General features: G+C 33.4%; 4 protein-coding genes across 14 annotated transcripts; 1 reads left to right on the top strand and 3 right to left on the bottom strand.

The window, feature by feature from the left end:
- Positions 1-31275: 31275 nt before the first annotated feature.
- LOC105784691 (E3 ubiquitin-protein ligase CHIP) lies at positions 31276-35304 on the bottom strand. 3 transcript variants are annotated; one of them, XM_012610609.2, is made up of 8 exons: positions 34962-35303; positions 34774-34841; positions 34603-34666; positions 33723-33794; positions 32234-32367; positions 31949-32102; positions 31762-31878; positions 31276-31661 (listed from the first exon to the last, which is right to left on the bottom strand). In XM_012610609.2, exons 1-8 carry the CDS (start codon positions 35076-35078, stop codon positions 31536-31538), a joined length of 852 nt encoding a protein of 283 aa, XP_012466063.1. In that variant the 5' UTR covers positions 35079-35303; the 3' UTR covers positions 31276-31535. The 3 variants fall into 3 exon arrangements, with proteins under 3 accessions (XP_012466063.1, XP_012466064.1, XP_012466065.1); XM_012610610.2 differs by having other exon boundaries at positions 31762-31872; positions 34962-35300; XM_012610611.2 differs by lacking the exon at positions 33723-33794 and having other exon boundaries at positions 34962-35304.
- Positions 35305-40162: 4858 nt separating this feature from the next.
- Positions 40163-43582, bottom strand: LOC105784687 (probable inactive ATP-dependent zinc metalloprotease FTSHI 5, chloroplastic). Of its 7 annotated transcripts, XM_052633604.1 has the most exons (6): positions 43245-43582; positions 42955-43044; positions 42759-42853; positions 40891-41006; positions 40353-40720; positions 40163-40235 (listed from the first exon to the last, which is right to left on the bottom strand). In XM_052633604.1, exons 1-4 carry the CDS (start codon positions 43413-43415, stop codon positions 40958-40960), a joined length of 405 nt encoding a protein of 134 aa, XP_052489564.1. In that variant the 5' UTR covers positions 43416-43582; the 3' UTR covers positions 40163-40235; positions 40353-40720; positions 40891-40957. The 7 variants fall into 7 exon arrangements, 5 of the variants coding, with proteins under 5 accessions (XP_052489564.1, XP_052489563.1, XP_052489562.1 ...); XR_001130620.2 differs by having other exon boundaries at positions 40163-40720; positions 42955-43051; XM_052633603.1 differs by having other exon boundaries at positions 40163-40723.
- On the top strand, positions 40501-46906 carry LOC105784686 (L10-interacting MYB domain-containing protein). 3 transcript variants are annotated; one of them, XM_012610602.2, is made up of 4 exons: positions 40501-40645; positions 45356-45900; positions 45985-46216; positions 46331-46906. In XM_012610602.2, the coding sequence occupies exons 2-4, from the start codon at positions 45808-45810 to the stop codon at positions 46552-46554; spliced, it is 549 nt and encodes a 182-aa protein (XP_012466056.2). In that variant the 5' UTR covers positions 40501-40645; positions 45356-45807; the 3' UTR covers positions 46555-46906. The 3 variants fall into 3 exon arrangements, with proteins under 3 accessions (XP_012466056.2, XP_052489561.1, XP_012466054.2); XM_052633601.1 differs by lacking the exons at positions 45356-45900; positions 45985-46216; positions 46331-46906 and adding exons at positions 44156-44400; positions 44487-45243 and having other exon boundaries at positions 40505-40645; XM_012610600.2 differs by lacking the exons at positions 40501-40645; positions 45356-45900; positions 45985-46216; positions 46331-46906 and adding exons at positions 44077-44400; positions 44487-45243.
- A 1314-nt stretch (positions 46907-48220) lies between these two features.
- On the bottom strand, positions 48221-49940 carry LOC105784685 (serine/threonine-protein kinase OXI1). The gene is made up of 2 exons (XM_012610599.2): positions 49413-49940; positions 48221-49320 (listed from the first exon to the last, which is right to left on the bottom strand). The coding sequence occupies exons 1-2, from the start codon at positions 49814-49816 to the stop codon at positions 48456-48458; spliced, it is 1269 nt and encodes a 422-aa protein (XP_012466053.1). The 5' UTR covers positions 49817-49940; the 3' UTR covers positions 48221-48455.
- Positions 49941-72089: the final 22149 nt, after the last annotated feature.

The following is a 72089-nucleotide window of genomic DNA, read 5'->3' as shown; positions in this document are numbered from 1 at the left end:
TTATTTTGCTCGTTTATGTGATACTTTGCATGACATTGTTTTTTTTATGTATATTAGTTTTATTTATTTATTTGTATGCATTATTTCTATGCCATTGTAATATTTATTATTGTATTGTATATTTAATGTAGCATCACATCATTTCTTTACTCGATTTCAAACTTTTCAAAATTGAGATAATGCTTGTATTTAGGATTTTCAAGGAAATTAAGCCCTAACGTATTGGGTTCCGATTTTCTTCGTTAAATCTAACAATCGAGCATTTCTCTTTAATCAAAAAAAAATAAGAACTCATTATTGGGAATTCAACACGTTTTGTCCTAACGTATTGGATGTGACGCATTGATTTCTCGAAATGAAGATTTTTTCTAAAAAATAATAAAGGAAATATTCCGAGTTTGGGATTTTGGGGGAATTGTGCCCTAACGTATTGGGCCGCGATTTCTTAAATCTTGAATAAATGGATATTCTTTTAAATTTTTATTACACGAGTATTCTGGCCTAATTCATTTTTGAGGAAATTAGAATGTTGTGCCCTAACGCATTGGGTGTGACATTTTCTTTCTCTGAAATGATAAGGGTCTTAATACTTAACGTTTTTAAGTTTTTGCTAAGGATTATATATTTTCAAATTTTCGACATTAAGACATTAATTAATTAACTAGGTGCCAATTTTTGGGCGTTATGAGGGTGCTAATCCTTCCTCATATGTAACCGACTCCCGGACCCGTTTTGTTTCTAAAATTTGTAGACCAAAGCTATACTTTAGGTGATCCAATCACACCTTAATAAAAGATAGGTGGCGGCTCCAAATTTTCATCGACAACTAATTTTTGTTTTTTTTCCAAAAAAGAAAAATGGTTTCGACAATTCTCATTAAAGATTAAAATATTATTAAACTAAGATTAATTAAAGTAAAAGTATAATTAATTAAGCTAATTAAAATTAACCTAGGTATATAAACTAAACATTAATGGAAGATGACATATTTTCATCATCTTCCTAAAACCAACTGAATCCATTAGAGAAGAAAAACTAAAACTCTTAACTTTCCCATTCGATTATTGATATATGTATGAATTTCAATCCCTTTTCTTTTAATTTTATAGATTTGAGGTTATGGGAGCTTGATATAGCTAGACCACGTACCAATTTATAAAACTATTAAATTTTTAAAAGTTTCTATTGTTGAAAATTAGATGAAATTGGTGTAAAATTGTTAGAAACTAAGCTTAGTTTATGAAAATGACTAAATTTTAAAGCTTAATTGTTAGTTTCGTACATTAAGGACCAAATCGAGTTAAATGTAAAAATGTTGTGAAATGTTGGTAGGAATAGAAAATAGTTGGTCCCTAATGAGTTTTGGTGAAATCAAATTTTAATCTGAAACCTCAAATTAAAATTTATACTTGTCTTGGTTTTTGGGACTAAATTAAATAAATTGAATTTTCTGCAGTATTAGGTGCTAATTTGGATGGAAATTGATTGTATGATATGTTTTATGATTATTTGCAGCTAATAAGAACACCGAACAACTTAAAGGGAAAGGAAACACAAAAATCATCGACGAGTGACGTGTGAAACCTCAATTTGTACTTTTATTATTTGAGATAAAAAATTTTGATTTTATACACATGTTTATTGATTTTTGAATCATTGAGGTGAGTCTATTATGACAATATAAAATGTTTTGATTAAATTTGATATTGAACATCGAGGTAGAGGACTAAAATGAATAAAATGAGAAATGATATGGAATACTGAAATTATGATATGTGATATGAAAATTATATTGAAATATGTCTTATAATTTGCAATATGTGTGTTTGATGATGAAATGGGGTTGTGATTGTGAATTTGATCAAGAAACAATATATGTACTATGTAACACCTCAGTTCTGGTGGGTACAAGGATTGATGTATAGCCCTAAGTAAGTATGATTAGGGTAGAAGGCTTCGCCCAAGTGCATCTTTCGACATATAGAGCAAGTGTATTCAGTTATAAGGTTAATTTAATAAAGGTTCCTTGTCAGGTAGCTATATTAGTTGGAATAAGACCAGTAGCTGAGTAAAATGGCATCGAGAGTATGAGTTCATGTCAAGGATATAGTGTGCCTGTTGAGTATAGTACTGTGCAAGTTAAGTTACAATGTAAGCTAGTTAGGAACAAATTTATTGTGAACCATGATAGTTAAAAGATAAGGGATACTAATTAGGTATCTCTAAAGTTGTAGATTTTTATAAGACAATTCAGTACTGATGTGACATTTGTCAAGTTCCAATAAGGACCTAGATTATAATAATAGATATTCAAGTTTGGAAAAGGGGAGTTATCTTCTTCTTTCTTCAAAAATAGGGTTACCTGATGCTTGAGGAACCGAAGACATTTCTTTAAGCTGAAGTTGAGATCCCAAATTTTATCCGTGATTACTCCATGCCAAGGTAAGTTTGATGACTCTACATGTTATGCTATGAAATATTAGGTCTTAAGAGTGCATGAATAGTAAGATGAAGAAGTAAGGCTTTTTATGGGGTTTATCTGGGTTTGAGATGATGGTAAGGTTATTTGAATGAGCTTTAATTGCGCTCCTTTTGTTTTATAAATAATGGTTGCTGCAGTATCTTGATAAAGGTTGGATCTGCAGTTCAAAGTACTTTTCTTGGTTGTCAGGTGAGTCTCTAAGCTGACTCTTGCATGACCACTGTTCATATGAAATACTTTTGTAGGAATTGTTTGAACTATGAAACTGACATCAGAAAAGTATAGTAAGAATGTTTGCTTAGAATAACATGTATAGTTTATATGAAATCTATCAAGTTAAGTATGTGTTAAGAATCCTGATGTAGAAACATAGTTGTATGGGTATATCTGGTAAATATGCAAAGAGATGTGAAATAGTTTGGGTGTATGTTAATGTATGAAGCATTGAGTCTCAAATGATGTCAATGTATGAAGAATCTATCAAGTAAGTCTATGTATGTTCACCGCAGTGGAGTCTAAAGGGGTCTATCGGGACTAAAAACACGATCTTTGATATGAACCTTGAAGGAAAATCCCATGGCCATGGGACTAAAGGATAGTGATTACCTAATGGGGTTCTCTGCATGTCCCAGGGCGATGATGGGCAAACCTCACATAACGTGAGTTTAGGCAAATCCATATTATAAACACGTGAAGAAAGGAACGCCTTTGTGGCGCAATATGAAAGGAAAGCCTTTGTGGAGAATTATGAAAGGAACACCTTTATGGTGCAATATGAAAGTAATGTCTTTGTGGCGAAATACAAAAGGAATGCCTTTGTGGCGAATCATGAAGGGATAGCCTCTATGGTGAACCTTGTAATGATAGCCTTTGTGGCAATAATTTGATAGATAAGCCCTTGTAGCACACTCTGAAGGAATAATTTACATGGCGAATTCTGAAACAATAACCTTGTGGCATATTATAGAGAGGCTCTCAATGGCGCATCCTAAATGAATGGTTCATATGGCAGATTCTGTATTAGAAAGATCAAAAATGCACAATGTCTTTATAGGCTATGGCAAAGTGTTATGGAAGACCATGATTCAACTGTGAATAATGAAGTGATGATATGCATAAGAGGTGACGGGCAAACATAAAGGAAGCGTATTTTGAACAAGGATTTTTATAATCTTATATCTGAAGGAAGGTACATGTTATCTGTAGATGTGATCAAACATGAATTGTGGTGAAATGATGACTTAAAGTTACGTATACAAGAGTAACGGTGTGTCGATCGTATGAACCTCTATAAAGGAAATGGGTAAAGACTTATGAAAGATAAGATTAAAAGAGGTAAGTGGCGTATCGAAGATGTTGAGAGGTAAGTAATGAGTTCAATATAAGGCGTGATATCCAAATAGGATAAAGAATGAAATTTTAAGAAAAGTATTTGCTAGAAACAAGTTGAAAGACCTAAATAATAAGAACGTCATAACTATTCTTCAGTAAAAATGTGCAATCATTGTGCAGGTAAAGGATGTTTTTCTCACTAATTTCTTGTGAGTTCACTTGTGTGTGTGATATGTTACAAGTAAATTGATACGAATTTACGCCAAGAGGGACAATCCTAGGTTTAGGCCAAGAAGTGGCGTATCGAGTCATTGCGCATACAGAGCGAGTTAGCGGGGCATTTAAAGTCTAAATTGCTACTTAGAAATCCATGCTTTAGGGGTATCTATAATAGATTAGGTTTTTAAATTAGATATTGTTACAATTTAATTACCTCGAGTTGAAGTTGTATTTACTCATAATATTTACTCATGTATTTTAGTTTGGAATTTGTAATTAAGTAAGTTGTAATTATCTGTAAATTGTATAAGTATATTAGGCTTGTGTCTGCATTCATGTGGTGATACCCAAGATCCGTGTCCAGTTAATCGGATAGGGTTGAGGGTGTTACATGCTGAATTGCAAAATAATTGTTATGTAATAGAATAGTATACATGGTACGAAATGCATATGTAATATGGGGTATGAATATGCAAGTGAGATGAGTACAAGTATGGAAATGTATTTATATAATTGATGCCCATGTGAACTTAGTCGAATGTTAGGATATGATTGACATGCCAACAGGTTCGAATGTACGTTTGTATGGGATATGTGTTTGTACAAAGACCATTGCAGGTTATATCAAGATCTAGCATTTGTTGCAGATCATAAAGTATAATATGGTGTGGTGGAGGGATGTACTAGTACATGAATATGTATTTTATGCCTTTGGGCTTTGCATTTCGATGCCCTAGTGTGTTGTAGTTTAAGCTCCTATGACATATCTGGTGTGGTGTAGTTTACTCGTGTATTCAAGCCCATTTTACTAAGGTTCCATCAATCATAACATCCTAATTAAAATTGGAAAAAACTTAAATATGTAAAGAAATAGATTAGCAATAGAATATGATTCTAATATAAATATAAATGAATTGATAGACTCAAGAAACAAATTTGGATGGTATGAAAACAAGATAAATAATATGAATGCCATGCAACATGAATAGTATAATGTTAATAGCATATAAAGGTGTGTGTGATATATGTTCAATAGTGATTGCTAATAAGGTATGAAAATGGTAATTGTCAAATGGTATGTATAGATTATTTGCCTTGTAAATATTGACGAATGCATTAGTTATTTTCCATATTCATATACTCATTCGTATCTAAAATGTGATATGGTTAGATTAGTAGATTATGACTTGGCTAAATTGTGTAATGGTGTTATACAGGATCCTTGTAAATGTTTATATTATATTGAATCATGAATGTACCACTAAGCATTATAACTTAGCATACGACTTTGTTTTCTCCATGCGTAGGTTTAGGTATTTCTCGAAGCCCTAGGACCTAAAGTCAACATCCAGACTACGTTTACGACTCAAAAAAGTTTGTAAACTGTATTTCATTTTGGTTTTACAGCATGTACCTAGGGAATTTTTGTTAAATGTTTCTAAATGGTTAAACTGTATGTGATATGGTCTTATGTTAATTTTTAAAGATTGTGTTTGGTTGTGCTCATCTAGTAGCTTTGAGTTCTAAGTTAAAGGTCATGCTTGTTATGGAAATTTGGTTTTTGGGCATATAATGTTTGAAATTTAGCCTTGAAAATCAATGTTTAGATACTACCATTTTAGGCACAATTTGATAGCATAGTAATGTATATAAAGTTTTTCAAGTCATTTTAAACTTGTATTAGGTTGATTTTGGAAGTAACAAGTTGTCACATCGTGACGAGGAACAAGACAGAGTTCTCGCTGCAATGTCGTTGCTTCGAGGTCACAACAAGAACAACACAGAGAGTTGCATCGCAACGAGGAACCCCTGACGTCTTGATGTCAGCCCAAAATTTTGAATTCCTTACAATTAGGTCTTATTTCGGCCCTAGGCTGGTAAAAGAGCTTTCATAAGCTCGTATAAGACCCGAAAATGACTATGTATCATTTTATACACATTTCCTAGTTATATTTGAATGTTTAACAGTTTTTAATTGAATGTAATTTGATCGTAGTTTCTTCGACAATGAATGTGACACCCTGTAACTTAGACCCGACGATAATGTTGGGTAGCAGGGTGTTACTTTTAGTGGTATCAGAGCTCTAGGTTTAGCTTATTCTCAAACTAAATCGAGCTCAAAATTGAGGCTAGAGGTACATGACAAGGTTGAGTCGAGTCTAAATTGAAATTTGGATGCTAATTATAAATTCATTTTTTATAGCTACAGGTGTCTAGGGAATCGAAAAATTCTATAGATGATGAAAATTTCAACCATGACCATTATGTTGAGAATGAAAATCAAGCGGTAAATGAAGTATGTATATTGATCAAACCGGTACTCAATATAGGAATAGAGAGGATAGACTTTGTCATGAGAGTCAAGGCATTGAGGGCGTACTCTGTGCAATAGCAAATATGCTTCAAGCAATAACAAAACTTATTTTCCAGACAATATTGACGATTGCAATTCATCAAGCTATTAGGTCAAAAAGTATTATCTCTTCCCTAGCTGAGAATTTCTGACCATTCGAAAAGATAATCGAGACCATTAGTTCACAACCTTTGCCTAAGCAAATTAATGAGTCTCAAGAGTCATAAAGATCAACTCCATTGAATAGTGGATAAGAAAATGACCAATCTGCCAAGTCGACAATTTTGTTGGGCAATACTAAGGGTCCGTCGAAAATGTGATCATTCCAACATGTGAACACTATAGAATGACACACATAAGTGAATGTTGGAAAAAGACTGGTGCATGTCGTCGATGTGGATCCCTAAAGCATTTCAATTGGGTTTGCCCAAAAAATGCCAAGAAAGTTCTTGTTGCTGATCCAAGATCTACCCCTGTAGTTAGAAATCAAGGAATTGTGATACGTGAAGATAGATTTCCTAAGCAAGCCTATGAGGTCTGATCCAAAAAGGAGGATGATGAAACCAAAGTTGTAACAGGTAAATTTCTTTCATATTCTACACTCGTTCATGCTTTAAATGACCCTTGCTCTATACATTTATGTATATACTCTAGTTTCATGAAAACAAAATATTTGAACACGAAATGTCAAAGATGGTGATAGTTGTTTTTAGTCCTTATGGACAAACTATACTCGTCGATCAAGTTTGTGGGAGGTGTAACCATTAGAAATTCAGAATAGATCATTACCTATTGATCCGTTGATCGTGTCATTTGGTAATTTTTATGTAATTCTGGAAATGGACTAGTTGACCGAGTATGTGTGATTCTAGAATGTTGCAAAGGGAAGTTTTTGTACAAAGTTTGAATGGTAAGGTCTTTAAATTAAGGCTGTGAAGCGTATTTAGCCTATATTAGTAACTCGAACATAGATGAAAGTTAGACCAGCAATATTTGGAACAATATGTGAGTTCCTGGAGGTATTTCCTAAGGAATTTCCAAAATTATCTCCTGATGGTGATGTTGATGTGCAATTGAAGTTTACCCAGGTATAGCTCCTGTGTAAACTGCTCCATACCGTATGGTACCAACAGGGTTGAATGAGCTAAAAATTTAAATGCAAGATCTTTTGGACCACGACTTTATACGTCCAAGTATATTACCTTGGGGAGCTCTAGTATTGTTTGTTAAAAAGAAAGATGGGTTAATGCAGCTATGCATTTATTATAGGTAGCTAAATAAACTAACGATTAAGAACCGATATTTTTTGCCGCGTACCGACGATTTATTTGATCAGTTGAAAGGTGCATCAGTCTTTTCCAAGATCAAACTGACATTGGGATATAATTAGTTAAAAGTAAATAAAAGTGATGTACCAAAAACAATGTTCTCTGCGCGGTATGGTCACTAAAAATTTCTTGTGATGCCATTCAGGTTGAGGACTGCACCTGTGACATCCATGGATCTTATGAACTGCATTTTTCAATCTGATCTGGATCAGTTTATGGTACTAATTATTGATGAGCATGAAAAGCATATAAAAAGTGTGTTGCAAGTATTGTGTAAAAAGCAATTGTATAGGAAGTTTAGAAAAATGAAAATTCTTGTCATTACAGAAGGTTTGTAAATGGTTTTTCCAACTTAGTTTTTCTCATGATGAAACTCTTGAAAAAGAATGTATCATTAGTATGGAATGGCCAATTACTTACGCACGATTTAGAGGGACTACTTAGGTAGTGGAAAGTGCGATATTTATAAGGATCACAAAAGTCTCAAATAATTTCTCTCCCTAAAGGAGTTGAACATGAGACAACGTTGTTAGATCAACTGACAAAGTTTGTTCATTTCCTAGCAGTGGAAATTAATTGGTCACTCCTAAAGTTGGCTAAAGTTTATATTCATGAGATTGTTAGACTGCATGGTATGTTTGTGTAAATTATCTCTGACCGAGATCCTTGTTTTACCTCGAGATTCTGGAAATAGTTATATGCATCATTGGGTACGAGGTTATATTTCAAAATGGCATTCCATCCTTAGTCTGATGGTCAGTTAGAATGAGTTATTCAAGTGTTGGAAGATATGTTACGAGATTGTGCTATTGATCTTGAGTCTGGCTAGGAACATTATTTATCGTTAGCTGAGTTTGTCTATAATAACAATTTCCAATCGAGCATTCAAATGGCTCAATATGAAGTTTTATATTGTCGTAAATGTAGAATGCCTATTTGTTGGTCAAAATTAAGAGAGAGAAGGGTCATTGAGCAGAAATTAATTCAAGAAGCTGAAAATATGGAAAAACTAATTAGGGATAGATTGAAAGTAGAATCTAATATATAGAAGTCATATACTGATCTAAAATAAAGAGATATTGAATACGCGGTGGGTGATAAGGAATCCTTAAAAGTATCTCAATGGAAAACGATCCTACATTTTGGTCGTAAAGGGAAATTGAATGCCATGTTTATCGGACCATATGAGATTTTCTAGAGTATTGGACTGATTGCATCGCCTAGATCTACCTCAAAATTGTAAAATATTCACAACATATTCAATGTATCCATGCTCTGGAGATGTCGGTCTGATTCATCTTATGTTATTTCAATGGAAGAAATTGAAGTTCATCTTGATTTATCCTATAAGGAAGAACCGATTGAAATCTATTTGGCGCAGTCATGGTGTAGAAGACGCAACCTAGGAACCAGAAGAGGTAATGAAATCCCTGTATCCCCACCTTTTTCCTGGTAAATTTTGAGGACGAAATTTCTTAAGGGGGTGATTTGTAATGACCTAGTTTCCAGTGGCATCGAAAAAGATGATTTCGGGATCTCATTTCTGTAAGTCTAGCCCGTAAATATTAAATAAAGATTTTTACGAAGTTATTGTTCGATCTATTACCCTGACTTTAGTATATTCATTTGTAAACTTGTAATTTTTTCGAATAGATTGGTTAATAAAATAAATTCATTTATTACATTAATATATTTTGTATAATTATCCTCAAATTGAACGGATCGTAATATGGAAAGACAACTTTTATTAGCCGACAACCCTAAACATGTCCTTAGTCTATTCGAAAATGAGCAAACCTACCAAGTCTATTCGAAAATGAGCAAACCTATCAAGTCCAATTGGTAAGATGTTCTGTCTTGGGCATCGGAGCAGATAACTTCCAAAAGATAGAGATATAGATGTGACTGATAGTACATCGGACTAGACCCAAGAAGAATAGGTCCTGAATATGTTTATGGATTTATTCACTTGTAACATTCATAGTGTGGCATACCTAAATCCTGAGTGGATGACAGACTATGTACGCTTTACTCATACATTTTGATGTAAGTAAAAGTCTGAGTTTGAATAGATAAGGAACCGAAATCTGGTGGGTTGGGTGTACAACTTCTACATATGTAGTGTCTTTCACAATAGTGGAATTGTAACCGCCACTAGACGTGTGAATGTCTGGATTGAAAATACTGCAGCAAAATATAATTAATTAAGCAGCGATGTTTGCAAGTATGTGGGTCAAATTGTAATATAGTTTTTTTACAACGAAGCACTTGGATTGTATTCCAAGGATTGTATATAAGGGATTACGGGTTGAAAAATATTATTATTAAATAAATTACGAAAGATAATTACTAATTTAATTTAGTCACGAATTAGTACTACTGGTGCAGAACTAAAATTTTAAGTAAACTAATTAAATTAATTAATCTAGAATAACCTAACGGAATTTAATTAACCTAAGATATCTTAATAAAATTTCCTATTCCTAGTGTTGACGATGTTAGCTCCCGGCCTATAATCGATTAAATCCCTTATTATCTAATTAAGTCATTAATTATCCTTGATTGAGTTATTTACCACCCTTAGCTAAGAATACCCAATAGGTCTCATCTTTACTAAGGATTACCACCTACATCACTCTTTCGATTTCTTGCTAGGCATACAGATGCCCTGTCAGTCTCACAGCTTGGCACAAGTTATACTTGACAATATACCCTCTCGGTCTCACCTATCTAGATATTCTACTAGGGTTGCCACTTCCTAGTATACTTGTAACAACCAGCCCAGCGTAGACTGTATCGATATGCTATTTCAAGTATAGTTGAATTAGCAAGGGTAGAAAAAAGGGTGAGATTGGTGAACTATTGATTATAATTTAGGGTGCCGTATTGCGAGGATCTGACAGTACGCCCATTTTTGAAATTTTTGGTGGGCTTTAGGGTTTGGCAGACTCTTTTGTGCGAAAATTTGCCAACCCCAAATACTTGGGGCAAACTCATTAGTTCATGGATAGATAGACTTGTTTTCCATGTTTTAGCGTGAAAAGGATGGCTCGGTGAGTATCGTTAGAGTTTAGTTGAGACCTAACTGGAATTGAACTCGAGTACTGTAGATGATAGCTTGATGTGTTTAAGTACTTGAATGACTTGTTTAGTTGGCTTGTTTTAGTGTACAAGCAACATTTTACTACTTACTAAATTGATTAGTGGTAGTAGTTAAGTTTGTAGATGTTTAGGCAAGTCTATTCTCGACTTTCAAGGGCTATAGTTAGATTTTCTAACCCTCTTACTAAGCTTTGTCCCCGCTATCTTAGCTATATAAGGGTGACGATAGCCAGCATGTTTCACCTTTTTTTTCCTTGCATTCTTTTTTAAGTCTCTAGAAAGTTTTAAGACATGTTCATTAGAGAAGATGAGGAAAGTTTCCAGTAGCTAGCCAAAACACCCTTGTTAGGTACTAACTTACTGGTAATTTCTAGAAAGCTATTAGGTTATTATCGAAGGGATTTACGCTTTTGCATTAGTGCAGGCGTGATAAAAGTAGATAATTGGTCTAATGGTTATAAATGTTTCTTATTTAGCTCAAGAAGATAGTGAAGGTTTGAAAAATCAAGGTAAAGGACCAGTAGAGTAGATTCTATTCTGAATTTTGCTATTGAGTTTCTTCTTACTTCCTTTGAGTTATGAAACTTCCATGATATGTGGATTGTGTACGGCAAGTTTCTCTCACTGTAAATGAGTCGATGTGTTGTGACTGGACATGTTGTGACTATGGCCAATGTCAATGTAAAAACACCCTCCTTGTTGCACAAGCCCAGTACTGGATAATTTATGATATGTAAAAATTGTGAAAGGGAGATCTATATGTGATGCCTCCGGTAGGGCAGTTGTATTGGAAATTGGATTGAAATATCACAGCTTGACCTTGCGGGAGAACACGTGTTCAACTTAACGAGGATATGAAATGAAAAAAATATTACTGAGATGTGATTCTGATTTCTGAGATATGGGTCTGAGGCTGGGACAAGGATGAGTCGTCGATAACCATGCAAGGTTGTGGAGATGTGTATAAGTCAGCAGAATGTGTTCATCTGAGTGTTGTATGTGTTATGTGAAATTGGTGTAGTGTTGCTTCCAAGGAACTGTGGATGGCAATTAGCATATTATGTATGTTTAACAGAGTGTCATGAAAAAGTTTGTTGTTCTTTCTTACGAGTACTGATGCTTGTTGATTATCAAAGTCCTTGTAAAACTAATTGTGTCTATTTTGGAACTCACTAAGTTCAAATGAAGTTACTTTATTACTTTTCATCTTGAGGCATTTTGATAGTAGAAGAAGGATCTGGTGAGGGGGACTACGCTAGAGTTGCGGTTGCAAGTGAATGACTTGTTTATTTTTGTATCATGCTTGGCTATGTGGTGGATGGCATATACATATATTTTGTAATTAACTTTCGCAATTAACTACGTCATTTGTATTTTTTTATCTTAAAAGAGAATTGCCCCTTTTTTTGAATGTGCACGTCAAACCCTCTTGATTTGTTAATCATAATTTTTTATGATTTCGATATATACGCTATAACTAAGCAGTATTTGAATAATATATTTTTCTTTTATGACATCTATTATTTTCTCTAAAGTTGCGTTATCAAATGAAAGAAGAGAAATGCCTTTTACACTAAGAAAATTCTTTATAATTGTTTTTCTAAAAATTTTAAGTTAAGCTAAAGGATTTGAATCCATTAGTAATGCCCTAGTTCGTCGAGCTTTCTATCTGGTTGAATTATACATGCCACGTCTTCCTAATGGCTAAGGGGTGTTACAATTTTGGTATTAAAGCCTAGGTTGAGTCGATCCTCAGAAAATCAAAGGCTAGAGTCACGCCCTGCCATGCATGATATATCTCTAGCTTAGTCCTTGTAATTTTGATTAACTTAAGGTGTGTTGTAACTAAAAATAATGTCTAAAAGCTTAAGAGAAGAGACGGGAGAGGAAATTGAAAGCTATGTACCTCCAGCACAAGGATAGGGTTCTACAGCTGATTCGAGCGCAGCCAGAAATGATTTCCATAATGCTTTTGTCATAATGATGGGTCAATGGTTTGGCCAGTGCATAGGAACTGCTCAAGCATCTCAACCGCCATAACAACCTCGGCCTGAAGTGGTAAAACCAGTACCTCCTGCACCTTAGGTACCGTCTGCAACACAGTTTAGAGGAAATTTGGTTAGAGAGATACGTAAATAAGGAGCTAAAGAGTTTTGAGGGGATATTGGTGATGACCCCGTAGTAGTAGAGTAATGGCTATCTCGTGTATGTAGAGTAATTTTTGATCCAAAGTGCACTCCGGTGGATAGCCTCTTATGTGTTGTTTCCTTGCTGGATGGGGAAACGTATCAATGTTGGGAAATGCTATCAAGTGTGACCCCAAAAGGGCTGATTGATTGGGAGTTTCTCTTAACAAAATTCAAAGAAAAATATGTTAATCAGATGTATGTTGAGCAAATGAAGAAAGATTTTCTATATCTCAGACAGGGCGAATGCCGATGGTGGAATACAAGCGAGAATTCGTCAGACTTAGTCGCTATGTGAGAGACATGTTTCAGAATGAAAAAAACTTGTGCGTGAAGTTTGAGTGGGGCTTAAGGGATGAAATTCGTGCCCTGGTGGCGGCATCAGAAGTTCAGAGTCTAGCAACCATTATAGCCAAAGTTTAGAAGACGGAAATGATTATCCAAGAAAAAAGTAAAGGGCATGATAGAGACAGAATAAAGCATGGGATGTCTAGACCACCACCCTCCACGAATTTTAAGAAGCTGAAAGATAGAAGTTTCTCTGCACCAAAGAGAGATTTTCAACCCTCGAGTTTTCAACAAGAAGGAGGTGGACGACACGCTACCTCAATAACGAGCACAGGTGGAACCAGGATGATAAGGGACCTTGGATGTAAAAACTGTGGAAAAAATCACATTGGAAAATGTTGGAGACGTGTAGGAGCTTGTTACGTATGTTGATATTTGGATCATCAGCTTAGAGATTTCCCCTCAAAAGTTGAAGCCATCACGAAACAATTTATGTGTGGGCACAAAGCACACAATAGGAGACAAGATCCAAAATAGCTGCCAAATCGGGATCAAGTTAGAGGGACCCTAAAGGAGAATTGTACCAAGCCTAGCTCAGGATTGTCCGCCAGAGCTTATGTAATGAAGGCCAAAGAAGATCAGACTTACCGATGGTTATTACGGGTAAATTTTCTTTACTGGGAAATAGGATTCATGCATTAATAAACACTGGGCCAATTCATTCATACATCTGCACAAAGGTCGTAGAAGGTAAGAGTCTAGAAGTTGTTTCTTCTAAGACAATGTATTGGTGACCAACCCCCTTGGTCAAAGTACGGTGGTTAGCTGTAACACTCCAAGCCCGACCCTTTAATAGGATTCGAGTATGATATGCCACTACACAAACTTGGTTAACTTATAGCAAAACAATTTGGCAGAAGATTTATAAATTTATAAAGTTATAGTTATAAATCATAGGATAGTTGTTTCTCTAAGTTTAAATGAAATCATTAACAGTTTTAAATAACATTCAAGCTATTTTGGCGTATAAGTTCAAATATAATAATTTCATTAAAAATATGTGTTGGCTTAAAACCAACAATTGAACTTGATAAAAATTTCATAAAAACATAATCTTATCAAAACAGAAATTCTTTGTACAAATCAATTTCGAATCACATTTATGTGTCACCGCCGCAAGTCATCCATGATACAGAACAAAACAATCAACTCACAATAGTAGCAATTGTAACAACCCATTTTTCAATAGTGTAAGAAACAGTGGTTTCAGGGCCACAAATCTAACGAGTAAGTTCATAAATGTTATTATTTAATATTAATGAGTCAAATATGGTATTAAAATAAATTTTGAATTGGCAATTTATGCTATTTGAATGAATAATTAGGTTTAAGTGGTATGACCTTAAAGTCAAGTGGTTTTAAAAAATAAGGTATCGAGACCTCATTTCTATAAACCAAGCCGTAAATATTTTATTAAATATTTACAGAGTGTTATTAAAATTGTATTAAAGTTTCGTTAAGAAATTTTGATGTTTAAATGATTAATTAATTGGAAAAGACTAAATTGAAAAGAAGTGAAATTTAAGAGTTATAGCTTTATTTGTATTTAATGGATATAAAAGCATGAAATAAGGGCCTTAAGTAGTAATTCAACCAATTTTAAGGTTTTTGGATGATCATGGCTTGGCATTTGGTGAAATTTGGTTTAATATTTAAGGGTAAAATGGTAATTAGCTAATTAAACTTAAAATTAAGGAAAAAGATATCATCATTTTCATTTGGAGAAGGGGATGACCGAGACACCATTTTTTAAGGGAAGAAGCATTCGGCCAAATTGGCTTTGATGCATGGTAAGTGTTATGATCCTGTTTTTAATGATTTTTATGTTTTTAGGATCGTATTAGCTTAACATAGCTAACCCGGGGGTCAATTTGTTAAATTGTTAAATGTTTAGAATTTTACCATGGATGATTTTGAGATGTTATTTAAATTTGATGGTAGAATCTTAAGCTTGGTTGCTAGATAGGACTATTTTGTGAAGTAGTTTTTGGTAATTTTAATGTTTAAGGAGTAAAATGTGAAATTAGTAAAAGTACAAGGACTTGCTATAAAATAATAGCAAATATGGGCTGTAATAGGGTTCCAAACAATTTGAATAAACTTGAAATAGAATAAAAATGGTTAATTTGCATGTTTTGGGCTTAGGGACTAAATTGTATAAAAGTAAAATATTTGGGGCAATTTTTTAAAAATGTCAAAAAGGACTTAATTGCATAAAATGAATTGATTTTCTATTAGAATTAATAAATTGAATGAAATTATTATTTTAGATCAAGAACGAGTGGAAAATTGAGGAGAAGAGAAAATTATCAAATAGCCCATGTACTTAGTCATTGCTGCAATTTAGTCTGGTAAGTTTGTATGAACTGTAATCGTTATAATGTTATTTAAATTAAATGCTTACTATGTTGTTTTTAATGGAAATGAATCAATATATATGAGAATGTATTCATATTATGACGAATTGACGGATATCGAGTCCCGGTTGAACCTTAAGAATTCTTAGGATGCAAATGACATGTCATTAGGGATTTCATGTTTCAAGTGCTAGCCTTGAATGTCCTACTGATGGCTGAGGTCTTACATTTTTTACGTATTCTCCACAACTTGTGTGAGCAGCATCGTGTAGCCTACATTTCGACCCGCAACTCGTGTAAGCAAGCCCATTTCACAACACATGGAAGTAAGAAGGAATTCACTAGAAATTCTTGCATAATCTATTAAGCAGGTTTGTTGCCTTTATCACTTCGACCTAAGATAACTTCTTAACTAAAATAAAGATTATTAAACATATATGATTATCAATCTATCAAATCTAATCATGCATGCAATAATCAACAACACTGAATCCAGAATCAAAAAGTTTCCTTCCTTACACACCATTCTAACATCTATGCATGCAGAACGAAGAACACGCAAATGACTTAGAGGGTAACCGAGGGTTCCCCAACAATTACTAGTGAGCTGGTACTAACATAGTAGTCAAATGAATACCACGAACCTTACTTCGAAGAGGTTTTTTGAACTTAAGTTTTCAAAGAGTTTCAAAGGAAATCAATACGGAAAATAAAATGTAAAAGTGTTCAGAAAAACCACTGCTATCCTTATATACTTAAGAACAGAGACAAGAATTAGTGGGAGAATCATGTAACAGCCTGTTTTCAGTGGTGTCAAAAATAGTGGTTTCGAAACCACAATTTTGACCAGTGTGTTGTTATTTTAATATTTATTTAATGTCTACGAGATTATATTAAGGTTGTATTAAAATTTTGTTAAGAAATTTTGAAGTTTAAATGGTTAATTAGGTCAAAAGGACTAAACCATAAAAGGTGTAAAAGTTGAATTCTATTAGTTAAAGGGGTCAAATGGCTATGAAATCTTAAACTTATGGACTAAGATAGTAATTATACCGTTTAAAGAGTTAATAGACAAATATGGATAAGTTTTATTGAATTTTTTTATTAATAATAAGGGTAAAGTAGTAAATTAGTAATTAAATGAAAAATTAAGTAAAGAAAAGATGAAACAAAGTCATCATCCTCTTTCTTTTACCTATTTTGAACTGAAATTAGCCATTGAAAGGGGAGAGAGCTTCGGTTTTGAGTTTTTCAGGCATGGTAGGTTTTCTAGCCCCGTTTTTAATGATTTTTATGTTTTTAAGTTTGTTTTAGCTTAGTCTAGCTAGCCCGAGATTAATTTACAGAATTTTCAAAGGTTTAAGGACTTACCATGGTTGTTTTTGAATAGGTTTTGAGGTTATTTGATAGTTTATTAATCTTAGTTGTGAAACAAACATGTTTTCTTAAGTGATTTTTGGTGAAATTGTACTTAAGGATTTGTTTGTGAAAATAACAAAATTTTATGGTAAAATTATGAAATGATGATTTATGTGGGTTGATTGATCCTTAAGAAATTCTGCTAGCTTGTATGGAGGGTTAAATTGTGAAAAGTTGAAATGCTAGGGGTAATTTTGTAATTTTACATAAATATGAATTATGGATTAATTTGAATAGTATAATTACTTAATTGAATGAAATTATCTATTTAAATCAAGATAAACAACAACCAGACTTAAATCGAGGAAAGACGAAAGCTTCAGATTAGTTTTAGATTCTACTTCTATGACTATAGTTATCGAGGTAAGTTCGTATGAATTATGATCGTATTAATGTTCGCTAAATTGATTATTTGCTATGTTGCGTTAATATAAACGGACTTGAAATTGTATATGTATCGATGTTTGAATAATTAATGGATAACGAATCACGTTAGAACCTTAAGAATTTTTAGGATACGAATGACATGTCATTAGGGATTTCATGTTTCAGGTGATGGTCTTTAATGTCCTATCGATGGCTGAGGTCCTGAATTTATTACGGATTGTCCACAACTCATGTAAGCAGCATCGTATAGCTAACATTCTAACCCATAGCTCGTGTGAGTAGACCCATTTCACAGCTCGTGTGAGCATTATTGAAAAGAAAAGGTTACGGTTATATGGAAAGGCACACTATGTTTGAGCATTCCTGAGTATCCAATGAAATTCTAGATGGTTCAACGGGTAAGTAAAGGAATGGCATGGTAAGTATACAATGGGATATTGAATCATGATCTATGAAAAAGCTAATGAAATAAATGATGTGCATATGGAAATCTACCTACATTATGGTTGAATTCATATGTATCATTGGTGAACTTAATAACTTATGAGTTTGATGATGCTTGTATAGGCTTTTACTAAGCTTATGGTCTTGGTAATGACATTATACTTATTATATAAATTCTGCTAATGAAATGGTAAGTTTTTTTGAGTTTATACGAGCTTACTAAGCAGTTGTTGCTTACATAGTTGTTTTCCTTTGTTTTATAGATTATCAAAAGGTCGATCGGTTGGAAGCTTGTCGGGGATCAATCACACTATCCAGCAACCATTTCGGTATTTTTTGGGTGCATTTTGGCCAAGGTTATAGAAAGCATTTATAGGATCTTATATATGGTATTTCTTGAATGTGTAATCGTTAATTTGGTTTGTATATGCTTTGGAAGTTTATGCTTGTTTTGGTAAGCTTTGGAAACTTGCCAAATTAGGTCATTTTGGCTACTTTTAAATGTTTGTATATAAGACACTTTGGTATGTGTGTGATGGCATGTAAATGGTGATAAATGATATCATTAAGTAGATAGAAGAGCTAGGTTTTGTGCTTGAAATGTGACTATGTTGCTTTGATTTGATCAATGATGCTTTGATTTGATCAATGATGTTTTAATACAAACGTGGTGCCTTTGTATGGCATATTGGTTATATGAAGTAGGATGTTTGGAATGGTATGTTTAGATGTGCTTGAATGATGTTTAAGTCTCTTGAATGTGTGCACAAATGGAATGGTTGGTTAGGTATGGTTTGGCCTTGAAATGGTTTGAATTTATGGAATTTATGGATCACACAGCTTGGGACACGGGCTGTCACACGGCCGTGTGTCATTTGTAAATTCCTAGTGTATTAAGTCAGTGAGTTACACGGCCTAGCACACGGCCTGCGACATGGTCGTGTGACCCAACTTAGTGAATTACACAGGTGGAGACGTGGGCTGGGACACGGTCGTGTGTCCCTTGTTCGATTGCTACATAGCCCGGGCTTTGTCACACGCCGTGTGACCCCTATTTTCAAATTTTGTAACTTTTTCTCAAATTTCTTATTTTGTTTCTGTAAGAGTATGCCCAAAGATCAATCATAAGATGGTTGTAATAACATACTTGATTTACCATGTTTATTAATATAAGGTGTTGGCATTATTATTTCAGTTTCTTTTCTGTGTGTATAAATAAATTGTTTAATAATAATGTCCTGAGAATAATATGATTATTCTTAAAAGATCCTTAGTCAAGTATTATTGTTGACTAGGACAACAATAATGCATTAAGACTAACATGTAGTTAATTAATGAAGAGTTGTCATTGATATGGAGTGTCAAAATCAATGCATGAATATGTGTGTTAAAGAACAACATATTGGGCTGACCCGCTATGATTATGCTTCTTGGATTATTATGTAATTGTCACAACATTACTCATAGTGATTAATATGTATAAGATCCTTATACTTGAGATCATCATTATCCCAACATCGTGAGTTGTATATTTTGATACGATCAAACGCATAATCGAATCGGTTGTTCTATAAAGGCTGATGTTGTATATACCACAACCTATGTAGAGGGATATGGTTGATCAATATAAGATAAGTCTCTCCTACATAATGGGAGTAATATCTTAGACCACTTGATTGAGTGAGACTAGAAATGCATGGCCATACTCAAATAAGTTGATATGAGATGTCATACTTATTTATATATCGTAGTCTACTCAAGATGTCAAGGAATATGGGATGGACTATGCAAGTGTGACTATTCCATGACTTGTGTCAATTCCAGAGATAAAGGACTTAAGGATTAATGCATGAAAGGTTAATCACAAAAAGGTTATGTCGAATCATGACTTCTTGTAACTTAGGTAGTAATGATGCATTGCTAGATACCACTCATTGTTTGTAACATTAGAATCGTTCGAGTATTACTGCTAACGTTACAAGAATCTACAGGGTCACACCCTATGGTTGAAATGAACGGAATAAAACATAGTTGGTATTGTGTTTGGTTGTTACATGAATTAAATTAATTATAGAATTAATTTAATTGGGCAATCAAATATCGAACATATTATATGTACAAGGATGTTGTACACATAATGAGAACATAGTTCTATTAATATATGAATTTGGTTCGTATATAAATTTAAATAAATATAGTTTACTGAAATCCTTGTTATAATTAATGTAATTATAATTTTTGATTAAAAACATTATTATATTTATTTATTTATGATTATTATGTTCAAATAAAAATTTTATGAATTATGATTCATTATATATATCGATTATAAAAGGGTGAGATAGATAGAGTTATTAAAACCCTAAAAATAATAATAAAATAAACCTGAAAACTTTGCTTGTGAGGTCTAGCAGCAGTCAAGCAAAGAATTCTCCAAAATAGTTTTAGAGATTTCTTCCGTTCATTGTCAAACTGGGTGAATTACGTAGAGGTCGGAATCATAAAAGGTTGTGGCTTGGTTCGATAGTAGATCAGAATTCTCGTTGCCGAGGCGTCGCTGTCTACTCAGATTGAAGTTTCGATAATTTTGAAATCATTATTTCACCCCAATTCTTTCCTCACACATGGATCCATGGGTTGGATCGCCGGAATTATTTTTTTTAATTTTGCTGCGCCATGGGGATACCGGCATTCCAACAGTTTCAAATTAGTCCCGAATTCCTTCTAAGCTATTTTTAAGGACTTGAAGGCTCGATTTAGGGACTAAATGCATATGTTTGATTGGTTTTTTATTGAGATTAATTTATTAAATGTTATGATTTAAATGTTGTTTCGATTGTTCAGTAATGCTCCGTAACACTAATCCGACGACAAAGACGGGTTAGGGGTGTTACAAATTAGATAATTCCACTAACACTTTTGATTCTCATGATTAAGTGCACTTAACATAATTTACGTCTTTTCATCTACAATAGTCTAGTTTCGTTCTAACTAAATCTCACTTAACTAACCAAATTATCATACTAAAATAATAAATAAATCTAAACAACTGTGAACTTAACGAATAAGCCCAAAGCATCTGGATTGGGCAGATACTTAATAGAAGAGTCCGTCAAACCTTAAAGCTCTAGGAGTTCACCAAATGGCGCAATACACGAAATTATATACTTAACCAAGACAAACACTTTACTTACTCATCTCTATCCTTATTTTACCAACTGTACACCAAACAGTAACCAAATACAGAGACTTTGACAGGCGATCTGTTACAATTCTCCCCTACTCAGAAAATTTCATCCTTGAAATTCATACCTATGAATAGCTGAGGATACTGGTCTTTCATTAAACATTCTCTTTCCCAAGTAGCCTTTTCTGTATTATGATTTCTTTATAATACTTTCACCAATGGGATTCTTTTATTCCTTAGCTCTTTCACCTCTCTTGCCAAGATACAAATGGGCTCTTCTTCATAAGAAAGATTTGGTTCTACCTCTAACTCTTCAATCTACACAACATAATCTGGATTGGAACGATATCTTCTCAGCACAGACACATGAAACACATTGTGAATCTTTGATAACTCTGAAAGGTAAAACCAACCTATAAGCCACTAATCCAACTTTCTCTAAAACCTCATATGACCCTACAAATCGTGGACTCAGCTTTCCTTTCTGACCAGAACTTATAATTTTCTTCCAATGGGACTCTTTTAAGAAAACTTTATCACCAACTTCAAAAGAAATCTCTTTTCTCTTTAGATTAGCATAAGCTTTTTGACGATCTTGGGCAGCTTTCAAATGACTATGGGTTACAGAGACTTTTTTTTCTATTTCTCGTACTGACTCAAGACCTACTAATTTTCTTTCACTAAACTCCATCCAACATGTGGGCGTTCTACATCTTCTACTATACAAGCTTCAAAATTCAACCAAAGAAAGATACCTTTCCCAATTTAGGCCAAAGTCAATTACACAACTTCTTAACATATCCTTCAAAATTTGAATGACTCTTTTAGACTGGTCATATGTTTGAGGATGGAATGCAGTACTAAATTGTAGTTTAGTTCCCAATGCTCCCTGTAGTTGCTTCTAAAACCTTGACGTAAACCTTGGATCTCTATCTAAAACTATGGAGGATATATAACATCCCGGCCGGTGAAGTCCTAATGTTCAAATACTGTTTATAGAAGTAAGGCATATAGAGTAAGAGTTGGTAGGTATTAAATTCAACTAAGTATAAGAATTCTTTGAGTACGCCTTCGAACGAAATCTGTATAGGGCGAGCTTGGTGGTTTGGCAAGCTCTTTTGAAAAGTATACGCCACCCCCAACTATCAGACGAAATGTAAATCCCTTAGTGTTAAAACCTTATTTTGAAATAACCATATGCTTTATATTTTATTAGTTTGTTTGAACAATCTGGTTAGACGAACGAGAATTTGGTTTGTATAGGACTAATTTTTTGTAACCTGTCAGACCCGCATTTATAAAGAGAGAGAAGTGATTAGTCACAAGGAACTAGGGTTTAGAGGGAAATCAGACTTATCCACTAAGTTTTTCCTTCAGTGTATATTTGTATAAAGAAAACTTTGGCTTCTTGAGTAAGTTTTATGTTTTTTTTTGGCAACCACATTTTTCTTTTCAAAGCTTTCTTTACAATTTTTCTCTCGAAAAGCTCTAGACTTAATATTTGCTTGAAGACTTGGGTACATTATACTCAGCCAACTCCACTGTCGTTTGGTACCTGGTAAATATCGATGAAACTCAAGTTACTTTCATGGTTATTTACGGGACTCTAAGATTGTATGCTTTAGGGTCAGTTTGAGGTGTAATGAGGAAACTTCTAAATTTTGGGTTTCCTGTTAATGTTCATATTTAATTTGTTTAGTTTAATTTTCTTCCATGTGTGTGTATTTTGTTTTCACTTATGCCGATTGAGGTAAGCACTCTTATCCCGTGAGATGATGTGATTGTGAATGAGAATAAGGGTTCGTGGTTATAAGTCTGAGTAAGTTGTATGTGTAAATAGAGTAAGGGTCTTTCTTCATGTTTAAGCCATCACCCATTGTTTCTAGAATGAACGATATAAACTGAGTTATGAAAATGAAATCATGGCAATGCCTTCAATGAAATGAGCATTAAGCTGACAGATCGCAATACATGAAAAGTGATCATGTAGCCTATGTTAGGACGTGTGTTAATGCAAATCAGATTGGCAAAGCATGATGAAACGAATGAAATGAATGCTAAAACTTGATCATCGGTTGGGTGTGGCTAGCACGAAGAGGATGTTTGTATGGTTGCATAGACGTAGTGTATGCGCCAAAGGAGTAGTGTCTGTAGTAAAGTCTATTGTGAATGGTGTTCATCAGTGGGTGTATGGATTGATAAGTGGAAAGGTTTATTGGTATTATATATATATAGGTATTGATATGTTTGCTTTGGAACTCACTAAGTTCTTTGAATTTTTTTAGTTACCTTTCCTTCTTATGATCACTGATGAAGTAAAAGACTTCTCAAGGATTACGCTAGAGGACATCTAATCCGTGAGATTTCTAAGTATTCTATATTGTGCATGGCATGAAGGTGGTGTCAAGATGGTATCATACAAAGACTGAATTTTGTATATTAAAGCTACACTTTTGAACTCGTTATTTCAATGAAACCTTAGTGAAGTGATGATGTTTTTATAAACTATCAAATTATTTAATTCAAATAATTAATATTTGTCTAATTATTGGTGTACGTATATGACGTTGTAATTAAATTTAGGTTAACGCCAAATACGGTCTTAAACATTTCTATGTTTTTCATCTCCTTTGGAAATGTATAACCCTATTTATCTTTAATTTCGTAAAAGGGTTTATATGTCATATTTATTTGAATTATATTTTTATAAAGATCACGTCTGTTACCAGTTTAAAAGAAAAGATTTTAAGGCTGTGATGTGTCAATCCTAGGTCCACCATAAGGATCAGGTTTGGAGCGTTACAAGTTTGGTACCAAAGGCTAGGTTTAGCCGATTCTCGAAGAAACTGAAGGTAGTGTCACACTCCTATCATACATAGTACGCATCTAGCATAGTCTTTAGTGTTTTGAACTAAGATAATATCTCTTTTATAGTTAGAAAAGAAACATGTCTGATAGTTCAAGGAAAGCAACATGTGAAGAGATGGAAAGCCATGTTCCCATCAAGGAACAGGCAACAATTGCCAACAACAATAATGTTGGGAATGCAATGAACTCGTTCAGAAACATGTTTTTTGTTATGATGACTCAACTATTCGACCAATTTCTGGGGATAGAATAAGAACCCCAGCCACAACAGCCCTAACACCCTCCTCAACAACAGCCTAAAGTGGTTCGCCTGGCTCAGCCTGCGCCACCTGCACCTGTGACGGCCCCCAATGTCGATCCTATTTCGGAGATTAACAAAAAAGGTGCCAAGAAATTCCTTAATGATAAAACGAATGACCCAATAGTGGCTGAGCAGTGGTTGTCTCGCTTGTGTAGGGTCATTAAGAATTAAAGTGTAATCAAGAAGATAGTCTTAAAAGCATCGTGTCCTTACTAGAAGGAGAAGCATACCAATGGTGGGAAACCTTGGTTAGTGTTTCCCCTGAGCATATAGTGGACTGGAAATTCTTCTTGGAAAAGTTTAGAGAGAGGTATACCAATCAAATATTTGTCGAACAAATGAAGAAAGACTTTTTGTATTTGAAACAAGGCAGGATGTCCATTTTGGAGTATGAGCGTGAATTCCTTTGACTTAATAGATATGCCAAGAACATGTTTCCAACAGAGAAGGAGATGTGTGACAAGTTCTAATGGGGTTCAGAGATGAAATTTGTGCTCTTGTGGCAGCCTCCGAATGCAAGACTTTGGCAGAGATAACAACCAAAACTCATAAGATGGAATCCATTATTAAGGACAGGATCAAGAACCTCGAAAAAAAAGAATGAAAAGAGGCAGGTCAAGTCCTCGACCTCTATCGAGTTTTAAGAAACCAAAGGATCGAAATTTTTCAGCCTTCAGGAAAGACTCACAGTTCATTGGCTACAGACATGAAGGATTCAGCAAGCCAGCAGCGTTCATGGCAAGTTCTGGAGGTATTAGAATGGGAAAAGTTGAATGTAACTACTGTAGAAGGAGTCATGTTTGTGAATACAAAAAGAAGTTCGGGGTTTGCTTTGATTGTGGATCTAGAGACGACATGGTTAAAAACCGCTCGTTTAAGCCTAAGTTTAGTATGGAGAATTCTGCTAGAAGCCCAAAGAAGTTCCAAAATGAGAGTAGATCAGATATGGTGGCCAACTTCAGCTCAGTGCAAGCGTCACAGAGGAAGAACTATAGCAAGACAAGTTTTGGAGCCTCAGCTCGCACCGATGTGATGAAGTCCAAGGAAGAGGCCAACTTACCTGAAGTTATAACTAGTAACATTGCTTTTCCTAGCAAAAAACAACTTTAAGAGATTGTTACTCTGCAAAAAAATAGAGAGAATTTATTCTCAACTATCAAATATATTTTTCTAGAATAACAATTCTATCAGTTTTTCTATTAAGAAGAGAGAATTTTTGTTTTCACCTTAGATAAAAGAGAAAAAAAAACTTTTTCTAATTCTGTGTTTCAATTCAATTAGATTGAGTCTACACTCGAAATAATTCTTGGTACGAGAATAGTCGAGAAGATCATTTGGTTGAAAGCTGCGAACAAAGAACGTCCTCTAAGCCGAAAACACAAGTATGAATTCAGTTAGGGTTTATTGCTATAAATATCACAAACTGGATTAGTTTTTCAAAATTTTAATTTTCTTCCATGCAAGAAAATTGTTTTCAAACTGGGAGTTTTCGAACATTGGTATCAGACCCAAGTTGTGTTATGTTTATAGTGTAAATTGAGATTGAATCTCTCTTTTCATCTTGTTTGATTGATATTTGATAAGATGTGGCACTCTTGTAATTATTTGCATGTTTAGGAAAATATATGGGAATGAATGTAATATTACATATTTATTATAGAATTTTTATTATTTGCCAAGATTATGGTTCTTAAAAAATAGACCGTGGACTATCATCTCCACGTAGGATTTTTTATATAGAATTCGTGTGAGCCGAAAATGGATATAAGACTTAAATGTAATTTTTCCCAAAAAGAGTCCATGATAAGGAAAAGATGGAGTGATGGGGATTGAAGATACAAGGAATGCCTTGTAGTGAAAAACTATGTAATTTTTGGTTTTTCATTTATTTTCTAGAAATAGAACCATGGAAACATTGGCTGACAATTTTATTTTAATTACCTATCTCCTTATATATCTATTTTAGAAATTGTTAAAGATATAATTATGATATATATGTATGAGATGATCCATAGTTGATCGATTAAAGATAAGAAGTGTGGTAATAAGAAAATACATGTATTGTATTGTTTCATTCACTTCTTTAGGTTATTCGACTGCCGTGAGAAGTGTGGTAATAAGGAAGTGCATTTCTCGAATTGACTCTAACAAGGAAAGACTTGGTTTTTAAGTGGTCGAATATGACTCACCTCCCTTTACTAGGACCCAACCTGATGCACGGTTTACATTCACTTCTTCTGTTTTTCCCTTAAAAGAAAAACTATGAAGAATCAAAATTGTAGATTTTATGAATAAATGAATTGAAAATTATAAAATTTTCATAGCATGTCATGCATATATGAGATAAGCATGCCATATATTTTAGCAAAGAATGTCACATGTACTCGTCATGCGTATATTACATTCATGATTGAAACCGAAAATTAAAAACTTTGCATTTTTTAAAATATTGAGTGGGATAAGACCCCTAAAAAAGGCCTACAGCCTCCATCAATGGTCTCTTGTGATAGCATTACAAGTGTCCTACTCCACGGTAGGATTGCTATGTGGATTTCACTAAAAAGATTTCCTAAAAGAAAGAACAATTCTCTTATGATCAAATGATAATTGGATCGGCCCTTATGGTAGGCATTATCATACGATAAGTCAAGAAATTCTATCTTCAAAAGAGGACAACTAGTCAAAGCATGCTACTCGGTGAGATTGTCCCAGGATGACTCATTTGTGGTGCATGATGTGACAAGTTTTGAGTTGGTGGTTATACACTCAAGATCTTCTAGTTAAGTAACTTTCGACGGAGCTCTACTTAAGTTACAATGATGGCTAAATGTTACACGATTATTAGTACGTGTGAATGCCTAAGGAATTAGGTTCATGTACTACTTGGATGAAAATTCATGTTCTTACTAATTGATCATGAACACCCCATGGTGGCTTGATTCAATGGGTGTGGGAATTATCATTTCAATGGCTTACAAATTTTTTTCAAGGCTTAATGCAAGACGTATTCATCATCTTAATGCATATCTTAATGCTGCAAAATTTTCAAACATTTTCTTATACAAAGATATAATAGATTCATATTTTTATTTTCAGTTCGAAAATGACACTTACTCTCTTATTGAACATACTCATTGAAAACAAATTGAATGAAAATAACTATAAGGAATGGAAAAAGAACCTGATAATTGTCCTGAGCTGTAAGAAACTTAAAACAGTTCTTCATACTAAGTGTCCTTCTATTACTCAAGTTGAGGCTAGAAAACACTAGGAAGAGTCTGATGAGATAGTTCGTTGCTATATGATGGCAAGCATGACCAGCACTCTGTATAAGCAACTAAAGAGTTGTAAGACTGCTAAAACGATTCTAGATAAGCTAGAAGATATGTCCGGAGGCCAAGCTCCATTGGCTCGACAGTCTATCATAACTAACTTTTATGGCCAGCAAAAGCCTAACACTTCCAACAAAGACAATATGATGACTCTTATGGGAAACTTTTCCAAGGCCCTAGACAATGAGGCCAATTTGGACCAGAACACCCAAATAGAGATGGTGTTCAAAAGTCTAGCCAAGGATTTTGCTAGTTATCGAACCGCTTATAACCTTGGGAACAAGAATCTGACGCTTACACAACTCATGAAAGAGCTACAATCCTATTAGTTGATATTGAATGACAGTCTGCTGGTTCAAATAGCATAAGCAAATATAGTCATTGCTTCTTCCTCAAAAGACGCTAGCCATCGTCGGGCACCACTATCAGCCGCCATTGGCCACTGCCATCAACCACCACCGCCAAACCACCATCGGTCTTTTGTCATTTGATTGGGTCAAGTTTGCATCATCTTGATCAATCTTGGACAGGTCTCGATTCTCTGGGTTCTGCCAAAAATATTGATTATTCTAAAATAATAAAATAAATAAATGCTACATGAAGATGATAGTCCACGATCTAATTACATTCCCAGAAAAATAATAATAATTACAACCAAATTTCTAGGAATCACAATTTTGGCAAAATTACTTTATAATAAAATAATAACATAGATTCTTTCATTCACATATATATCCCAAAACATGCAAATAATTTTAAGAATGTCTCATCTTATCAAAATTAATCACACATGGCTTCCTATGATGCCTGAACCAATCCACGTAATCCGAAGATGTCACCAACTCCGGCGTCAGATACGATTCAAGCATTGGCAAGTTATCATACTGTGCTGCCTCAACTCAAAAAACTTCTTGTGGAATATGGTCCAATCTTCATCTGGTCTCCCCCGTATGTCGATCTTGTGTAGGTCATCGAGCTCCTAAGGTTATTGTGGAATATGTTGCGTACACCCGAACTATCGCATCACCCGATCAGATTCGTGGATCTCGATCGTTGCAAAAATGACCAATGGCACACTTTCACATGCCAGATGCTGCGGTTGGCCAAAAATTCCTCCGAGACACATTCTTGAATCCTCGGATCCGCGTATGGCATCCGTATGAACTACAGTACGAATTTATAAATTTCAATAAGTGCCTAATATTTAATTTCAAGTGTTGGAATAAAAAACCAATAATTATGAAATTCATAAACTAACCTCCTGAATTTTTAAACCTAAAGCTAGTCGGATGTCCTCGAGCTCGGTCGATATACCGCTATGGCTCGCGGGGTTGTTCCACCTATTTTAAAAAAATATATGTTATTTCAAAATTACAACAAAAATTCAAAAAAGGTAACATTATTATCAAATGAATTTTACCATGTTAGGAGTGGAAATTCGTAAGGGACTTGCACTCAGGGGTGTAGAAATGGTAGTCGATACTATGCCCATGATTGAAAAAGGAGCATGCAACCATCTATTTTAGCTTTTCCTGGTACCATCGCTCGAAAAATTTATCGGTATAATGTCCTAGCACCGCCGATCCCCACTAAGTCGCCCCACTTCTCTCAAGTCAGCTAGTAGTAGTAGTCACTTCAAGTGTACCAAATTTCAAGATTTATCTGACATTAGCAGACCCCCGATCAACCTTAAGATGAATGCACATGCAAATTGCTCATTTTCAACGTCACTCGCTGAAACCTCGATAATCTCAAAGTTGTCCTCCAACCATCTCATCTCGATCCGACTACCCCTAAACTTATTCGGCACCTTTCCTAGCAATTGTTCACATGTTGCACTCCAATCGGCACTAACAATTGGCCTTGTAATGACATCCCTGTCGACCGATAGACCAAGTTGTAAACTAACGTCCTCGAGTGTAATTGTACACTCGCCGCAAGGGAGATGGAACGTGTGTGTCTCCGGCCTCTATCTCTTGACCAAAGCACTGATGAGTGAGGGATCCGGTCTCTATCTCTTAACCAAAGCACTGATGAGTGGAGTATCCAATTTAGTCCCCTGAGCATGCGAGCCACGTATAAAAAGCCTACATCTCACAAGTTTCCATGAATGACCTCCGGTGCACTTTCGCTTAAGTTGTTTATGTACATCTCTAAAATTTAATTTTCAGCCTGAGTATATAAATATAAAAAAATTATTAATCTGAACAGCATAATAATTAACTATTTAAAATTAAAAATTTTGATAATATGTTTTTAACATCATAATAATTAACGGATTAAAATTAAATAATATTTTCTTACTATGCCGGAGATGTGCTTGTCAGCCAAACGAAAAACTGATATGCCATCGAAGAATTAATAAAATAAAATCAAAGAATTAAGAAATTAAGAAAAACTTTGGAATTGAAAATTTGGATAAAGAAATCGAGAATTGAGAATTGAGAATTGAGAATAACAAATTGAGAACAAGAAAATTGAAAATCAAATTGTAAAAATTGAAAATTAAAAGTTGAGAGTTGAAAAAAATGAGAATTTGAGGGTTTATATAAGGAAAAAATGGTTGTTGTGATCCCATAACCGTTTGGATTTCTGCCCGTTGGGAAAAGATACAGTTGGATAAAAAATGCGTCATACAGGGCACATTTTCACTAAACTGGTAAAGAAAACATGCCACATAGAACACATTTTTTTAGATGAGAAGAAAACACATTCTACATAATTCACTTTCTCTGCCAATTCAATGTAGGACGTGTTTTCTTTTCTTTCTTTAAAAACAATTTAAATTGATAAATTTTAAAAAAATGACAGTTTTTCATTTTTTTTCCGCATATTTATACAAAATTTTCCGAAGAGTAAAGGTGTTCAATCAGTTAAACGACCGGTTAATCGACTCGAACTACCATTAACCGAATTAATCGACCCTTTAAACCCTTAACCGTTAACCAAACCAAAATTTTTTCAAAAAAAAATTAACCAAACCAAACTTTTTCGATTATTTCATTCGGTTAACCGAATTAACCAAAATTTATTTTTTTTTTTTGTTAAAATAAGTATAGAACATATCAAAAATTAACCAACTTAACCGACCGATTAATTTATATTTTTAAAAAATTAACCGAACCGATAGAATACTTATATATTATAATATTATTTATTAAATTTGGTTAATTCAGGTAACCGACCGATTTTAAACCGAATTAACTGTTAACCAAACTTTCAAAAAATTATTAACCGACCCCCGACCGAATTAATTCTGTTAACTGACCGATTAACCGAATTCGGTCGGTTAACAGAATTAATTCAGTTTTATCCGAAATTTACACCCCTACTAAAGAGATGATTATCCAAATTTAAATAAAGGACATATTTATCTTAGATTTATTTTTAAGGTATATATATATTTTTAAAGAAAGTCATGTCATGCCACACGTCAAGTCTGTTATTCACATTTACAATGTTAGCAGTCAAACTGACCAATCGGAAATCTCCATTAAGAGAAAGACTTTTTTTTCAAAGAACTCAATAAATGCACTGTTTAAGGGCAATTGTTTTTTTTCTTTAATTTTTACAAAGGAACTTTTTGACCCTCAAACCGAAAATTGGTTTATAAATGCAGCAATATAAATATATTATGGAAGCTCGATTATAGCATGAATTAATTTTGATAAATATGTACAAGGTTAATTGTTATGAAAATAACTGTACAATTCAACGGATTACAGGTCCTCCACATGCACCAATAAATGGCATGTCATTATACACTCAACCCTACAGAAAAACAGCTTAAACCAAACATGACTGATGTATACCAAACAGATATGCAGACTCTGACCAATAACTTCACTTTGTGCGACTAAATCAGCAAACTTACCACAACATTCGACCATTTAGTCCAATTTGTAAGCCCAACCATGTTTATCCAAGTATGCTTGGACTGCTTCCTTTATTGCCAAGTTCGGTACAAGTTGGGATTGATCAAGCGGTTCGCGCGTGATTGGATCAAATTTACCAACCTGATTTCCAGCATGTAAATGATTGATATTAGTGTTCTTTTTCTTTCTTTTAAAAAAATTATTTTGCTAAACAACATCCAATATTTCCAGAGCATATCACCTTCTGAAGATGGTCAAGGATCACTGCTCTCTCATACGTAACTCCACTTGGAGTAATGACAGGATCACAGAAGATATCAAGTGTGATTTTACAGCACAAGTAATCCGGCACCTGAAACTATATATCATGTCTCCAAAACAGTACAAACAGGCTTGTATAATTGACAATGGAAAGAACGCATTCTTACCTCACAAGGGATGTCAGCTTCACCAGCTTTCCTAAACACTTGCCTCAGAACCTCCAGTTGTTTCATATGAGAAATACCAGCCTCATCTAAGAAACCTTCTGGTTGAGAATCATCAAGAAAATGTTTTTCTCTAAGAGCAGTTTCACAAGCCTCCCTGCAACATAGAGGAAATAAATAATTGCATGAAGCAAAAATAAACATTAGGACCATTTCTCCATCAAAAAGTTCCAGAGAGGTAAATCATTCCCCTCGAAGCAAATGTCTTAACTCACAGGGATGACATACTTCAAACTTTGCAATTCCCATGAACGCTTGGAAGATGCATGCTCCCATAGCATGTACTTTGCTTTTGCAAGCTCCTGCCAAATCTCATCTACCATATAACCCTTTGGATTTGCACCCCTTCCAAGATCCAAAGCCTAAATAAGCAGATTAGCCTTTCTAAGTAAAGAATCATTTTATACATATAAAATAAAGGCAAGAGAACCCAATACCACTCAATAATTTGTTCAACCAAAATTTCTTACAGTGAACAACATCTTTGCATATGTATATATATTCCAGGAAAAAGTTAAACAATATTTATAAGAAGAAAGAAACTGCATGCCCAAAAAGGATTTCCGGAAAAACTTGTACATTACAAACTACGGCATTCAGCATTTCAAAACATTATTGGTTCATAACCCTAAAATATTAGTAACACTCACTACAATTACCAGACTTCAAAAGCCAGTGCCTAGTTCATTGGCTTAAAGCTTATAGGAAAATCATCAAATCAGACAAGAGTAAATCCCAAAATAGCCTCACTACATATTTTAAGGAAACCGCTTAAATCATCAATAGTTTACTCTATTGATGGTATTCATCCCCTTATAAGCAAACATCTTTGCAACAGCAAAAACAAAAAGCACAGGCCAATGTTCATTGTATTATTCACAACAATAATGACAATGAAGAAAAAAGTTGCACTAATATTAGAACCACTTTTCCACCCCCTTAACATAAATGCTCATTATGGTTAACATAGTAGACCTCAAATTCATCCACTTATCCTCTATGTTCCATGAGCTAAGATCAAGCTTGCTAAATGTAAAAGGCAGGAAAGAATCCCCCAAAATATCTGGCAACACAAATGGCAAGAAAATGTTTATTGTGCAAAATATCTTTCACAAATTATCTTCCTCATGAAATGATATTTTTCCCCTTATTGCTTTTACTCATCCCTATCAAGAAATGGTGGAACAAAAAAGAAAAGCTCTCAGATATATCCTAAATCAAAATGCATTCAGTTGTCTTTTTCTTGCCAAACAACATCCCCATTCCCTTGACAAAAATCTTTTTGTCAAGGATCCAAGTCTATATGATATACTACACCAAACGAAGCCATCATAGCAGACAAAAGATAAACAAAAGCAAAAGATATTCTGTTTCTTATATATCATTTGTTGAAATGGGGTCCCTATGTTCATTAAAAGTATAACCACCAAAGGAAAACCACAACATGGACCAGAATGAAGATGCATAAGACATTTACAATGAATATAAAACTCAGCAACCGCCATGCAACTGTTCGATAAGCAAATAACAGGAACGTCAATAACATGGTGGAACACATGCATGCTATATGTGATGGTGAAAAAACCACAAAAACTAATTGCATGTATTGACTTTAACAACCTTCACTAAAAGAGATTAAAAGTTTCCAAATGCAACCCTAACAAAGTTATCATTTCTGATTCTTAAGAAACAAAAAGATTCATCGTGTCATATATACCTTTTGCAGTTCCTTAACCCCTTCATCTAATTCTTGCTTCTGAAGTAAGGCAAGTCCCAACATGTAGTGTGCCTATCAAGTAACCATAGGTAAGTATACCCCGTCAGTACTAAAGGAAAAGGTATGCACAATAAGCATACACTAAGCCAAACCCCAGTTTTGATGTTCCTAAGGGAGGAACAAATGAAAAAGAAAATAACTAGGAAGTTAAAACTTGCAGTAAACAGGTTAGCAAGTTGGAATAAAAGAACATTAAAATGAAATTTTTTAACCCAGTAGATAATTCAGATTTTGCATAAAAAATGGCAAAAACAACCGACATTGCAAAATCAAGTTTGATTTTACTTGGGAAAAGAAGAAACTGCCAGAAAACCATTAGATTTTGCATGGGAAATTAAGTTAAACAACCCAAGTCGCATGATTATCTCAATAGTTCCAAACCAGCTTTTGATAGGTTTATAACTAAAGACTAACATAGCAAGGTATTTGCCACTTTAACTTCCAGAAGTCCTTAATTTTGCTTGAACCCATCCCCAGTTCCAATCCTACTCAGTTTCCAATTGGCGCTTGAAAGTCGACTAAACAACTAAACTTGACTCCTTTCTTAGGAAATAATCAAAGAGTTATAGATGACCTGAAAATGTCAGGCCGGTAGAAGCTTCAATCACCTTAATACTCGCCTAAGAACTTATTTTATTCTGCTATACATGATTTAGCATTACATCCAAAAGGGCAAAAAGAAAAACCAAAAACAAGGCAACCAAGAAGAATCAAATTTCAAGACATGGACGGGTCAGGGGTGTGTGAAATGTCATGATAATTAGGCGCACAACAAACCCTAAAAATCAGCATAACGGAATAAGAAATGAAAGAAGATTACCTTGACAGAACTGTAGTCAAGCTGAATAGCTCGCCGGCAATCCTCTTCCACTTTCAACCATTCACTGCGTCAAACCAAGAAAAGAGATACCTTCAAAAACCTTTTTTCCTCTTAGGAAAAAAAGGCACTATTTTTACATAAAAATTAATTATAAAAGGATTGCGTACATACTTCCGTCTGCGATGGCAAAGAGCGCGATTCGTCCAATATACAGGAACATTGGGGCATAACGTAATCGCCTTTAAACCCAAAAAATTACATAAATTTTATAAAAAATAAAAAAATTTAAGAAACTAATATAGCAAACAATAACAATTTTTTTTCAAAAAAAAAAAAGGGAGGAGAGGAAGATTGTAGACCTCAGTATAAGCATCGATGGCTGCCCCAAAACGATCTTTCTTGAAATAAATGTTGCCATCTTTCCTCAATTGCTCCGCTTGTTTGGCTGCCGCGCTTAATGCCGAACCTGACACCATTTCTTTTCCTGAATAAAATATGTTAACCGTGAAGCGTAAACCAACGAAATCTGCGATTTGTTTCTTTTTTTTCCTCTTGAAGTTTATCTCTACAAAAAGTTTTTTTTTTTTTTTGAATTTCAAATGTGGGAAATGAAATGAAGAAGGAAGCAGCAGCGCGACTTCGAAGAGGATTCAAGATTGTTCCAGGTGAAAGCAACCTCAAACGCAGAACCCTTGCGATTTTTTTATTTTTTTGGCCTTCTATTATGATTTTGGGCAGTGATGGCGTTACCTCTTGAGGATGCACTTATCTCACAGCCGAATAGGATTGGATGATACATACTTTAACTCTTAATTTTGGTCAATGCTGTTGGATTTCCTTGTTTTCTTGTATGACTTATGGATTTGAGAATCATTTTTCTCATTATTTTTGGATATTTTTTATATTTTAAAATCGAGTTAAATTTATTTATATTTTAAAAATAGTTGAGAATGTGATAAATATTAAATTTATTTAAATTTTTATTATATCTTATAAAATATTTTACATATTATAAAAATTCACAATGTATAATATAATTTTCAAATTAAAATGGACTTAACAAATATTTGTATTCGATATTTGTTGTTGAATTATAAGTAAATAACAAAATATTTGTATCGATAACAATCTCTTACTCTAGTGATAAAAATATTGTATTGTAGGTATAAAAGTCTAGATTTAATTCCAAATAATTTCATATTCCATCTTTAATTATTAAAAATATTATTATTTTATTAAATCAAAAGTAAAATAATAAAATATTTATTTTAAGTTTATAATTCACACAAATCTTAAATTTAATTTCGAACAACTAATCACGAAAACAATTCTTCTTAATTCTTATTTAAACTTGGGCGTAATGGATAAGGTGTGTGAATGTTAAATAAGACAATCTTAGAGTCGATAACATAAATACATCGCATATATAAATATAATGATATAATCCAATACATATTAAAATCGAAATCTCTAATAAAAATTGAAAAAAATTACACCAATTATATATATATATTAAAATTATAAGCATTTTTTAATTTTTTATTTGGTCAATTGATCCCAGAATGCTCCATGTGGCCCTGTCACTTGATAGATTGAATTTTTAACATGCAAATTTTTATTACAAACTTTAAGAAAATATTGTACATTCAGATTTTGTGTCAAAAATTAATTTGGAAATTTGGATTCAAATTTTTATTTATGAACTTTGAGAATAGTTACTATTACAAAGAAAAATTCTCATGGTTCTTCTCTTTGATGGAGATTCGACCCAAGGGTCGTGTAGACATGATTTTGGAAGGATGAGATTTGCTTCAATGTGTTGGGAAATATGTCCATATTGTAGTAAACATGTAATTGTTATCTATTTATTTGAACGATAAATAAATAAATAAAGTTAATTTCGCATTTCACTATTATATCTTTTGTATTTATGTCTTTTATATTTTACATGCATAGCAAAATTGTGACAAGCAAATATTAGCTAATTTATTGTCTAAAGTTCAAACTGAAGATAAGTAACATTGTAAAGAATGTTTACATTGTGAGAAAGACAACTTACTTCAGTAAATAATCTAAATGAGTCGTAATCCCATAAAAGAATCAAAGTGAGCATTTGATTCAAATATTGAGAAGGATTATTGTGTCATCTACAATCCCAATTGAGGAGAAGGTTAGTCTTGGCTATCAAAGCAGTTGACTCCACGAGTAGAGACATGGATGTATTCATTGGTAAAATGATACATTGGGCAGGACCCAAGATGAATTAATTTTGAATCCGTTTGTGAATTAATTCACTTGTGACATTCATGGTGTGATTTACCTAAATCCTGAGTTAGTCATTGACCATGCGTATGCAATTCATGTGCTTTGATATAAGTGGAGGCTTATGCTCTAAAGATGATCGAGCCCGTAACCGGTATGCTGGGTACATGACTTGTGTATGGCATGGCTTTAATAGCAACAGTGGAATTCATAGCTCAATTAAAGAGTTAATAATATCCTCTCATTGGCATTGTGTGGATTGATAAATATGGAACATGGTCACGGGTTGCTTGTTCTCAAACGAGCAACTTATCACAGTCATTTCTTGACAGTGATCATATTAATCATTAAGAAACCACATATAAGGGTAACACACACATGATAAGGTCATTGGACAAAGCAGTTGGATGAATTACTTTCGTAAAGAGTATACAATAAGGAGTTTTCAATCATGTTACTTCTTGTGGACTGACTCCATGATTAAGTAATTGTGAATTATCGGAATGATGCTTTTGGACATAAGTGCAATCACTAGAGCCTAATTTTATATGTATTATTGGTCCCTCCCTCCGCTAGCTCAACAAAAGCTCGATCGGACTACATTTGAATTAGAAGAAAATTCTAAGATTTTGGGAATAATTTAATTGAGTCGATTTATTCGATGTGAAATTAAATTAGGTGTGAGAATTGTTCAACTAGAGAATTTGATTAAAGAATTTTCTTGAAAATTAATTTGGATAATCTAAGTGATTTTTGGAAAAATTAATTTTGATCAAGTAAAATTAATTAATCAAATCAATTAATATGATATTTTTGGAAGTTAATTTTCAAGTTAGACAATTGGCACAATGGGTAGTTGAATTTGAAAATTGGACCTAAGATCGTAAATTAGGCTCGGGAGTTCAAAACCGAGACCAAGACCCAAAAATTGGTCAAACTAGGCCCGATATGTGAAACTGGACCGACGGTCCAAACGATGGCTAGACTGAACCGGTCAAGTCGTCATTGACCTGGACCGGTCGGGTCGTCATTGACCCAAACCGAACCAGCAGCAGCCGAATGGCTCGGGGTGCCGTAAGGGTGTCGCACCTGCATCACTAGACACGGCGGTGTTGGTGGCTGGGACGGCAAAGTCCCGGTGGCTGGCGGCAGTTGGTCGTTAGTGGTTGAGCAGTGGAAGAGTTACACTCCTAGTAGGACTCTATCAAAGAATTTAATTTTAGATTAATTATTCTAAAAACAATATTATTTTAATAGTTTAATATTAAATTTAATTCAATACTTATCTTAATAGTATTTTATTAATTTAATATTAAAGTGATTATCTTAATATTAAATTTAATTTAATATTTATCTTGTAGATAAATATTCTATTATTTTAATAAAATTTAATATTAAATTTAATCTAATATTTATCAAGATAAAAATTATATTAATTTAATATTAAAGTGATTAAGTTTAATCATAGTTGAACACTCTAAACTCTCCCTATATAAAGAGAGCATTGGGTCATTATTTACACACTTGAATCCAAGAGAAAGTTATAGAGAAAATTCTCTAAAGAGATTATTCCAGAAAATTTATAAAGATATTTTTCTGATTTATAACTTGACCCAAAAGTTTAGAGAAATTGTAAAATTACCTCACTGATAATTTTTTTGTAAGATTTTCTAATTCGAAGCGAGTCCACACTCGACAGACATGAGCTTGAGGATAGCGGAGAAGACTACGCGGTCAAAGCGCTCATCCTAGACAAATCAAAAAGGTGCAATTTTGATTAAGTGTTTATTACATTAGATATCACAACCAAGATCTTGTTTTGAAAAAAATTTAAAATTCTAGTTTTTCCCTAAATTTATTTTCCGCTGCGTTTTTCAAACCCATTTTTCCAACACAATGATCGTCGAGACTTGATATTAAAGTTGAGTTTGACAAGATGTTTGCTTGAGAATTTGATTGAATTGGATTCAAGTGTCTTTTAGACTTGATCTTGAATCAAAGATATACGCTTCAAGGGTTGTTGAGACTTGATTTTGAAAATGAGTTTGTCTTCAATTGAATCGGGTTGAAAGGTGACTTTCTTCATAAATGGCTTTTGGCTTCCTCTCATTGGTTGAAAGGTGGCATGCACATAAGCTTTACTTTGTTCAAGGTTACAAATGGTCAATTTGAGTAATGGTTTTGTAAATGAATGAAATGGTTAATGGTTGTATATAACAATGATGTTAATGATTTGGAAATTGTTTTGCTAAACAGGTTGTATAAACGTTAAATGATCATTTGAGGCCTTGAGGGCATCCATGTTTGCCATACGTTGGTTAGAGAATGTGTGAAATTGGGATGTTAGTAACCTGTCATGAAAGTCATGACTTTGCCCCTTGAATGTACGACATCAATCCTTCTTATCGCGGCATCCCCTATTGAGGTTGTCACGTTGATTTTGTTTTATTTTAAAAATTTTACAATTTGATCCCTAGGTTGCGAAGCTTGGTTACTGTCTTTAATGTTGCGACACCAAGCCTTAGAAGTCACGACACCCACTTGAAATGTTTTGAAAACTTTTCAGTTTAGTCCTAGTTCGACTCTGGGATGGTATTAAGCTTTCGTAAGCTCGTATATGACCCAAAAATGATTTTATATAATGTTTTACACTTTTAATACATGTAATTTAATGATTAACAATGAAATTTGTTTGTAACCAATCCCAATTGCTTTGGAAACAAATGTGGCATCTTGTAGCTTTGACCCGCCAATCAGGTCCAATATGGGGTGTTACAAAAAGAATCTACTGTTTGTCCCTCTGCAGCATACCCAGGCATTTCTGGTTGATAACTACTCATAGGTGAATGTCGTTGCTGACCTAAACCACCCCTTGTTTGGTAGGACATACATGACATACGATAATCATCATGTAGTAGACTAAGGAAATATGTAGATTGCGGTTGGGCATGCGCATGGCCAGCATGCCTCACAGGGTCACGTCAAGCCCGAAATAGGGCTCGGGATCCATTGAGCAAATACGATTTATAGTTTTCCTTTAACCAATCATTGTAAGTGAATGAACACTTGTAATTGCCTTGGCACTGAAAATCGTTACTCACTGTCTACTATTGGTTAGCCCATAACTCTATCTAGTATTCATGGTAACTGGCCAATGGATTTCCTGCGTGTTCCGCTTGGTTGTAGAATGCTATCCATCAATATTCATCAGCTTTGCGGAAACAAGTTGATGGTACCCGAATTGTCTCATTACCCTAACAATCTGCCAATTTATTAATGGTGCACAAACAAGCCATAATTCTACCAAATTAAATATTCGGTTTGGTATGACCACCCTTTATATGATCCTTTTTGTACGACTGCAACTCAAACTGCATAAAAAATGAAATAATTAGTAACACAAACATTTAGGGCCAATTCTTTAATCCGGTTGAAAAGCACTTTTACACCCAAAAGTGATTTTGGGTGAAAAGTAATGAAGAACATACTTCATTTGGGGCCAGTAGACTAACTTTCTTGAAGTACTTTTGGGCAGATGAAAATGCAGAAAATTTCTGCTTTTCCGGCCAAAAAGTGCTTCTTAGCTGGTCTTTTACTTTTTTAGCCCCACACACAAACTACTGCTGCTTCTTAGCTGGTCTTTTACTTCTTTGCTCTCATCTCTTCTCTCGCTGGTTCTTTGTTCCTCTACTGCTTCTTTGATCCTCTGCTGGTGCTGGTTCTTTGTTCCTCTGCTGGTGCTGGTTCTTTGTTCCTCTGCTGGTGCTTTGTTCCTCTGCTGGTGAGTTTATCTTTTTTTTCATAAGATGAGTTTTGTTGCCTGAACTTTTATGCATGATGAAACAGATGATATTGGCTGCTAAGATAATGGACAAAACAAATGATGTTAGCATAGGGTTTCTGGAATCAAAACCCAAACCAAAATTTAACCCTTTCTTTGTTTTGGCATGCTTTATTTATTTGGGGGGTTGTAAACCATGTATTCATCCTAACAAAAACTAAAAATATTGAGTTAAAATAGAAAACCTGTTTCTCTGGCTCTGTGTCTCTCTCTATCTGTATCCATCTGTTCTGAAAACCCGGATTTGATGTTCTACCACTCCCACCAAATACAGCAATCCCTTAATGCAATCTTTAAGTTCCTGTATAACAACAGACCAATCAGGTGGTAAAGCACAAACCTTCACAAAGGAAACAATTTCAAGTTCAATCCTTCTAATCTAACTTAAGGAAGTAAACCTTTCTTAAATGAATGTAAAGTTCAAGCTAAAAAGGCAAAAACCAGTCAATGAATTAATTAGAGCCTAGACTTCAGTCATTCTAATATACCAAAGTCCAAATCAATGTGACACAAAAAACACTTAAAAAGCATAATAGCTATATTTAATAGATTTTGTTTTCAGCAATAGGTTATTGCATTCTAATTCCACTAACAAGCCAAAGAGAAGAAACATATAGTTGAAATTGGTCAGTTTTCAAATAGTTAAAACTTTTGAATATAATACTGGAAACTAATTTTCTAGTTTCCAAACATTTCTCAGCAACCAAACAGGACTTTACAATATCACAGTTATTGCAATTTTCAGTAATAGATTAAGAGTTTATGACATTCTTAACCCCATTGATAAGCCGAATATAAGAAACATATCTTCAAAATACTTCAAAACTAATTGGTTCGTATAATCTAATAATTCAAGTGAAGGATCTTTACAATGCACAGATTAATTTACATGCTCATGCTAACAAGTTAAAATGCAACATTTTTATAGTTGAATAGTTTAAAACAGTTTCAAATCACATTTTAGCATAAGTAATATATAATAGAGGGCAGATATTATGTTCATGACATTGATTGCATAATTTTTTTTCCAGTTGATTACTGGTCTTCCATAAAATGGGAGAGATTGCTAAAACTATCCAAGTATATAATAGAGGACAGATATTATGTTCATATCTCTATACTTATGTCCGCATATGCATTGGACACGAATACTTAAAGAAAAATAAAGAGAGAAAGCAACATTATTTCAGTCTATATTCTCAACTCTTTCCTTCTTGTGTCATATCATATGATCTTAAAATGATTACATGATACTAATGTGAGAAGAACATTTTCTAGTTTGGCCCAGCTTCTAGAGTCTGTACATCAAAAAGCTCAACTAACACGAATATAGGGTTGGATCCTACAGGAGGGAAAGAAAAAGAAGAGCCATTGAGCTTCTGTAAAAGCTAAAAATTGGCTTTCCAAGCATAAAAACAGAAACTTGAAATCAAAATGTCTGAAAAATGCTGAACACTTTTTTGAAACTCTATTTCAAAGTACTATTGATCCATCCTTTTCAAATAGCTCTGTAAATGACTAATTAATTAAATATATCATCAAAGTGCCTATTCTTTTTACTGCAATAAATTGAGCTCCTTAACAGTTATTTATATCCAATTAAAGCCCTTAGCTGGATAAAAAATGCCATGTGGTTTAACACTTTGCATCTCTTTGCCAACTAAGATAAAATGGCACATAGAACTGATGGAGTGGGATAACATAGCATTAGTAGATGTGAAAAATATTTAAAACATATATTTTATACCTTATTTTTCTTTTTCATTAACACCATATGCCAAAAATTAAGTGTATGAAATTATTTTGTAATGTTCCCCAAAACAAACTAAAATCTAGGTGGTGTAGAACTCAACCTAGCTAACCTAAATCCCTAAATAAGAAGGCAATGTAAAATAAATTCAGAGGCTTCTAGAAGATCATAGCTGAATCTGCTGATTAAGAAACAATATTTAAGAAACAAAAGATATTATAATCATTTATTTTAAATATCAGCTTTCCACAACCTTATTAAAAACTAATGGAATAAAGGGAAAAAAGACCAGAAACTTGTAACCTTAACAATGCAGCATCGTTCAACACGATAACTACAACTGATTCCAGCTCCCCAAGCACGGGAACGGACATTGTTCCTAAGTTTAGAGGTGTAGCCTAGCAAATATTGGTCCTATAATGTCAGAATGTTGCATAAAAACATAATCTCATAGAAAACTCCAGTTATTGAATACTTAAATTGTGTGTCAGAATTGAACCTTCATTCCATCAAAAGCAGTTCTTATAGGATCAATGCCAGCCTTTTTCTTGCGTTTGATCCTCCTCCACCTATAATTAAAATAGCCTTTCTGCAAACTAAGATAAAAACAATCTTAATACCAGACCACAAAAGTCCATTGTATAGAAAACAAATGCCTAACAAAGCCACAAGAAAACCTCTACCAAAACAGCATCATAAGAATTTGCACTCATAAAAACTCTGTAGTTATAACAAAAAAAAATAGAATAAAGTAAAAAGGCAATATTAAAAAAGGGAAGGAAATAATACCACTCTCCGCAGTTTTCTCATGTTTGGATATTTACGTATAGGTCCATAACCAAGAACTCCTGGAACTTTTCTTCTAAGGAAGCAGAATGCATGATACAAAATATATCCATAGATAGCACTTCGAATGAGAAACCAAACAAACCATTTAAAGTCATCTGTCCATAAATCCATTCCTAGGTTACAAACCAGGGTTTGGGCTAAGTCCCAAGCAATCTAAAGAGACATTTGGGAAGCAATTAGGTAAAAGAAGGGGAAAAAAAGAAGAAGATATAAAAGATGGGGGGAGAAAAATTTATCGAAGAGAATGAGAGAACGGCAGAGGAGGCGTGAGAGAAGAAAAGAATGTAAAAGGTCTTTTGACTGAGTTGATTTTTTTTTTTTGAAACAAAACTGAGTTAGATTTTCTTGAATGAAACAAAGGGACTAAAATCTCACAAATCACTTTAAAATTTATTCACAAGCAATAATAATTAATAATCATCTTAATTACAAACTATTTTAATTACATAAATATTAATTACAAACTTATAATTACATAAATATTAATTACAAACTTGTGCCTATAAATGTTCATCAAGAGTAATTTTAGTATGTGTTCTGGTGATTTTTTTCATTTTTAACGATGGTAATGATAAAGTTATATCATTTTACCATGTTAATCAATTTATTGGATTATTTCATTATTATCATTATTACTGTTATTTGTTCATGTATATAGTTAAAATTTTGATACACATGTAAACATATATACTTATGTGACATTTGATTTTCTTGATTGCTTTCTTGGGTGAAAGCGAATTTGTTCAGTATCATAATAGATGAGTGCTTGACTATTGAAGTTAGTGATGAAAAAGTAAAAGCAATGTGGGATAAGAGATTGATAGAAATATTTTGTGATATTTGTATTAAAGAGATATTGAAAGGCAACAGGCCTGGTACTCATTTCACAAGAGATGGATGGTTGAAAATAATGACAAACTTTGAGAAAGAAACGGGCAAGGGTTTTTCACAAAGACAATTTAAAAATAGGTGGGATGCCCTAAAAAAAGAATGGAAAGCTTGGAAAAAACTTAAAGGCGAAGATACTGGATTAGGGTGGAATCCTATAAAAAGAACCGTTGATGCATCGGGTGAATGGTGGGAGAGTAGGCTCCAGGTACATTAATAATTCTAAATATTTTTTTTTCCTTATTTATGATGTTATTGATAATTATTGTTATTAAACTATCATTTTATATGTAGGTTGTGCCTGAAGCTAAAAACTTTAAAACATCGGGCATTGATCCTGAATTTGAAGGGAAGTTGGACCAAATGTTCATGGGGATAGTTGCAACAGGTGATAAAGCATGGGCACCTTCTTCTGGTACACTCCCTACTGATTTTTTGGAGGATGTTAACAATGAAATACCTGAAGAGAATGAAGAAGAAAATATGAGAAATGATGTTCACATTTTAAATGATGTTCACATTTCAAATGATGTTCAAATTGATGGAAACAGGTAGAAAAGAAAAAACCCTGAGATGTCAAGTTCACATTTTAAAACTGGAAGAAAGAAATCCTCAAAGCAAATTGGAGGGGTTGCAAGATTGTCCAATCAAATAGAAAAATTATGCAATGCAGCTGACAGTATGAGTCAAGCCACATCTAGTTTGACTCCTGTTATGGATCCATTTGGTATTCCACAAGCAGTCAAAATGCTTGACAGCATGTCAGAAGAAGTTCCAGAAGCTAGTCCGCTATACTTTTTCGCACTTAGATTATTGCTCAATAAGGACAAGCGAATTATGTTTTTATCAATTAATCCCAAGATTAGAGCTTTGTGGCTTAAGACGGAAATGGAGGATAGTTGAAAATTTTCTGATCTTTTAGGGTTTAAAGCTATCTATTATGTGACTAAACAACAATGCTAAACTAGTTTTATCAATAGTTATTTATGTTTGGTTTTTGGATATTGAATTTATGTTCTACTTATTTATGTGAAATCTAGTTTTATTAAAAGTTGTTTATGTTTGGTCTTTAGATATTGAATTTATATTCTACTTATTTTTTACTAAATTAGTTTTATCAATAGTTGTTTATATGTGATTTTGGATATAAATTTTTTTCACAGGTGATGAGTACAGTCGATGATTATAGCGGTGATGAAAGTGACGATGAAAGGGAAAAGAAAGAGATTTTACAACACATGGAATGTTTTAACCGATTATTTGTTGTTGCATCTTCTTCCGTGCAATTATATTACGAGAAGTATATATTGAGGCAACCATGCATGGATTCAAAACAATCAGGTGAGACATGGATCCGAGAGATTCTTGACGGTCACGAATCACGTTGTATGATTAATTTTAGGATGTCTAAAATGGTATTCACAAGTTTGCTGAGAGTTTTGGAGACAAGATACAACTTGCAAACTTCAAGAAGCATATCTTCTACTGAAATGTTGGGAATTTTTTATACATCTTGGGCACCGGTGCAAAAGTTTCCCAATGTCGAGAAAGATTTCAAAGATCTGGATCAACAATAAGTCGACACTTTACAGTTGTGCTTAAGAAAGTTTCAAGGATGGCCACTGATCTAATTGCACCCGAAGATCCTTTTTTTAGCTCAATACCCGAACAAATACGTAATGATTCTAGATATATGCCGCATTTTAAGGTTAAAATTTAATTTTATATTATTATATTTTAATATATTTGGTCGACTAAAATATGCACGGGATTAATATTATTATTTGTTCAGGATTGCAAAGGTGCAATTGATGGTACTCACATTGCGGCTATTCTTCCACCAAATGAACAAATTCCCTATATTGGAAGAAAATGTATCCCGACTCAAAATGTTATAGCAGTATGTGATTTTAATATGTGTTTCACATTTGTCATGGCTGGATGGGAAGGATCGGCACATGACACTAGAATATTTCTTGATGCAATTCGAGATCCAAAAGACAAATTTCCGCACCCTTCAAATGGTTAGATATTTTATTTATATGTGATTTTTTAAATAATAAAGTATAAGTTCTTTAATTGATAATTTTTATTAAAAAAATTCTTGAATTAATTGTTTGTTATATTATGACTTGTAGGAAAATATTATCTTGTTGATTCTGGGTATCCTCAAATGAAAGGTTATCTCGGACCATATAGAGGTCAGCGATATCATTTACCTGACTTCCGTAGAGGTAGACCAATATCTGGTAAAGAAGAGATATTCAATCATTCACATTCATCATTACATAGTGTGATTGAACGAACTTTTGGTGGTTTGAAAAAAAAAATGGGCCATTTTAAGGGATATGCCAAGTTATAGTTTTGAAAAGCAAACGATGATCGTTGTTGCTACAATGACGATACACAATTTTATTCGAAAACAAGTCGGTCGAAATGATGCAGATTTTATGGAATACGAAGATATTAACTGGGCATATGAGAATAATATTGATTCAGAAAATGTTCATGGTCGAGGAAGTGATGATGATGATGACAACGACGACGATGAAAGTGACGATGACGGTGAATCAAACAATTTTAGTAGTTTTGAAATGGAATTAACAAGAGATGCTATAGCTTCTAGTTTAATGAATTCACTTTAAATTGTAAATGCAATTGTAAAATTTTTAATATTTATATCTGATATATAAATATTATCCCCTTTTTAAAAATTCAATCCAAATATATGTAATATTTTAATTTGTTAGGCTTATGTTTTCTATATTATGTTAATATCTAATATGAGTTATATATTCAAATACATTTTAAAATAAAATAATACAAATGTGTTAAAACATTAATTAAAAATAAAAATAATTTTTATAATAATACAATTGTGTCAATATCTAATTACAAATATTTAATTATTATATTTAAATATTTAAATATAGTTATATATTCTAATTAAATTTAATAAATAATTAATATTAATTACTTAGAAATATTTAAAATTAATATTATATATTAAAATATTAACAATAAGTTATAATAAATTATTTTATATTTTGCATAAATATCATAATATTAACTAATTTGAACATTATTTAAATACATATTTGTTACTTTACAATATCATGTCTAAATGGACATTTTATTTTTCAAAAGCACTTTTTGACAGTAATACCAAACACTCAAAATTTTCAAAAGTACTTCTCAAAAGCACTTTTCCATAGCACTTTTTAAAAGCACTTTTCAAAAGTAATGAAGAACTGGCCCTTAGAAATGAATGGTCTAATTACTGCAATCTCCCCGGCCCGTAAATAAGGGTCTAATTACAAAGCTTTAGAAATGAAGTTGCAGCCAAGAAATGAACACAAATCATGCAAAATGATAATTATAAAAGTTTAGGATACTAATATGGATGTCCCAAAAAAAAATACTAAAAAGGATAATAGAATCAATACCCTCAGAATCTCATGTGATGGCCGGATGGTTAAGGGTATTCACCTTCTCAGGTGTTCACATTCCCAAGTGTGATTTGAGTTCAAGTCACATTTTTTGTTCGGGTTTTACCTTGTTATTGTAATTTAAAAAAAATCAACATCCTCAAAATCAACTCTAATCAGGCACATTCACCCCCTCTTGAAGACTAAACAACTTTTAATAAGTAGAAAGGTTGCATGTGTTCACAAATAATCCTTTTAGTGTAGTTTAATTAATTGTATCTCTTCTTATCTTTCAAGAAAAAGAAAAATTCATTGAAAACAAAAGTCAACTTAAACCATATAAATATTGCATTTGCTTAATGGCCCTTAGCCGAAACTAGAGGGTAAATTGGTTAGGGACAAAACTCGGATGAAAGGTCACCCGTTCGATAAGCAGTAATTGAAATACTAGATATAGAAAAAAAATTAGTATTTAGATCTTAAATGCCGTATAAATATTTCGTATGGTATTCATTAAATATGTTATATTAGTATTAAACAAGCTGTTAATAAAAGGCAACTTTAATTATTAAATTAATCTATTTGCTTTATGAAAACTGATAAATTAATGATAACTTTATAAAGTAAAGTGATGTAATTCAAAATTGAACCCAGTCTCACAATTTACAAGAAAAAGAAGAGCCAAATCACTATTCATCTACTTGGTAAGAATAGGGTATGTTAGTGCGTAGTCAACTCTTTAATTATGATGTCTAAGTAAAAAACCCTGTTAATCTTAATTAATAATAAAAAGAAAAGGAGGGATAATAGTGATGATCATAGTGCAACGGTGGAGTTAGAAAATAGAAAAGGGATTAGGTTCACGAGGACGAAGAATTTGGGGTTTGAGCCATGTATTGTTTTTATATACATTAGGAGTGTCCTGTTGTTTAACCATATTTCTGCGGCCACCATTTGCGAATATTCCTTGTACAAACAACTCCACATCAATTCTTTTAATTCCTTCCCTGCCCTCCTCTGAAAACCCCTCCTCCGATACTAATTGTGCCGGAATATGCGGAGGTCGTTGGATTAGAAGAATTAGTTCCCAATCAATCCCCTTGAAATAATCGTGTCCCTTGATTCCCTCCAGTGTGATCCTTTGCTTTGGATCCTTCTCTAACAATTTCCTTATCAAGTTCCTCAACGGTGTCGGTTCCCCCATTAGTTCCGGCGATTTCGTTAGAATGCGGTAAAAAGTTTCTTTCCTGTTTGATCCCCTAAACGGTGTCGTGGCGTACAGCATTTCGTGTAGAACGATCCCCAGGGACCACCAATCCACAGAGAAATCATGACCTTTGCCGGATATGACTTCTGGCGCCACGTATTCCTCTGTTCCAACGAACGAGTTGGATTTATTTACAAAGCCTGACTCAATATGTTCCGAGTTGACGAGCGCTTGGTAGGACGAGTCGTAAGGGGCGATACCCGAGTTGAAGTACCTTTTAAAGGGAAAGAATCGATTTCTCTTGACAGAGTCCGGCGGCTTCTGAGTGACCGAATTGGGAGGTGTTGGAGAAAGTTTCGTGGAAAGATCGAAATCGACAAGCATGATATGGCCATTTTCTTGGATCATGATATTTTCAGGCTTCAAATCTCTGTAAACAATTCCTAAATTATGAAGATACTCCAAAGCGAGAACCAATTCCGCTGCATAAAACCTAAGAAGAAAGAAATTATGAACAAAACAATTAACATGTGTTTGGTTCCCAGGAAAATGATATATGAAATTACTTGGTTCTTACTTTTTTACCTTATAACATCGTCGGTAAACATTTTCTCAGTCTGTTTCCTTCTCAAAGAATTAAGATCACGACCGGGACAATAATCAATGGCAAAACCAACGACTTTATCGGTTGTTAAAACTCCTCGCAATTGCGGCAAAAGCTGGTGGTTAAAATTCATCAACACTTGCTGTTCAAATCTAACCCTTCTATACTCGTTCCTTTCAATTCCATTGTTACCCTTCACTCCTTTATTACTCTTCTCGATGGAATCTCTAGATATAACTTTCAAAGCTAAAATTTCCTCCTTCAATTTATCTCTGGCAAGAAACACCACTCCTTTCGCTCCTCGTCCTACAGCCGTCACTACTTCTAGGCAATCTAATTTGAGTGATGGTACTGAATGCACGTTGAATTGTTTAGCGTCGACCATGGCGGACGGAGGCTGGACGGTTGGTTTTTAAGATTGCTTCCTGGGTGTTTGAGGGAGAAGAAGAAATACAAAGTTTCAATTGTATGAAAGATGAGAATGATAATGTTGGCGGCGAGAATTTATAACAGAGGATTGGTTTTCAATTTATAAGGAATCAAAAATTGGAAAAAACGAGTTAATTTGTATTACACTGGATTTGGACCACGTGAGATAATTTGGCTATTACGCGTGACGTGGCGTCATCAAAGGGATTTTTAATTTTGATTTATTATTAACAAATAATTTTATTTATTTATAGAAACAAAGGGGGGAATCGGGTGATATGAGTGATTACGTATTGGTATTGTTGTTCTGGAAAGCTGTTGCTTCAGCTGGTGGGCGACGCTGTAACGAGTTCCCACCGAAAGTTACCTTTTAAAGTCTTTTTTATTGTTTCCTTTTTTTACGAGTGCAACTACTTTTTTTTAACCGTTTTTCATACGTAAGCTAATGCATGGAAGGGTGTAACAAACAATGCTTGCCTTTCGGGGAGTTCCAATTAAGTAACTGTTATCACGAACCAAAACTCCTCGCAACGCTATGGTAATGGAACAAATCAAATTACAACTTTCCAGTTTAATTTTTCATGGAGATGACAACAACTTATTTTTGGTTAATATCCCTACTTATTTTAATTCATACTTATTATTGAGGTTAGATCACTAATTAATCAGATATCAATTCAGTTGTGAAATTGTTAAAATATCATTTCATATACAAATTAAACTATACTTTATGAGTATTTTTCAATGTTGTTTGAACCATATTGGATTAGTAGGTCGAACCGGTTGGATCAGGAACCGATCTGAAGAGAGGCTTTGACTCGATTGTCTCGGGAACTAATACAAATCGATTGAATCAAATTTTATTAATTTTGAATTTTAATAATTTTTTAATTTGACCGGTTTGACCGCTGATTTAGTTTAAGAAACATTACTAATTTTGTCCTTTACTATATAATAAAGAAATAAAAAGATTGATCATACTAAGATTTGAACCCAAAACATCATGTATAATAAATATAAATATTTATGTTTACCATTATAACCAAAACATCAATTAATTTTTATATGAACTTTTAATGAATATTTTTATAACATAATTTTTTTACCTACATCATGGGTGCATCGTACCATAAATCTAATTTCTTATTAGAGTTACCAGATATCAATTCACTTATAAAAGTCACCAAGTACCCTTATTATTTTTTTTATGCTTACAGTAAATTCCTTTATTTGAATTGGTGTTATGAGTTAAAATTGAAAGAAGAAGTAGAGTCGGTAGTTATAGTACATAATGTTAATGGTTGAATTTGGGTTGGTAAGGGAGTGTTAGCTCAATCGATCAATCGTAATAGCCAAGAGGGGGTGAATTGATCTTTAAAAATTGTGGTAGCAAAGACAATAAAATGAAACAATAAACACGAAGGATTTAGAGTGATTCAACCCCAATTGCCTACTCTACTACCTTAGCTTTCTACCTCCAAGAATTTTCCCAAATTCTCTAATTTTATAAACCTGACGACAAGGTTTAACCTTACAACTTCCTTAAGATTTCTACCCAAATCTTAAGACTTAAACCCTCTCAAAAGAGTAAACAAATGAGCAAACAAAGAAATAATCCTTACAAGATTTCAGGCCCGTTCTTGACATTTTTGGGGACCTAGGCGTAACAATAAATTGGGGCCCTTTTAAAAAAATTATAAAATGTAAAACAATAAAATAAAACTAGTAATAAAATAAAAAAAATCGAGGCCCCTTCTATTTTTTTCTTTTTTTTTTCATGTCTGCAATGAAGCGTCGATCAAAAGACTTAAAAGGCTAAAAATTTTTTCATCTTAAAAATTGAAGAAAAAACTTTTTTTTGGGCCCCTTCCAACCTTGGGCCTAGTATTTATAGCCCTTGTCCAACTCCCAAGCATGGGTATCACGATATCCAACTCTTAAGGGATCCTCCAAGTTAAGACTGACGAGGATATCGTGATATCGCTGATGAGGTAGACAAAAAAGACCGTAAGGGTAGCCCTTGTCCAACTCTTAAACCAATCAAAGAAACACATTTAGGGGCATTTTTAGTATAAAAATGGGTTAGAAACATTGCTAAAAGAAGCTAAAATTGGCTGAGAAAAGTGCGACTAGATATATTTAGACATTTTTGTAACACCCCTAACCCGTCTCCATTGTCGAATTAGGGTTACGGAGCATTACTGTACAATAAAAACATTTAAACATCATAACATTTAACAATTTAAATATATTATAAACCATTCATTCTCGTACATTTCGTCCCTAAATCGAGCCTTAGAGGCCCTAGAAATAGCTTAGAAACAATTCAGGACTAATTTGAAACAATTTGGAAAGTTTAGAAAGAAGTTGCACAATTTGGAAATAGGGGTCACACGGTCGTGTCCTCACCCATGTAACTCATTGAGTAGGGTCACACAACCGTGTCACATGCCCATGTGCTAGGCCGTGTAGCTCTCTGAGTAACCCCACAAGCTTATGTACCAAGTCGTGTGCTAGGCTGTGTAACTCATTGACTTGAACCCTAAGAAATCCTCAGATGACACACGGGCATGTCACCAGGCTGTGTGCCTCACACGGCTGTGTCACACGCCCGTGTCCCAAGCCGTGTAAACCCAAACTTTGCCTAAAATCAAGTCATTTCATAACCAAACTATGCATGAATATACAATCCAATTGTGCACACTTTCAAAAGACCTAATCATCATCTAAACACACCTAACATTGCCATTTTAAACAATCTAATTCATCTAACCAATATGTCATTCATAGACACCACAACTTGCATCCAAACATCAGTTACCTAAACATGTCCATACGTTTCATTTCATGCATACAAACCTAGTCCATATAGGTACTAAAACATGTCACAATAGGTTATTCTTAAGACAACATCAACATACCAAAAAGGACCATAATAACAAGTATATTAAAGTACCTATTAGGAGAAATGAATAACAAACAGAATGACCAACTCAACTCATCTAATTCTCAACAAACTCCAGTTCACTAGGCTTAACAAATTCACCTTCCTTTGTCTCTTATGAAATTATTCCTTTACAAATGCTGTTATATCCCTTGTATATAAGGAGCACTATGGCACCTTGTTTTATATTATTAAGAGAAAAATTTCCTTTTTCGTCATTATTCTGTCATGGTATCAGAGTGAATTTTTTTCTTTTCACTTTTTGGCCATGGATTTTGGTTCTGCAGACTCTGTGATTGCGATTGCAAAGTTCTTTAATCCTGTTGTGTCTACTTCTCAAAAGGTTGCCATTCTAGTCGACGACAATAACTTCCTTGCTTGAAAACAACATGTGCTTCTTGTTATCAAGACCCATCGCCTTCACTCTTACATTGATGGCTCGCTTACTATTTCACCTCGAATGTTGACTAACGATGATGGTGTTTTTGTGGAGAATCCAGCGTTCATTCAATATGAGTAGAAAGATTTCGCTCTCTCGGTGTGGCTTCTTTCCACTGTTAGTGCCTCTTGGCACAATCAGTTAATTGGGAGTTCCTCGTCTACCTTTGAACTCTGGCAAACGCTGACTCGAATCTTTGGTACGCAATCTGCTACCAAGGCTATGCATTATCGCTCTCTTCTCCACAACTTCAAAAGAATGATCTTTCCATGTCTACTTATCTGGTCGGTATCAAGCATTTCTGTGGCTCTTTAGCCAGTTGTAACCAACATGCTTCTTTGGCGGAACAATAGTTGGCAATTGTTAACCGTCTTCTACCGGAGTTTGATCACATCTTTCACAGATTCTTTTTGATTTACAAGGAATTACTACAGCCTTATTGGATATTGGGGCTCAACAATAGGCCCATCTTTCACAAATTCAAATTTTTTACGAATTTAGCTATGACTAATCGATATACCCTATCGCTTTCTGCTTATACCAGTCATCCACCACCACAATCGTTTAGCTCTAATCGGGCTACTGGGTTCTCTCGTGGTCATGGTCGTGGTCGTGCACGATTTGGGGGGATATTGCGACCGCAATGCCAGATCTGTGGAAAGATAGGTCACGTTGCTTGCAGGTGTTTTTACAGATATGACTCCACTTATGACGATGAGGTTACTAATGGTTCGGGTTCTCCTTCTCCTGGATCCATAACCCATATAGGCTCAGGGAATTTTTTAGCCCACCTCTGTTATATGAATCATTTTTTTCTGAGCCTTACCCATTTAAAACTCATTTTGTGCCCTCTACAGTTTATCAACCTACTTTCCATCCATCTGTTGTTTCGAGTGCATGATCTCCAACTGCTCTGCAAGCTTCTGTTGCTTCTACCACAGCCACATCTAGCGTTGTTACTAATCCTCTATGGTACCTCGATAGTGTGCTACTACTCACATGACTAGTGATCCAGTTAAGTTCACCAACTACAACTCTTACACTGGTCAAGGTAAAGTAATTGTGGGAAATGGTAGTTACGCCTCTATTTCTCATATTGGTAAATCCTCTATTTCTTCTGGTTCTCACAACTTATCCATTAACAATCTGCTCTATGTACCTGACATTCACAAGAGTCTTTTGTCTATTTCTAAGTTTACAAAAGATAATAAGGTGTTCTTTGAATTTCATCCTTCGTGTTGTTATGTAAAGGATCTGGCGACTCACAGGGTTTTGCTCCAAGGCATTGAGTTTAATGGGTTGTACCAGTTGTTGCCCATGTCCTCTAATGAGTTTGCCTTTACTACTTCTAATAACTCGGCTCCTTCCCCCTTTGTGTCTCGTCCAGTGGCTACAGATCTAATGGTTCTAAAAAGTACAGTTAAGATTACTAGATGGCATCTACGACTTGGTCACCCCTCTACTGATGTATTGAATCATGTCTTGTGTGCTTGTAATATCAGTATTCATCGTACCACAGTTTCGTCCTTTGTAATGTCTGTGCACTTGGGAAAAGTCATAAACTACCATTTAAGTCTGCTACATCTGTTTACTCTGTACCACTTGAACTGATTTTCACTGACCTTTGGGGGCCTGCCCCTTGTTTTTCTACTGGTTATCAATATTATATCTCGTTTGTGGATGTAACACCCCTAACCCGTATCCATCTCCAAAATAGGGTTATAGAGCATTACCGAAGTTTACAAATTAATTTACAGACATTTCATTTCATCAAGCATTCATATTTAAAATCAATCAAAATCAAAACATTAATAAGCCAACGTTGGCCAATTTAACTCATACATGTCACTATAACTAGAATCAGAACATCCAAAATTACCGATAGAATTAATGGATAGTGTGATAAACATTCATACATCCATTCAATGCATTATTCCCCTTTTTACCAAATATATCAATGTTTCATCAATTTTCATACAATGAACATTCAAATCATATTCACATCAATAACATACATTTCAAGTATTTAAGAATATAATTCAAGTTACACGAACTTACCAGACTAAATTGCAGAAATACCAAAAATTCAGGGACATTTTGGTAATTGTCTATTTTCCTCGAATTTCCACCCAATCATGATCTAAATTAATATTTCATTCAATTTATTAATTTAAATAATAATAAAATTCATTTCATGCAATTTTGTCACTTTTTGACATTTTTACCAATTTACCTTTAAAATATTACTTTTATTCAATTTAGTCCTTGAACCTAAAACATGCAAATTGGCCATTTTAATGAAAACTCATGCTAGTTGAATAATCATTTATTTTCCTCCTCCTCCTCTCCATTCCACATCCTTAATGTATAATATGCTTATATGTAACATTATCTATAATTCCATCATTTATTTATATATTAATTCAAAGCTGTCCACTTGAGTCATAGTCACTAAATTATTTATATCTTGAGCTACAGAACTCGAATTAAGATCTGCTAAATTCCTATGAAACTAGACTCATATATCTTCTTATAATAAAATTTTACAAATTTTTGGTTTATCAAATAAGTACAGTTTATTCTTTAAAGTTTCCCCTGTTTCACTATTTGACAGTTCCGACCCATCTTCACTAAAATTAATTATCTCTTTGTACAGAATTTGGATGATGTTTCCGTTTGTTTCTATTAAAAATAGACTCATTTAGAATTTTAAACATATAAATTTAAGCCTCTAATTATTTTTATTCAATTTTGATCATTTTCCAAAGTCAGAACAGGGAACCCGAATTCATTCTGATCTTGTCTCACAAAATTTATTATATCTCATGATTTAAAATTCCATTACTTGAACCATTTTTTCTATGAGAAACTAGACTTAATAATATTTAATTCTATATTTTTTCATTCTCTAATTCGATTTTCACAATTTATGGTGATTTTTCAAAGTTAACCTACTACTGCTGTCCAAAACTGTTTTAGTGCAAAATGTTGATTACTAAATTTATAACTCCTTTATTCCCTTCTCTATAATATTTCCCATCATTTTCACTTATTTCCTTCACTAATATATCAAGAAAATAAGACTTTATTTAAGAAAACTATACTATAACATCATTTCCATACTTTTTCAACAATAACAAACTTAAAAATATATTGAAATCTTGATATTCTTACCTTATGCTATTGATTTCAATCTTTAACTTGATTTTCTCTCTCCTTCAGCTTCTACTTCTTGAATCTAACTTGACATTCTAGCTCCCCATTGTCTCCTTATTATTTTTCTCTTTGGGAAGCTATGAAAATTTTTTTGATTTCTAGGTGAAAATAGTGGATTTTTGGTGAAAGGACCAAATTGTAAAGAAAGTAAAACTTTCTTTCTTCTCTTCTCTTCTAACGTTGGTTGCATGGGAAGATGATGATTTTTCATCATCTTTCCTCCCTTTTATATTAATCATTTAATAATAAAATAATACTAAAAATCTTAATAAAATATTAAGTAAATAACATTTATCTAATTAATTAATTAAAAATATCACAAACATCATCATTACCTTCTAGAATTCTCTCTCTATTTGACCATTTCGCCCCTTATAATCTTTTGAAATTCCATCCTTAAGTCATCACTTAATTTGTTAAAATTGCAATTTAGTCCCTCAAAATTCTTCACCTTTTCAATTTGGTCCTAATTCATCCATTTTCCTTAGTTTCTAGATTATTCCACCCTTAAATATTTACACTATTGGTCCTTCAACTTTTTTGTATTTATACTTTAACCCCTCAAATTTTGAGTATTTACTCTTGGGCAATAAAACTTTTCTCACTTTTGCAATTAATCATTTCTTGAATTAATATGTCATAATATACTTCCCAATGTTGACATAACTCAATATTACCTTTTTTATCACTTTATTTCCTTATTTTACTATATCAAGGATATTATTTTACTTTCTTACTGTATTAATTTTCGGGGTATTACAGTGGATGCCTTCTCACGACATACTTTGTAACACCCCTTACCCGTATTCGACACTAGAATAGGGTATGAGGCATTACCAGAACACATACACTTATAAACATGTTAAACCGAGTTATAAAATTTCATTCAAATTTAAACTTTTCAAAATTTTAACATGTTTTTATAAATCTTCACGTTATAACTTCAAAATAATATATTTGTAACAAATAGGGCTTCTGAGACCCAATACATACTCATGTAATTCAATACTTCATTTCCATTTCATTTAATTCACGATTCTCATGTTCATGATTCAATTCAATTTCTCAATCCAAATCATTTAATTCAAATCATATCATTCGCAATTTTCATTTAATTCACGTATAGTTCAATTTCATTAAGTTCAATACTAATACATATTTATCGTTTAACTTAGCGTCCCCTTTTTGCACCATTTTACACTTCAAGCATGAACTTAGTATTTCATTTCCTTTCCACTCCCGTTTCCTATGCATATTACACAAGATATAAACATTACACTCAACCATAGTCGGAAGCTAGTTCTTTTTGAAGACTAACCACATGATAAACCATTTTAATAAAGATTACAAACTTTAAACCTTACCACCCTTTTATGATCACAAGCATATTTCCACCTAGGCATTTACCATCTCAATGCATAATTTTATAAATTTAATGTGGCGTAATCCAGCCACAACTTGGCCAAAGCCTAAGCATACACACCAAACATGCTAGCCAAATAAACATATAGTATAAGCATTATAAGCATGGATAAACACCACATTTATTTATGTATCAAACTTATCAACATGAGTTAATTCATAAACCATTTCTGACATTGCTACATACCAAATCATATAACAAGTATACCACATACACATACTATGAAACTTTATTTTCTCACATGAACTTTAACCATAACTAATAATGCACAATTATAAAGATCATTTCTTTTCAATCGTTTATCGATTATAATCGAGCATATGGCCAATTATACACAAATAATTCATATGTTCTTCCAATTTTACTCCTCCTCCTCTCCATTCCACATCCTTAATGTACATAACACTCTTAGAAATAACATTTTCTATAGTTTCACTATTCACTTACATGTATACTTAAAACTGTCTCTCCGAGTTAGAGTCCCTAAATTATTTTTACCCAGAGCTAAAGAGCTCCAAATTAAGAACCGTTAATTTCCCACAAAACTAGATTCACATATCTTCTTACCATAAAATTTTCAGAATTTTTCCTTCATCCAAATAGTACAGTTTATTCTTTAAAGTTTCCCATGTTTCACTGCTCAATAGTTCTGACCTCTCTTCACTAAAAATTAATTATCTCATTGTACAAAATTTAGATATTATTTCCGTTTATTTGAATTGAAAATAGATGCACTGAGGATTTTAAAAATATAAACTTTATCCTATAATTATTTTTGTACAATTTTTTAAAATTTTCCAAAGTCAGAATAGGGGATTCTGAACTCATTCTGACTCTGTCTAACTAAACTTCAAATATCTCAAAATATGTAACTCTTTTGCTTTCCCCGTTTCTTTTATGTGAAAATAGACTCATTCAGCTTCAATTTCATATATTATTCAGCCTCTAATTCAATCTTAACCATTTTAAGTGATTTTTCAAAATCACACAACTCTTGCTGTCTAAACTATTTTATTGCTAAATATACTCTTTCATAATTTCACTTTTTCACTTTCAATCACAACTCAATTCAAAATTCACTTTTCCATTTCTAAATTGATATTCAATTCAATTCCACACCTATATTCATTATTCAATTACACTTAGTCAATTTCCCGATGAACACTTCGGAATAATAAACGATACTCGGTGGATTCAGCACATAACAACCACCTTATTAATAAATGATGTCCGGTGGAATCAGCACATAACAACCACCTTACTAATCAATGATGTTTGGTTCACATAGTAGCCTGCACATAGTACTACACATGTGACCATTACCATTCGATACAAGTAGCATTCTGCACATAGTACTACACACGTGATCGAAACTATCTGATACGCATAGTAGCCTGCACATAGTACTACACATGCGACCTATCATTCCGGTACATGTAGTAGCCTGCACATAGTACTACACACGTGACCATCACTTTCACTTTTACATAGTGGCCTACACACAATCCGTGCCACACATGTAATCATTTCTGTCACCTCATTCGTATCCCTTTTTATTCTAAAGGTTCATTCAAGAATTTTTCACTTTTTCTCACTTTTCTTTTTATCGATCAATTTCAATTTCTCGTCTTTCTTGATTTATAACAATACATTTAACTTATATAACATTCACACTATTCATTCCAGTACAAAAATCATACTTTGGAAAAATTACAGTTTTACCCCTAAAGTTTCACAAAATTATGATTTTGCCCCCAGGCTCGTAAAATAAATTTTATTCAATTTCCTTGCATTTTAGGCCTAGCTGATCCATTTTTCATAACTATAGTAGTCCACAATACTCACTTATTCACACACTTGTGACATATTTTATAACTTTTACAAATTAATCCTTTTAGGCATTTTCATTGAAAATTACTCAGTACAAATCGTTTATCACACTCCAAACATTCATATTTTTCCATAGAACATCAAAATACATGCATATTCTCCATGGATAAATTTTTAAACATCAAATCTAGCTCAAATAAATGGTAAAAATAGGTAAATCATATTACGGTAATCTCAAAAATGTAAAAATTATTAAAAACGGGGAAAGGATGGACTTACTATTAAGCTTGGAAGCTTGAAAACCCTAACCATGGCTTTCCCCTTGCTAAATTCAGCCTTATGGAGAATATGGACAAAAATTGGCTTTTAATTTTGTTTTTAATTTATTTTTATAACTAAATGACCAAAATGCCCTTAATGAAAAACTTTGGAAACATGCCTAACCATACCCATTTTTGTCCACCAACTTAATCAATTATCTAATTACCATATAAAGATCTCCAATTTAAAATTTCATAACAATTGGACACCTCTAACATATAGAACTCAACTTTTGCACTTTTTATAATTTAGTCCTTTTGACTAAATTGAGTGCCCAAACGTCAAAATTTTCGAATGAAATTTTCACGAAATCATTTTGTGAAATTGTAGACCATAAAAATATAATGAAAATAATTTTTTTCCGGTCGAATTTGTGGTCCCAAAACCACTATTCCGACTAGCCCCAAATTCGAGTTGTTACATACTTGGATATATTTTTTCAAATCTAAGTCTAATACCTTACAGACCTTCCTAACCTTTAAGCAACATATTGAGTTACAACTAGGAACTAAAATCAAGCAACTTCAAAGTGATGGAGGAGGGGAATTTCGCAGTTTTGATCTCCCTCTAAAAAAATTTAGCATCCAGCATCGTTTCTCATGCCCTCACACATCTGAACAAAATGGCTTAGTTGAACGTCATCATCGACAGATAGTGGAGACTGGCCTTGTCTTACTAGTACAAGCATCATTTTCTTTCTCTTATTAGGTAGATGCTTTTACATTTGCAGTCTATCTTATGAATCTGCTGCCTACTAAGTCGCTTCATGGATAATCTCCTATGGAGAAATTATTCAATAAAGATTACAAGTCTCTTAAAGTGTTTGGCTACCTCTTTTACCCTCTGCTTAGACCTTACAACAAGCACAAACTACAGTTTTGATCTTTTCCGTGCACATTCTTGGGATATGCTACAAATTACAAAGGATACAAATGTGTTGACAAGACTGGTCAAGTTTACATTTCCAGGCATGCTTAGTTTGAAAAAGGTGTTTTTCCTTATGCTAGACTTTCTTTGGTTCCTTCAGTTACCAATTCCGATGCTTCAGAATCCTTGTTTACTCTAACAGTTATTATAATGCCTCCTCATGGTACTCCTCCTCCCTCTCTAGACAACACGACCATTGGTTCTACCATGTCTCCCTCGGTTACTGTTCATACTGAGAGTTCCCAACCACCGTCTTTTACAAACTCAAATGTTTTTGGTGACAATGATTTGTCTCCAAATCCCTCTATACCTGATACTCAAAACACGTCGTCATCTGATCCTATTCCTCATCTCTCTCCTAGCAACACTTATTACATGGTCATTAGGAGCAAGGCTAGTATCTTCAAACCAAAAGTATACACTACTTATATTAATTCTATCAACTCTATTGAACCAACCACCATTCAGGAAGTTATGGCCATTCCCTTATGAAAAGATGCTTTCCATGATGAGTTACAAGCCTTGATTTGAAATAACACTTGGGATTTGGTGCCTCTACCCCCAGATTGCTCTCTTGTTAGAAGTAAATGGTTGTTTAAGATTAAAAAGAACCCTGATGAGAGTGTTGCTCGAAACAAGGTCAGACTCGTCACTCAAGGCTTCGCCCAGACTGCTGGCATGGATTATCACAAAACTTTTAGCCCTGTTATCAAGGCTAACACAATAAGAACATTGTTTGCCTTAGTCGTGTCAAGCAAGTGGAAGATTAGGCTGGTGGATGTCAACAACGCCTTCTTAAATGGAGACTTAACTGAGGAAGTCTTCATACAACAACCACCAGGTTTCGAGGTAGTAGATGATAATGGCAATTTTTTGGTTTCCAAGTTGAACAAGGCCCTTTATGGCCTGAAACAGGCTCCTCGAGCCTTGTTTCAAAAGCTTCATAATTTTTTAGTTCAACATCTGCATTTTAAGTCCTCTAGATCTGATTCCTCATTGTTTTTCAAGAAGACTTCTTCTGGGGGAAATATATTTCTTCTTGTATATGTTGATGATATCATCACCACCGATGATTCTGATTCTGAAATTGAAAAATTTGTTCAGTCTCTGCATAGTCAGTTTTCTTTGAAAGATTTGGGACCTCTTAGCTATTTTCTTGGACTAGAAGTAACTAAAAATGGTGATAATATGCATATTTCTCAGCAGAAGTATGCCCAAAAATTATAAGATAAGGCAGATATGGGAAATACAAAACCAATTTCTACACCAATGGTAAGCTCACCAAATCTATCCTCCATTGTTGGTTCTCCCCTACATGATGGCACCAAATATAGGAAGATTGTTGGAGGTCTCCAGTATCTCTGCATGACGAGGCCAGACATTACGTTTGCAGTTAATAAGGTAAGTCAATATATGCATTTGCCTTTTGATGTCTATTGGACTGCTGTTAAAAGAATTTTGAGCTACATTCGAGGGACACTAGACATGGGCTACTGTTTCAACCTTCAATTGTTAACTTAATAGGATTTTCTGATGCTGATTGGGCTAGTTCCCTTAAGGATTGTAAGTCTACATCTAGATTTCGTATCTATCTTGGTGACAACATGATTGAATGGTCCTCTAAGAAGCAAGGAGTGGTTTCTCGATCCACATCAGAGGCTGAATATAGAAGCTTAACAAATGCCACTGTAGAAATCACATGGTTTTAGTCCTTACTCGATGAAATTGGCATGCCTTTACAACGAGCTCCAATGGTTTGGTGTAACAATTTTAGCACAGTGTCTTTAGCAGCGAATCCAGTGTTGCATGCTCGAGTCAAGCATGTTGAGCTTGATATCCATTTTGTACAAGACAGGGTCTTGGATGGTAGGTTGCAAGTGAACTATGTCCCTGGACATGATCAAGTAGTTGATACCTTGACAAAACCATTGACTGCTGAAATTTTTTCCAAGTTTCAAGACAGGTTAAATTTGTTGCTCTCAAAGAACTTCAACATGGCAATGCAGGGGGAATATTAGGAGAAATGAATAACAAACAGAATGACCAACTCAGCTCATCCAATTTTCAACAGATTTTAGCTCACCAGGTTTAACAAATTCACCTTCCTTTGCCTCTTATGATATTATTCCTTTACAAATTCTATTATATCCCTTGTATATAAGGAGCACCATGGCACCTTGTTTAATACGATTAAGAGAACAATTTTTTTATCATTATTCTGTGAGTACCCAAAATGATATAACTTGGTAAGGCATCAAAGCGTACCAAACCAATAGAGCTTTCAAAAGATAATACATGCCAAAACAACATCAACACATTCATCAAAACACCATTATAAATCATCTTATACATGACATTATAAACCTGGCCAAAATGCTCAAAAACTACCTAATTGATTGTTGGATAGTATGATAGATCTCTAACGAGCTTCCCACCAAATCAAGCTTTCGATAATCTAAAAAAAATAAAGAAAAGAAACTACGTAAGCAACGAGTGCTTAGTAAGCTCGTATAAACCTTAAACATAACTCACCATTTCAATAATACAATACATAGATTAAATACAATTTAACACCAATGCCATAAGCTTAGAAAAGCCTAATCAACATCACCAACTCGCAAGTTAGTATGTATATCCATGACATAAATGAAATCATCCATAAGATATGTAAATTTCCATATGTACAACATCATTTAATTCATCAATCCTTTCATTAAGTCATGATTCAACCCATTTGTATACTTACCATTTCGTTCCCTTTTCTTGCCCGTTGAACCATATAGAATTAAATCGGATACACACGAAGTTTACCTTTATATATAACCGTAACCTTTCCTTTACATCAATGCTCACATGAGCTGTGAAATGGGCTTGCTCACACGAGCTGTAGGTTGGAATGTAAGCTAAACGATGCTGCTCACATGAGTTGTGGAGAATCTACAACAAATACAGTACCTTAGCCATCGGTAGGACATTCAAGACCAGCACCCGAAACATGAAATTCCTAATGACATGTCATTTGTATCCTAAGAATTCCTAAGGTTCAACTGGGACTCGATATCCGTCAATTCATCATAGCATTGATACATTTATATATAAAAGCTCATTTATATCAAATCAACATAATGAACATTCAATTTAACTAGCATAAAAGCGGTTACAGTTCATACGAGCTTACCTCGACAATTAGGGCGTAGTGGTTAGATGAATTAATATGAAGTTTTAGCTTTTCCTCGATCTAAGTCTGAACGTGATTTATCTTGATTTAAATAGATGATTTCAATAAATTAATTACTTCTAATATTCAATTTAATCCATATTTCATATTTATACAAAATTACCAATTTACCCTTAACATTTTAACTTTTCACAATTTAGTCTTTAAGCTTATAACTTAAAAATCTAACCATTTTAATCTAAATACATGTTAACCAAAGATGCAAGGGACCTTGAAACAACCCATATTTACCATCATTTCACAATAAAACCCTAGAATTTATACCGTTAATAGATTAATCACTATTTCTAAAATTCATAAAAATCACTTAACAAAACTTGTTTATTTTTCAACAAAGATTCTTAATCTATCAATTAAAATCAAAACACATTCAAAAGCATCCATATTAAGTCCCTCAACCTTTAACATTCTCGTAAATTAACCCCGGGCTAGCTAGATTAAGCTAAAACTGACTTGAAAGCATAAAAATTATTAAAAACGGGGCGTGAATACACTTACATGCGAGATTGGAAGCTTGACCGAATGCCTTAGATATTCTTCCATGGATGAATCAATTTGAAGAAAAAAAAAAGAGAAAGAGAAAGATGATGATTTTTAGTCTTTTTTATTTTAAGCTTATTTACCCTTTTACCTTTTTACGCTTTAAAAACTATCAATATTTCATTTAAACCATGTTCATAAACTTTCACTATCTCATTAATTGGTATAATTACCATTTAAGTCCCTTATTTAAGATTTCATAGCCATTAGACTCCTTTAGCTATTAGAATTCACTTTTTACAATTTAGTCCTTTTACTTAATTAACTATAAACTTTAAAATTTCTTAACGAAATTTTAATGCGACCTTAATAGATTCCCATAGACATTTAAATAATAATAAAATAATAATTTACTCGTCAGAATTGTGATCCTGAAACCATTATTTTTTATATCACTGAAAACGAGCTATTAGTCTTTCATTCGTTTTAGCTAGTTTTTCATTCTTTTCATCTTCTAGGTTTAGTTTTCTCCATAGCTTAGGGTTTTTTTTTTGCTTATTTTATAGTGTTTCTTAGTTCATAGCTGGTAGTTAAGTTAGTTAGTATTGTAGCTAGGTTTTAATTGCTTAGTAAACCTTCAAACTTTCTTGTACTTACATTTTTATCCTACTTTAATGTTATTCAACTTTCTTTACTTTATTCTATTAAAAATCATCTCTTTTATGTTCTTGTTCATTGTTCTTGCTTCCGTTGTTGTGTAATCTAAGTTTTGGTAAGAAAGCTTGGATTTTTATTGATTTTCTTAGGGTTTAAGTTAGTGGTGTTTTTATATAATTTCTTGTTATTAATGGGTTTTAATACAAGCATGAATGACTAAATATTTAGGGGTTTGTTGATGGAAATGTTGGGTAATTGATTTTTGGGTTCGAGAACTAAATTTTCTCACTCTCATGGCCGACCTTGAATGGGGAAAAGAGGGTTGATTGAATTGGTTATTTTTAGCTTTGTGCAAAAATAGTAAGCATGGTGTAACAACCCATTTTTAAGTAGTGTCGAAAACAGTGATTTTGGGGTCACAAATTCCACAAGTGAATAATATTTACGAGTAATATGGTGTATTAATAAAATTTCATTTAATGATTTTTGTTAAATGGAAGAACAATTAAGTTCAAGTGGTAAGACCCTAAAATTAAGTAGTTTTAGAAAATGAGGTATTGGGACCTCGTTTCTATAAATTGAGCCATAAATATTTTATTAAATATTTACGGAATGTTATTAAGGTCGTATTGAAATTTGGTTAAGAAATTTTAATGTTTCGATAGTTAATTAATTAAAATGACTAAATTGTAAATGATAGAAAAATGAATCGCTATAAGTTTATTTGTATTAAATAGTTATAAAAGTATGAAATGAGGGTTTTAAAGTGCAAATATACCCTAATTATTATGATGTACGGTTAGTGGGTGAAAAAAATAAGAAATATTATGTATTTAAAATGTTTTAATTAAAATATTTTATATGATAAGTTAAAATAATGATAATAAAACAAAAAAAGCCAACATTTGTAAATTCTTTTATATCTTATTCTTCCCCATAACTGAAACCTCTATGGAAGGATAGGGAGCATTCGGTTAAGTGTAGTTCCAATGCATGTGAGTGTTTTTCATTCTGTTTCTAATAATTTTTATGTTTTTGAGATCGTTGCAACTAGGTCCTGCTAGCCCGTACCTTTGTTTTTGAAACTGTTAAAGATTTTGAATATTTTCGTTGATGAATCTTTGTGATTTTAGATGTTAAATGATGGATTTGAAGTATTAGTTGTTATTTATAAGTATTTTGTTAAATAATTTTTAATGATTTAAAAGTTTAGGGATTAAATTGCTAAAATAATAATAATTCAAGGACTTGATGTGAAATTATTAAAATATGGGTTGTATTGGAAGCTATTAACATTAGGGTGACTTGGGTTTTCAATAAAATTGGTTTATTTGCATGATTAGGACATAAAGACTAAATTGAATAAAAATGAAAAGTTGAGGGTAATTTTGTAAAAATGTCAAAAAGACTAAATTGAATAAAATTTTGCTGTTTGAACTAATGAATTGAATGAAATTATTATTTTAGATCGAAAATGAGATGAAAATCAAGGAGAAGAGAAAATTACCAAATAGCCCTTGTAATTAGTCATTATTGCAATTTAGCCAGATCATCAGAAAGCTCGATTTGGTTGGAAGCTCGTCAAAAATCTATCACACTATCCTACAATAAAATTTGATAGTTTTTGATGTTTTGATCAAGGTTATAATGGCATGTATAGGTGGACTTGTGTTTGATGTTAGTTGATAAGTTCGACATGTATATGTTATTTTGGGTTGATGTACTTTTTGTGCCTTGTTGGTATGTGTTAATATGACTAAGATAAAATGCATATTGAGTGACCAAATGGTATGTTTATGTGGAAGTCCTAATGATCATAACCATGGCATGTTTTAGAAGTGGTAATGAGTTTTATGAGTATGATTGAGATGTGGTAAGTGTACATGGTTAGGAATGATTGAATGATTATATTTGAGGTGCCTTGTATGGCATATTGGTTGAATGTTAATGGCCTATTGAATTGGTTATTTCATGCATGTTTTAGTAAGGTTTTTGTGCTTTGAATTTGGCACAAATTGCTTTTAGGTACATGGTTGTATTGGTGGTGGAAATGGCTTGAATTTAGCCAATTTCATGTCCACACGACCATGCGACACGACCGTGTGTTCCCTGTAGGTTTTAAGGTTTGCAAGTCAGGCTGTTACACGGCCTAGCACACAGCTTGGCACACGGCTGTGTGAGGCCATTTCGAGAGTTACACGGCCTGGCACATGGGCGTATGGCTTGGCCGTTTGACCTAACTTCAAAAGTAACACTGGTACGGACACTGGCTGGGACATGGTCATGTGTCCCTATTTTGATTCTTACACGGCCTGAGACACGAGCGTGTGTCTCAGCTGTGTGAGTCATACGACCGGGCCACATAGTCGTGTGACCCCTACAGTTCAATTTTTTCCAACTTTTTCTTAAATGTTCCAAATGTTTTCAATTTAGTCTCGACTTATTTCTAAAGTGTTTTTAAGGCCTCGAAGGCTCGACTAAGGGACTATATGTATGTAAATGAATGGATTATGCCAAGTTTGTATTAATGTTTGGAAATGTATGTTTTTGTGTTATGTTTATACGGTGATGCTTCGTAACCCTATTCCGGCAACGGATACGGGTTAGGGTGTTACACATGGAAAGTAAAGTGGTTGGAACGACATTAAAGTGAATTTTTGGGCCTATTTGCAAATTTCAAAATCAGCTAAAAGTACCTGAATTAGGCAGCTATATGGACAGTTTGGGCTGTTGATTTTTCTTAATGGATCAATACCTCTAATTAAATATTTCATGCCTCTTCCTTTCTTCACCTTTGGATAGTTAAACTCTAAATTCGGGATGAATTTATTTGAACTTGTAGAGTAACTTTCCCTTGCTGATTTGGACATGTAATATGTCCATCTTGCATGCATCGATCAACTAACAATTCTGCTCCCCATGGTTGGTCATGCATGTCACCTTTTAAGGTCTAATTGCCTCAGAATTCATCCTAACCTGCATAGTTTCGATCACAGAGTTCACCAATTGCTAATTAAGTAATAATTCATGAAATTTGGAAATAAAACAATATAATTTAATTCTCTTGAGTCTCAATTGAATAAAATAATATTTTCAATAAATATCTAAAAATTAATTGCAAATCACCCGAAATTCACAAAAATTATGATTGAAAGAGCTTAAGACAACTCTATATTTTTTAGAGTTGTCACACCACCAAAAATAATCCATTGCTCGTCCCAAGCGATGACATATGCTAAACACACAAAAAATTTAGACCATATGTGTATGAGTAAGTGAAATTATGCTCTTTGACAAATTTATGCAAATAAGTAGCTCATGCTCAAGTATTATTCAAATTCTTTTTAAATTTCGAATATTAATAAAATTATGAATTGAATGTGTCTTTTAGGAGCTACGTATGCAATTCTTCCCATTTATTTCTTCTAGATTGAGCTAAGCATCGTTCCTCAACTTTATCAAACAGGTTTTCATATGTTGAATTTAATAAATCTTCTCCACTAATATAGTCGACAAAGTAATATAAATCAATAGGTCTTAACAAGGTTGTGGTATGGAAAATATGGATATTTTTGGGCTAAAAATACTTAAACTCAACTTTAGTTTGCGCCTTTGAAATATCTTCTTCACTTAATAACCCAATTCTCCTTTGTCTTCAAATAATGCTATATCTTTTTCAAACTTTTTTTTTCGAAACTTGAGTGTCAAAAAATTGACACAAGCACTTTTTTTTTACTCCCCAAACTTAAACATAAAGCATATCAGGAATAGCTGAGTGAAAATTTTTGTGGAAGAATATAGATAAATAATTTTAAAGAACATGGCTTGAATTTTAGGGTAATTTCAGGGTAATTAATAAAATAGGCTATATAACTCAAAATTGGGTACTAATGGATAATTTCAGCAATGTGGGTTTGAAAAGCTCAATCAGACCAAACAAAATGCCTATTTCAATTTTAATATTATTATGCCAACTAGGATTTCGCCTTAAGGATTTACTAGAATCAATTCTAAAGACATAAACTTTCATGCTTATTTAGTCATTCTAAAAGAATTTAAATGAGCTGAATTTTATTCATATTTACTAAATTGACATTCTTTTCATAATAAAATTAACATGGAAAATAGAAAAAAAATAAGAAATTATACCTAAACTCGAGCTAACATAATATGCGAAAATTGACTTTGAGGACTTTGAGAACTTTTTCGCTTACACACACCTCATGCGGGACTTGGTCGAAAAAAAAATAGGACTGACGAACGAACGACTAACTCAGAATGTTCCCCCAAACTTAAAACAAACAATATCGTTATTGTAAATAATTTAACAAATAAGTGAATGTGAATTGTACACCAAGTCAGCTCCTAGGAAAGAGAGGTGACTCTAATTAGACTATTTAAATACTAAGTGTTTCCTTGTCAAAACCAATCCTAGATATATACATTCTCATTGTCACATTTTTGTTTAAGATTCATTCGAACTTAAAAACAACAATGAAAAAAAGAAAGAAATTAGGGGTAAGTATACAAAATTATTATGCTAAAAAAGAAATATAAAAATAAAAATTCTAAAAGAAATAAGTTGTAAATCGGAAAGAAAAACTCCCTTAATCTAACTCAGAACTTTTTGAAGCTGACTCAGAACCACATTCTTGTTGTCTGGCTTTTGGATTTCATGGTTCAAAAATAAAATCTAGAAATTCAGGTAATTCATTGAAGTAATGAATTAAAATCCTCTACGTACTGGTCCAAATTACGCCATCTCGAATCTTCGTATACTACCAATAAGTTTGTTGTTGCTTATACATGTGTTTCAACAAATCCCATATGGCTGACTGCTCTGGTTGAACCTTGGGGTTGACAGTAGGTTGTGTATATGTTGAATAAGGCATACTGGCTAACTTAACTGAATTTGAAACTTCTGTAGGAACTTGCAAGTTTGGCTGCACAGTTGGTTCAGACGTTTCATCTTCAATTTCTATTATCAACTTCTTCCCAGAATGATCACTAATTTGTCTAGCAATGTCATTAACAGAATAATTCCCTTTCTATAAAAATCTGTAGGTAATCTTTGCATTGGCACTCGTTCTTGACAACATAATAAAGTAATTAGTGATGGGAAATACGCACTACCTGTTCTCTTACCTGTACATTCTTGAATTTCCTGGAGAACTATTTTTCCCATGTTAATAGATATTTTAGTAATAGTGCAGTCTAAAAGAATCATGCGTTCCATAGATATTGTGAAACAATTTGCAGTAGGCATTAGACTTGATCGCATAAAGTAAAACCATACCATCGCTTCTCAATTAAGAAATTCGCGTCGGCATGTATAATTACGTTGACTTGAGATGTTCTATTTAGTACCACGAATTGTAAAGTCTTTAAGCACATCTTGAAGCGTTTCACTATCAATATATTTGAATAAAGCCGAATAATCATCATGTTCCACATCAGGCAAATCAAATAGTTCGTTTATCACTGATGGATTTAGAGGAATCCTTCTTCTACGCACTTAAACTAATAAGGCTTCTGATGACGTTAAATTAGAATAAAATTCCCGAACAACATCATCATCAGGGATGGATTGAACATCAAAGAATGAATTCCATTTCAGCTCTTCATTGGTTTCTCTAACATATTTCGGCACATTCTCTTCTTCATCATTCGCAAGTAGTAAACCTTTGTCTGAAAGCATCAGTTTCTTTTTCAAGATTGTCTCATAACGTTCTCTTGCGGTCTCATTATAAAACCATGGTTGAAATCTATCATTTTGCAAGGCCGAACTTTTCCTCTTATATGACATAATGCGTCACCGAAAGATTTTTTCAACAAAACACAAATTAGCAACAATAAAAATTGACAAATGCTAAAGTAAAAGTACCTATGAATCGACAACTTCAAACATGGTTGCTGCTTCTTAGGGGTGGTGCGATAGGGTGACTTTATATGGTGTTAGGGAAGTGTGGTGACTAAACACTAGTGGCTAGAAGAATTGTTGATGGCTAAGTGTGGTGGCTAAGGAGAGTTGTCGGTGAAAAATTATGGGCAAGAACCACAAGTGGCCGACGATTTTGGGACAAGATGGGAAGAGAGAAAAAAAATGTAAGGGATGACAAAAGGTTTTTTAAGAGAGGAGACGATTGTTGATGTGTTTAGAGTAGGAGGGTGGTGTATTTATAGAAGGGTAGAGGCTAAAGAGATAAAGCAACAGAATTTTAATTAAATTAAAACAAGGGAGTTTCTTCAATAATTTAAACACTAAAAACAAAGATAATCAATTTCAAATAAATTTAAATAATTGATATTTTTAACTAAATACATAAATTTAAAAATAATTTTGGCTGCCAACAATATAAAAATAAAATTCAACCATTATTTCAAAACAATTAAAATACCTATTTTTAGAAAAATTGCTCATTGGCCCAAAATTGACCATTTATTCCACAAATTCCCACATTAATAGGTTGCTTGAAAAATAATTCCTAGAAAATTATAATTGAATAGATTCCCAAAAAGGATTTGAGGGATCACAAAATGGTCCCACTTAAAGTCCAATCTCCTAGACAAAATTTTTTCTATTATAATGACCTCCGAATTATTGTCTTAGTAAATAATTTTAATTCAAAGTAACACTCATGGATCCAATAAAGTGAGCGAATTCTCATTCTGCTCCATTTCATTATTCCAATAGTGTTTAAAACGCTAACCATTTACCTTAAAAGTTCCTGATTTTCCATTATGCAATTCCACT

The sequence above is a fragment of the Gossypium raimondii genome, chromosome 7 (assembly GCF_025698545.1).
Source record: "Gossypium raimondii isolate GPD5lz chromosome 7, ASM2569854v1, whole genome shotgun sequence".
In the NCBI taxonomy this organism is placed as follows: domain Eukaryota; kingdom Viridiplantae; phylum Streptophyta; class Magnoliopsida; order Malvales; family Malvaceae; genus Gossypium; species Gossypium raimondii.
The sequence above is the reverse complement of the archived record's forward strand: the minus strand, read 5'-3'. Positions and strand labels throughout refer to the sequence as shown.

What these genes read in the sequence shown, in the direction of transcription:
- LOC105784691 (XM_012610609.2), bottom strand. Translation starts at nt 35,078, where the DNA reads ATGGTGTCAGGTTCGGCATTAAGCGCGGCAGCCAAACAAGCGGAGCAA. An exon ending in TTGACTACAGTTCTGTCAAG is followed by an intron (nt 33,795 to 34,602) that starts GTAATCTTCTTT and finishes GTTACTTGATAG; the next exon opens with GCACACTACATGTTGGGACT. An exon ending in GGGTTAAGGAACTGCAAAAG is followed by an intron (nt 32,368 to 33,722) that starts GTATATATGACA and finishes CTGCTTATTTAG; the next exon opens with GCTTTGGATCTTGGAAGGGG.
- LOC105784687 (XM_052633603.1), bottom strand. Translation starts at nt 43,415, where the DNA reads ATGGATTTATGGACAGATGACTTTAAATGGTTTGTTTGGTTTCTCATT. An exon ending in CTGCTTTTGATGGAATGAAG is followed by an intron (nt 42,854 to 42,954) that starts GTTCAATTCTGA and finishes AATATTTGCTAG; the next exon opens with GCTACACCTCTAAACTTAGG. An exon ending in AACGATGCTGCATTGTTAAG is followed by an intron (nt 41,007 to 42,758) that starts GTTACAAGTTTC and finishes GTTGTTATACAG; the next exon opens with GAACTTAAAGATTGCATTAA.
- LOC105784686 (XM_012610600.2), top strand. Translation starts at nt 44,107, where the DNA reads ATGTGGGATAAGAGATTGATAGAAATATTTTGTGATATTTGTATTAAA. An exon ending in GGTGGGAGAGTAGGCTCCAG is followed by an intron (nt 44,401 to 44,486) that starts GTACATTAATAA and finishes TTTTATATGTAG; the next exon opens with GTTGTGCCTGAAGCTAAAAA.
- LOC105784685 (XM_012610599.2), bottom strand. Translation starts at nt 49,816, where the DNA reads ATGGTCGACGCTAAACAATTCAACGTGCATTCAGTACCATCACTCAAA. An exon ending in TTTACCGACGATGTTATAAG is followed by an intron (nt 49,321 to 49,412) that starts GTAAAAAAGTAA and finishes CTTTCTTCTTAG; the next exon opens with GTTTTATGCAGCGGAATTGG.